At 54.6% G+C, this 52,364-nt stretch overlaps 1 protein-coding gene across 2 annotated transcripts; it reads left to right on the top strand.

The window, feature by feature from the left end:
- Window positions 1–3,807: 3,807 nt before the first annotated feature.
- On the top strand, window positions 3,808–32,502 carry Epha8 (EPH receptor A8). 2 transcript variants are annotated; one of them, XM_076565432.1, is made up of 17 exons: window positions 3,808–3,959; window positions 8,766–8,830; window positions 14,894–15,557; window positions 20,844–20,999; window positions 22,783–23,118; window positions 25,283–25,407; window positions 25,518–25,680; window positions 26,488–26,581; window positions 27,194–27,261; window positions 27,995–28,159; window positions 28,322–28,507; window positions 28,771–28,832; window positions 29,393–29,602; window positions 29,885–30,034; window positions 30,119–30,309; window positions 30,467–30,640; window positions 30,774–32,502. In XM_076565432.1, the coding sequence occupies exons 1-17, from the start codon at window positions 3,869–3,871 to the stop codon at window positions 30,886–30,888; spliced, it is 3,015 nt and encodes a 1,004-aa protein (XP_076421547.1). In that variant the 5' UTR covers window positions 3,808–3,868; the 3' UTR covers window positions 30,889–32,502. The 2 variants fall into 2 exon arrangements, with proteins under 2 accessions (XP_076421547.1, XP_076421548.1); XM_076565433.1 differs by lacking the exons at window positions 29,885–30,034; window positions 30,119–30,309; window positions 30,467–30,640; window positions 30,774–32,502 and having other exon boundaries at window positions 29,144–29,470.
- The last annotated feature ends 19,862 nt before the right edge of the window (window positions 32,503–52,364 follow it).

Genomic DNA, 52,364 nt, shown 5'->3' with positions numbered 1-52,364 from the left:
GGAAGTCCCTTGCTTGGACCCCACAGACTCCTGATTTACATGTAATTCTGACAGCAGTGACGGTCACAAAAGCCTGCAGTGAATCAGAAACCACAATTTAGGAGGAGATTCTGCAGCAGAGGCAACTGCCAGCCTGTGAGGAGGAGAGAGCAAAGCCACCCAGGGTCACCCAGCTGAAGGACAAGTCAGTCCACCCACCCCAGTGTCCCCGAGGGCACCTGTCTTAGACTGCCCGCCCCCCATGCAGCGGCTCAGACTAGCTTATCTCTGGATCGGTTTCCATGTAAAGCCAAGAATTCTTTGTTCATAGGGTGACTCTGAGCCACCAAAAAAAAAAAAAAAAAAAGAACTAAATTACATGCAACCTTTATGCTTAAAAGGGACTTAAAAAACATGTATTTTTTAAATTGTAAATTTGGTTTTATGTTTTGGTGCCGATAGTTCCTGTAATACCCCCTTATGTGGGAGGGAGTTTGGTGCTCGCCTGTTCATCTCAGCAAGAGCAGAAGCTGGGTCTGTGTGGCCCGTTAGCTTAGACCAGACCTCAGAGACCCCACCTCAGAGAAGGACTCAGACTCAACCGCCGATTCACGATTCACGATTGGAAGTGCTTGTTGTTTTGTCTTGAAGCATGGTCTCATGTAGCCCAGGCTGGCTCAGATTCATTATGCAGCCTAAGATGACCTTGAACCCCTGATCCTCTTGGCGTCACTTCCCAGAGGCTGGGATTGCAGGCCTGTGTCTGCCTGCCTGGCTGAATTGGTGCACAGATTCGTTAGTTAATATTCCATCCCAGGCAACATTCAGTCTATACATCTATCTTTATATGTTGTTTCACCATTTCATTTTACTTTTTAATGTGATGTTGGAAAAAAGAAGTTCGGATCACATGTGTGGCATGCATTGCCTTGAGCCCTCTTGCCTAGACTCGGGTAGAGAGCCGAAGCTTGAGTCTCCTGCAGACAGCAGGAGGGGCTTTAGTTATATGCAGGGTCGCCTCTGCCCCAGCCTTGGATTCTTCAAGGGCAAGGTCACACTTTGTTAGAGAGGGATAGGCACCCTCCCAGAGGAGGGCCAATGCCAGGCTCCTCCATGCCCTTTGCAACGCTATAAAAACAACCCAGGTGGCACATTCCAAAGTGGAAACTGAGGCCCAAGGAAGCTGCATGGTCTCACACTGAGAATAGGAGCTCTTCTAGATCCCAGGCTCCTCCCAGATGTGGAGGAGGAGATTGGCATGCAAATTATGGAGTGCTACTCTTTCCAGCCCTGCCCAGGTAAACGGGGCCTGAGATGGGTCCAGAAGGACTGGCCCAGAGGTTGCCCCAGTTCAGCCAGGCTTCTAGTCTCTCCACCTTGACCTGCCTGCTCTGCTCATCAAGGTTTCACTGTGCTGGAAGAGAAGAGTTAGTGCTCAGCTCTCCTCTCCAAGGGTTCTGGAAGCCACACTTGGTCATTCAACAATTATAGCTATCCATTGGGAAGATCCTATGCAGACTGGGCCCTCCTGGAGGTCAGCAAACATCAGGGAAAGGAAAAGGGACCTCAGCTGTCAGATCACACATATGACAGCTATTCCCCCTCCCGACACACACACACACACACACACACACACACACACACACACACACACGTCTTTCTCAGAGCTCTGTGGTTCCTCCCCAGTCACTGGTCCTCTCCAGCCTCCCACTGTCCTGTGTCCTGTAAGAGCCTGGCTGCAGGGATTCAGTGAGGAGAGTGTAGGGTCCAGTCTGAGTGCACTCAGTGACTGGAAGACCCCGCCCCTAGCACATCTATGGCCCTCCCAGTGCCCAGTGGCTGCTCCATCACCCAGGTGTCCTTTGCCCAGGGCCCTGCTGGAGTACACTTAATGGCTTCTCCCTCCTTCCACTGCCTTGGGATACGCAGGACCACAGAGGCTTGGGAGGAGAGACTCCTAGGAGAAGGCACACCTGAGCACTTCTCAGGGGCTCTTGTGTCCCAGGGAGGGCTAAGGAGGACTCTGGGCATGAAGCAGATTCTGACCAAGAATGACCCTGGCACCCTCCTAGTGCCTCAAGCGCCCCCATCTGTCCCTGGTTCCTCATTTGCATAGTGAGCAAAGCCATCTCTGCCTCACCACCTGGGGATGCAAACCCCAGACCCTAGCAATGCCACCCCACCAGCAAGGGTTTCCTGTAGCTGGCACTAGGGTGGGGGTGGGGGTCCCGAGGAGCTGTGACTGAGACCTGCATAGTCCTGATACCCCAGGGCAACTTCCTAGGTGTGGCTCTTCATCAGAGGCGTGGTCCCATGTCCTGCAGGCTAAGACATCCCTGCTCACAAGGTTGCTCGCCCTTGGGGTTTACAACTGCACCTTAACTTCTGGCTTTCAAAGTCAGGAAACCAATTCCAAAATACACCTGCTTTTGAAAAGGCACGAAACCTAGTTCAGGTGGCCATTGGCCCTGAGCTGGAGCTAGACAGTCTCCCAGCCAGGACCATAAGGATGCATGCCTATCTCACATGGGTACTTGAGTTCATCTCCCTAAGTCCAGTCAAATTTGCCTCTTCTCTCCCACTCACCTTGGCAGTCTCCAGCTTAATATCTGCTTGAATGTCTCTGGAAACAGGAGGCTCACTACATTTTTGAGACAGTCAGTTCAATCTGCTAGAAAGAGTTTTGAAATGGAACTGCCCCGCCCCTTCCGTGATAAAGATGCAGAGAAAAAAAAGGGGGGGGGGGGGCTTGGAGCCAAACAGTCTGGAGCCCTCTCTAGCATCTGGCTGGGGAACCTAAGGCTCCTCATGATAGTCTTTCTGGGCGTTAGTTGCCTTCCCAGCTCCTCCTGCCTGCCGGACTATGTGGGACTTAAACTAGAGCATTTTATAATGCCCGGAAATAAGGGGCTAACAGCATGAGGCATGTATGTGTTCCCCAAGTGGTCTTTGTCATTCTGTGTGACCTCGCAAGAGGGTTGTGCCAATCAGGAACTTGTGGGTCTCATCCTCAGTGGCACTCACACTTGGTACTGGCCTCCAGAGGCTGCTCAGAGTGCTGAACGGTGGTAGCGGGTCCTCGCGAAGGAACATCGCCCCCCCACCCCCAGCCTGCAGCCCACCCAGGATGGATGGGCGTTAGGAGAATCGGGTAAGGGAGAAGTAGAGAGTGAACTTGAGCCACTGCCAGCTTGGGCTGTGTGCCCTTAAAGGATGCTGGGAGCTTACCTGGACCCTTTCACTTAACTCTCACCACAGCCCTGGGGCATAGGCACAGTGATTCGTGCTTTGCTCAGCGAGGGTAACAAACTTGCCTGAGGCCACACAGCCAGGATGCCCAGCATGCGGAGCTCTCTGGAGCATGGATCTGTATGACTTCCCTGAACCTCGGTGGCCGCCTAGTCCTGGAGGTGAGGGAGGCAGGGAGGTGTGTAAACTGCAAGTGCCTCTGAGTTGTCTATGGGCCCAGGAACTAGAAAGCATGCACGCGCGGTCCCCTGCGAGGTATTGCTTGGGCAGGAGTGAGAGAGCCGGCGATGCGTCCGGTCCCGCGTGCGTCCTCCGGGACATCCCCAGGCCCGCCTAGGTCGCGAGGCCTCCTGCGCGCGGTGCGGTCCACGAGTGGTGTGGGGCCAACGCCCCCAGGCGCGAGCCGGCCGGGTCGGGCGTGTGCACGTGCTGCCGGCCGGTGGCCGCGGTGCGGGCTCGGCGTCCCGCCCGCCCGGGCGCTGATTGGCTGCGCGCGGGGCCGGCCCCGCCCGGGGCGGCGGCGGGCGCGGGTGCCCGCGTGCGGCTGAGCCGCGTGTGCGCCGGCCGGGGTGCGGGAGAGGCAGGAGCGCGCCACGCGCGGCCGCCGGGCCGAGCCCGAGGAGCGCGGCGCCGCCCGGCCATGGCCCCCGCCCGGGCCCGCCTGTCCCCCGCTCTCTGGGTCGTCACGGCCGCGGCGGCGGCCACCTGCGTGTCTGCCGGGCGCGGCGAAGGTGAGCGGCGCGGCGGGGCGGGGGCGGGGGTGGCGCTGCCCGGGGCGCAACTTCCCCGCCTCGACCCCAGCCTGCCTGGGCGCGGGATGGCATGGGCAGGGGCGGAGGGAAGATGCACAGGGGACTGAGGATCGGACGTCAGGGGAAAGGGGACAGGACTGGACAGGAGACAGAAGGGATATGGAGGAGAGAGGGGACAGAGAGAAGGCAAGGCATGGGGACCTAGGACAGAGCGAACTGGCAGGCACCGGGCAGACAGCGAGACACGAAGAATCCAAGAATCGGGGACAAGATACAGAGGACTGAAGGAACGGGAGCTGAAGATGGCATTGAGAAACAAGGCCAAGAACTGACAGGGACCAGAGAACAGGGGTTAGAGAATACGGATTTGAGGGGTGTCTTGAGAGTGGGGTGGGGGCGGAGGCTGGCCAGGGGAAAGGGGTGCAATGGAGAGGCACCCGGTGGCAAGAGGTGAAGTGAGGAAAGGCCTGGGAGAGACAGAGGCACGCTGCCCTCCGAGAACAGGGTCTTGTCTGGGTCAAAGCCAGGTGGCCCCTTCACTCAGGCCCCAGGAAGGTGGGAGGGGCACTGAGTCATCAGGGCAGCAGGACCCAAAGGGTCTGGGAAGTGATTCCAGCATCGAGAGGGGCCCCAGGGCTGCCCACCCACACCCTTCCTTAGTCCCACCAGACACTGCAATCAGACCAAGGGGGTCTTGCCTCATACACCCTGGCTCCTGGTGTGGATTCTCCTTAGGGTGCTGTGCCAAGGAGGCTGTGGCTTACTGTCCAGGGCTAAAGCCAGTCTTCACCGGTCAGAATGGACTTACATTGTTCACTGCTCCCAAGCAAGCTGAACTGTTCTTCCTGCTCAGAGTGCCCGTGGAATGCCAACACTTGGCTCGGGGGGTCCTACCCAGACTATAAGCATAGTCTCATCCACACCGACCCAGCCTAGCAGAACCTCAAATGCATGGACAGCACACACGCCAGCATGCACGCAGCAGTGCAGCCATTGCACACGCACATACATATGCACATGGAAATGGGTATGTGTGACACCCACGTACGCATGTAAGTGCCGCAGCCCACACAGAAAGAGACCCTCAGACTTGCATTTATGCCCATTGAAACGTGCATTCTGAGACAGGTAAAATACTATTCCCAGGGAAAAAGCAGAGCAAAGGAGGCATGGGAACATGTTGCAGGGTGGCTAAGGGGCAGGTGGGCAGGCAGAGCTGGCTGGCTGCTTAGTTAGGAGACGTGTTTGGGGGAGGTAATCCGAGTGAGTATGGAAGAGGGCTGAGTCGGGGCTTAGAAGGACAGTGGCCGGAGAGAACAATTTTCCCAGAGCTGTGCCAAGTGGCGTGGCATGCGTTGGGGTGGGTTAGGGTTGGGGGTGGAGGTGATGTTTCTATCCCAGTAGTTTTTAAGGGGGTCTTCAGCAAGGCTCCTGGAGTCAGCTGGGCACCTGAAGTCCTTGCCTCAACTGTTCTGTGGAGGAGCCGGCCACCTTCCACAGTCACAGGCTGTGGGTCCCAGAGCCCCTGTGGTACAGTGACTTTTTCCAGTCTCCCATGCTGCAGACAGATCCGAGGCGAGAAACTCCTGCCACGGAGGAGCCACAGCTTGAGGAAAAGCAAACCTGGAAAGAGGGTAGAAACATGCCCACAGTGAGGGGGTATGGCTAAGGGCAAGGCATACATAAAACCATCTGATAACTTGCAGAATGTCCAGCCAAGCAGGGGCGATCCACACAACTCAGACGGCCACATGATGGAGACCTGGGCCTGATATCCATGTGGAACACACAGGAATCCTTTATGACATGGCACTGGTACAGAGCCAGAACCTGCTAGGGAGACCACTGGGGACTCAGGAAGAAGGCACTCTTCCCAGCTGGGCGGCAGTGCCCAGCCTGGCTAGCTGCCCATTGCACCTGCAGAGATTTCCTTGAGCCACACCAGGCGCCAGGCCCCTTATCACTCCCTAGAGTGGATCATCCTCCACTTCAGGGTGGTCTCGAAGGCAGTCTGCATGTCCTGCCTGATGTCCCTGGGCCACCCCGATCCTCTGGCCTCCCCATCACGCGCTGTGTCCTCGGGGAACGTGAATCAATTTAAGTATTAGTCTCAGCGAAATGGAATGGGGGAAGGTGACAGTACTGGAGAGAAAAGGAAGCGCATAATGCCTCCCTCGGTCAGGCGGGAGCCGCCGCGCCGAGGAATTATTATCTGTGCTGCTCAGCACCTAACGGCCCCGCATGGTCCCCAGAACAACCTGCACAGGGAGTCCTAGGAGGACTGCCTGGGGGCGTGCTCCAGATGAGGAAACTGAGGCCTGGGGATTCGGTGGGAAGCCTCAGAGTCCAGCCTACCATTTTCCAAATAGGAGATCCATCCAGAGGGGGCAGGGAAATTGATCAGGACAGGAAACCAGGCAGCTGCATGACCTGGGGGCCTGGTCCAAGGGGCCGCAGATAGGGCCAGGCAGGCCGAGTACTGGAACTCCACCCAGTCCCCATCAAACCTCCTGTTGGTGTGGGTTGTCCTTTGAGATACACCCCACTCTCCTCCATACCCCCGTGGATGGAGATGCAAGGTACAGGAGCTGGCACTGGTCCAGAGGAAAAGGACAGGAGGGAAGGGACAGAGAAGGGTCTAGAAGGGATCGGAACAAACAGCCCTGGACTACTGTAGCCTGTTGTGAATCCAATAGAATTGACTTTTGACTTATCCGTGGATTACCTGAAGACTGGCTGATGTGGCGGGACTTCCTGGGGACAGAAGGTGGCCCTGAAGTCAGGGTGTCCAGGGGGAGCCTCTGTAGCAATGGATGTTTGTTCAGGATCCTCCGATGCAGGGGCAGGTCTGAACTAGACTGTTCCGTGCCTGGAAAAGGGGCCTCAGGCCTGAGACCCGTATGTGGGATGCTGGCTAGTGTGGGGACGCCCCTGGGTGCTCTTTCCCCACCCTGTCTCCTAATGGGGCCCCACTGGTCTTGGAGTGGGGAACTGCAGTACGGCCCCCTTCCCTCCCCCAGCCAGCAGGAGGAAAGAGCTTGCCTGACCCACTTTTTTCTCTATTGCCTAAGAGCAAAGGAGGGAGGGAGACGGAAAGCCTTCTCTCTGCCTGTGCCCCTGGCGCAGGGCTGGCTCCAGAGAGGGGGCATCCCCCTGTGGACATTTGTTCTGGTTCTGGTTCCACCCAGCCCCTGGGGACCTAGAACGGAGTGCAGAGGAGTCTTTCCCAGTTCCGCCAGGCTCCTGACATTGGAGTGGGAGGGGTGGAAGGAGGAAGAAAGGGAGTCGGTAAGAGCATCCTCACTCCACAGTTCCTGATGACACTTGTCTCCGTCTTTGAGGGCCAGAGAGGGCTATGCAAATCTCAAGCAGAAGGCTACCCCTCCTCCCAGTGGGAAAGTTCCAGGAGGCCCAGCTTTAACCATCTGTGACCTGGCCAGGTCACATTCCACCCTGGTGGATGGAAGCCCGCGGTGGATGGCTAGGGAGGGAGACACACGGAAGAAAAAAAAAAAGAAAATGAAACCTGGACGGCTGTGGGGCTCTGTGCCAAAGGCCTTTGATGACAACCTTGACCGTTGAGATAAAAAAGCAGGGCCCAGAGACAGGAAGGGACTTACCTAGGACACACAGCAGATGCAGCTAGTTGAGACTGGAGTCCTGTTCTCTGAGCAGGATAGTAAACCTGTAGTTGCTTGAGCGAGTGAGTAAGCGTAGGGATGTTGACCGGAGTGTCGGCAGGGATTGGCTTTGGACCAGGCACTGACCCAATGCTTTACAAACAGCTTCCTTGCCCTCCCCCCTCCTTCCCAATCCAAACTCCCAGATCTTACTGATTCATTTTACAGATGAAGAAATTGAGATTCAAAGAAATGGAGGCCATTTGCTGCTGAGGGACTGTGATGTATTAAGGGTCCAGGAATGCCTGACTCTAAAGGGGGCGGGCTCTTAACCTTGTGATTCTGCAGGGTCCCCCAGGTGGGCATGGGCCTGACTTTGAAAAGGCTGGCATTTGAGTTAGAACTCCTTCCCCCTACCCAGAGCAACACCCAGAGAACCTGCTTCTCTGGCCAGCCTTGCCAAGTGGTGGTTCTCTCTGTTCTGGCCCTGCTAGCCATACCCGGGCTTCTGAGCAGTTCCCGAACCTCTCAGAGACATGCATCTTTCATCCCTAAAGTGGAGGTCGTACTGACTGCTTCTCTGGAGTGTCATGAGACACCATCATAGGCAAGGTGGCATCTACGCCCCTGGCAGGGTTCAGCACACGGTAGGTGGCATCAGGAGGCAGTTCTCACCCACCCACAGCCCTCCCATCACTGGCTGCAGCAGGTGCCAGGCTCCATCCTGGGGACACTGAGGCCATGAAAATTGTGCCTGTCCTAGGGTAAATGGTGGGACTTGATAGTGTAAATGTGAATACCGTCACCTCCCCAGAGAGCACTGAGGGTACACACTGTCACCCCCCATTCCACAAAGGAGGAATCTGGGGTTTAGAGAAGTGAAGAGATGCAACCAGATGCCAGCCTGGGCCTGCAGGATGCCACCCGCCCCCCAGACCCAGATCTGTACACCTACCGATTCCAGGAAGCCCAGGACTCGGGCAGCATGTGCTGCAGGAGTACCATGGCTGTTGGTTGAGGGCTTGAAGGACACTGGCAGGAACAAGCATCCTGGACTAGGAACTGTGGGCTCCCGGGAAGGGGCAGCTAAGAATGACCAGTGTGGCTGCCTCTGGCTGGGAAGAGGGTCACGGGGGCCTAATGCCCTCTTGTCTTCTGTTTACAGTGAACTTGTTGGACACGTCAACCATCCATGGAGACTGGGGCTGGCTCACGTATCCGGCTCACGGGGTGAGTGATGGAGTAGTGTTGTCTCTCTGAGAGGTTACAGTTCAGAGTCTGCATGGCACAGGTCAAGAGGGAGCAGAGGCCGAGGAGTGAGTGTATTCATTCAAGGGCATGGAAGTGGGAGCCAGAGTGGATAGTTCTTAGCAGTCTAGCTCACTGGGACCCTTGGGGTCACAGAGCCAGCTCTGACACGGGCCGCCGACTCCTGTGGATCTTCATATCTGTGCCCTGGGCTTGCATCTTCACAGCCTGCCCAGCCCAGGCCCAGGGTAGCTGGAACCATGGAGCAGAGAGATAGACAACCAAGTCCACCCAGACCTTCCTTCGTTTGGGCTGAGTACCCTCCCTCCAGCTGCCAGGCCTCACCAGGGCCTGCTTGGACCCAGGAGCCTTGAGTGTCTGTCAGAACCACCTTGAGCACAGCAGTCCACCATGGCACATTCCCCGGTCCCATCAGGTGTCCTGGTGACCATGGACTCCAGTAACAGTGCTGCATAACCTCTGGCCTCCATTCTCTTTCCCAAATTCCATGGGCGTCATAGTAAAGGTGAGACGGTGACTGGTGGGACCTCACCTCTCCAGGCCTCAGTTTCCCTGTCTGTAGAAAGAGGCAGGAGTGTGTGGTGATCTCCTAAGGCTGTTACATGGCCTTGATACAGGTTGGGACCTCAGCAGTGGTGGTTCTTGGAGTCATTGAATATTGTTACTAGTGTATGCTGTGATTGTATCCCATAATGAGCACACACATACATGACACACACCCTTGACCCCAGCACAGACATGAGCACTGACTGCTTTTGTGAATACTTTTGGCGTTCATGGCCCTGGAGACAGGGCCCAGTTTGTCCTAATGATGACTGTGGCACCAGGAGTTCAGGCCTGGAAAGGGACTCATGTTTTACCTTGGGTGAGGTCTTCTTCTTGGGGGTTAGGGTGGATCTCTGCTCTCCCTCTCTGGGGTCTCATCACAGGCAGCAGTGGGCTGAGCCAAGAGCCATCAGTCCCTGGACCCGGGACTCTGGGAGCTAGCAGGGCCAAGCCTGAGTGCTGCAATTCTCCAGGCCCAGAGCTGTAGCCTGCACGGCCACCACTCGTGAGGTCAGAGTCTGGGGACCCTGCTCCTGAGAAATGCTGCTCAGTGTGGCTGTCCTCGGGAAGGACCTGTGATGGGCCTGCCCATGGGGACTCCGGTCTCAGGCCTGGTCCACGCTGAGTGCCTTGATGCTCACTGAGCTGGCATCTCCCCTGCTTCTTAACTGCTAGGAAGAGGCAGCCTTGGCCCCGGGTGGGCCCTACTCTGGCTTTCTCTGTTGCCCTGGGACCGGGAACTTGACCGCTAGGTAAATGAGAACCTGGATTTGGTTTGGGGAGTCTCACCCCGGGTGACAGAAGGCTCTGCCGTTCATGGCATGCCAGGCGTGTGCAGCATCTTCTCACTGACTTCTTTGGAGATTTAGAAAACAGTGGTAAAACCTCATGCTCACGTGGTCCTGGGAGCAAGTCCTTGGAGGATGGTAGGCCCATTCCGCAGATGAAGCCTACATCAATGCAGTGAAAAACAAGCAAAAACAAAAACAAACAAACAAACCTGCTGTGGTGGTGAGCAGGACCGGAACCCAGATCTCTCTAGGCCTGGAGCCTACATGGAATCCATATGCACCTCAGGTGCTGAAGGCTTGTCTGAACTCCCTGTAAGGGGTGAGGAAGGATCCATATTGTCAGCTGAGCCAAGGATGTGCTCCACCTAGAGCCTGGGGTTGCCAGAAAGGAATGTGCTACCAGGCTCCAACCCCAGTCTTGAAACTGGGCAGGTAGAGCAGGGGAGTGGGCACATGCTCCCACCCGGGGGCCTTCTATTGATTCTCCTGCCCAGCAAGGAGAGCCTTTAGAGCGGGGCTCATGGAGCTCTCTCTGCCCGGCTCTCTCATTCTGCCGCTTGCTCAGCGGTCCTCTGGGCTGAGCTTAGCATGATAGGGGTCATCTGGCTTGAGCATGATGACCATAGCTGAAGGCATGGGTGCCAGGCCCCAAGACGGGATCTCTGCCTTCTCTGACCAATGGGATTGCACAGGCCGTCACCTCCCCATTTATAACGAGATGATCATGGAGCAGGTTCTGTGCAGTTGGATAGGGTGATGCATAGGAAGGGCGTTTGGCCAATGAGAAGCCAGGAGCTTTTGAGAGATTCATCTACTCTGCTCAGGCCCAGACCCTATGTACTTAATCAGGCTGCATCTCTCCTTCTGCCCCCACCGGGGTATCCTGTATCTTGCCTGGTAATGAACAGCTAGAGCGCACACTGCCCTGAGGGAGGGGGCATGTTACTGTCTTCATCTCCCTTGACTCTCACCATGCCCTCCCTGGAGCAGCTGGAAGGAGCAGGCATTCATAGATAAAAGACAGTGCTCAGAGAGAAGCTGTAATGTGCTCAGGGCTGCACAGCTGCTTTGCCCTGGTCTGTTCTGGGATGGGAACAAGGTGACAACATCAGGGGTCAACTGCAGAGGTGACTTGGGTGGGAGTGGCCCTGAGTAGGGACCGGGCTGGCTTTGTCCTTGCATTTATTTCCAGGAACCTGGCCACTCCAGGCATCTGCCCTCACTCTGGGGGTGGCCAGGCTGGGCCAGGTCATTGGCACTGGTGGGGACAGCTGGAGCGGACTCCGTTCAAGCTGGTTAATTTATCTGGGCCCCTGGCAGGAAGCAGACAGGGAGCATCTGGCAGGCTCTTTGGTGTTCCGTTAATTGTGACAATGACTTTAGCCCCAGATGTGGCACTGCTGCTTGGAGCTGGGGCTGTGGGGTGGGACGCGGGGCAGCAGGCATGAGCCCTTACAAGTGAGGCCGCACCCCGAGAAGCCCTGTGGGCAAGCACCTCACTCTGATGGCCCTGCAGGCATGCGGGCGGACCAGGGATGTGCTGGCAAGGGTAGCAGTGCATTCATGCCCTGCGCCTTGAGTGCCTCCCTGTGCCAGGCCTGAGCTCAGCACTCTATAGGCATTTTCTCCTGGCGTCCTCCCAGCCTAGTAGAGATGGGCCTGTCTGGGGGTGCTGGGGTGGAGACCACACAGCTGGCAGAAATGAGGCCGAAGGAGGGACTTGTGACAGGCAGGAAAGGGGATGGGATATCGCTGTGGGATCCCCACTGTGCCCCACATAGAGCAAGCTTGACCCACAGATTAGCAGAGTGTCAGGAGGAAGGGTCTTCAAGCCCCCCCCCCCCGTACTGAAGTAACAAGATCCTTAGATCCTACAGGGCAGAGAGAGAGTCACAGATGTGGACATGGCCATCTGTCCTCGGCCCCAGCAATTCCTTAAGGTCCTCTGGACTCAGCCCCGTGCCTGCCCCTGGCTAGAGCTAGGCAGTGGTGTGGATGAGGGAGCCAGGGCTCTTGCCTCTCTGTGCCCACATAAAGCCCTGCTTCCCCCAGGATGCTGCTGGCAAGTGCCACATCAGGAGGGCTCAGGTGGTAATTTCTCCCCCTCCTCTGGATTCCAGGTCCCCTGAGCAAATCACTCTGCTGTTCTGCTGGGGGACCAGGAACCTGCTTTGTGAGCAGGGTGTATTTACCTCATTATGGTCCTGGTTGCCGAGGTATTAGGGAGAGGGGTTGAACCTAGACTCTCAAACAGGCAGGGCAAGGACTCTACCACTGAGCTATACCCCCTTCTTTCTGATTGTGGCTAAACACACATAACGTGAAATTTACCTCCATAACCACTTTTGCCGTGCAGTTCAGTGGTGTGAAACACATTCACATCGCTGTGTGACCACCACGTCACCACCGTACAGGCCACCCATCTCCAGAACACTTTTTATCTTTACAAGCCAGGGTGCTGTACCCATGGACAGTAACACCCTGCCCTCTCCTCCCACAGCCTCTAGAAAGCATCATCGCTTCCCATCTCTGTGGATCAGACTGACCTAAAGGCCTGATGCTGGCGGGGTGGGAGGAGGCAACATTGGTCCCTTTATGTATGGCTGATTTGATTAAGCACACCTTTAAGACTCATCCGTGGGGCTTGGGGGGGTATGCCTCAGTGGGTAAGAGTTCTTAAAGTGTAAGCATGAAGACCTGAGTTGGAATTCCCCAGCACCCACAGAAAAAGCCAGGCATGGTTAGGTGTGCACTTGAAACTCTAGCCTTATGGTGGTGATAGAGGGGGCAGGATGGAAGAACTCCTGGACGCGTGGACCACTAGCTGAAAGGCAATGAAGCCCAATTTCGGTGAGAGACCCTGTCTTGAGGGAATGTGATGGGAAGTGAGAATGGACGACACTCAGCATATTCTTTTTTTTTTTTTTCCTTTTGAGACAGAATTTCTTTGTGTAATAGCCCTGGCTGTTCCTGGAACTCACAGAGATCCACCTGCCTCTGCCTCCCTAGTGCTAGGAATAAAGGCATGTGCCACCACACCCGGCTCACTCAGCATATTCTGATCTCTCTCCATGCACGTGGGTGAGCACCTCCACACACATACAAGTGTGCGCGCACCCCCCCCCACACACACACACACATGCACAAACCTATGTCCTAGCATGGTTATCAGATTCCCATTCCTTTTTAAGACTGAGCAATAATAGTCCACTGTCTGCCTGTGCTGTTTTTTCTGTCCATTTATCTGTTGGTAGGCAGATAGGTTGTTTACATTTTTTTCAGCTACTTAAGATTTTCATGTGTTTTCGGTGCTGGGCATCAGACCCAGGGGATGCTGCATGCTAGGCAAGCATTGTACCACATTTAGCAGCATACCCTACCCAGCTGCCCATCCGCGTCGTGAGCGTGGATATACAGGTATCTCATCATGACGATGTACACTTCGAACTGCTGCCTTGTGTAATTCCGGTTTTCGAGGCCCTCGCTACATGGTTTGCTGCACAGTTCAGCAATGTAGCAGGCTCCTGCATTCTCATGCCCTCGCTGGCACCTCTTTTCTGTTTACATATCTAACGGATGTGTCGTGGGCTCTCACTGTGGGTTTGATCGGGATTTCCCCAGTGGTTAGCGATGCTGAGTGTCTTTTCTTGTGCTGTTTAGCCGTCTGTGTATCTTCTTTAGAAAAAAAAAAAATGTCTTTTCAAGTCCTTCACTCCCTTTTTAATTGGACTGTTAGTTTTCTGTTGGTGAGCCATATTTCTTTATTTGTTATGGATATTAATGTCTCGTCTGATATATGGTTGGCAGATTTCCCCTGCTTCCCGGCTGCCTTTCTTTCAGCTCTGTGGGGTATTTGGTTTATCTCTGTTTCCCTCGCACTACTAGGGCCAGACGGAAGCAGTACCGCTTACCTTCCCCTGCGCCTCGTTCTGCTTACCTTTCCCTCAGCTTTGTTCTGGCCTGAGTGGGGTCCAGGCCAGCCCTAGGGTCCCAAGCCAAGAACAGTGGCGCAGAACCTCATTCTGTAGCTTGCATGCCGAGCACACACGTAGCCCTGAGTCCCATCCCCAGCAGCTCCACCAACCAGGCAGGTCTGTAATCCCGGCACTCAGAGGATACGGGCAGGAGAACCGGGAGTTCAGGATTGCTTCTGACTACCAAGTGAGTTTGAGGCCAGCCTGAGCTACAAGAGACCCTATCTCAAACAAACCACAAACCAAGAAGCAGCAGGGAAGAGTGACTAGTCCACAAAGGAGAGGGGGCTGGAGAGAGATTTGAGGTGGGGTACAACCCAGGGCCACTGCTTCTTATGCTGGATGGGTTGCTTTAGTAGCTCAATGGGAAATTCTCCAAGCAAGACCCCGTCACCCTCGGGGAAGAAGGGAAGAGCCATATAGAAACAGCAGTCAGAGCCTGGGCGGCAGACAGGCAGAGGTGGGCCCTGGCTCCGGCCAGCCTTATCCCTTGGTGGCACACATCTGGCTCCTCCTCATATCTGTAAAGCAATCACACTTCCACGGGTGTAACTTGAGGGTTCATTTGCAGGTGCCTGGCCTTGGGCAGTAGTGACTGCCTGCCCAGAGGGGAAGTTCTCTCCTGTGTTTTTTTCTGGAACCTACGCAGGGGTTGGCAGGGAGGGGACCAGGCGCGGCCTCTGCCTTAGCAGACTGTGTTCTCTTTGCCACAGTGGGACTCCATCAATGAAGTGGACGAGTCCTTCCGGCCCATCCATACGTACCAAGTGTGCAACGTCATGAGCCCCAATCAGAACAACTGGCTGCGCACAAGCTGGGTGCCCCGTGATGGCGCCCGGCGCGTCTACGCTGAGATCAAGTTCACGCTGCGTGACTGCAACAGCATTCCGGGCGTGCTGGGCACCTGCAAGGAGACCTTCAACCTTCACTACCTGGAGTCTGACCGGGACCTGGGCGCCAGCACGCAGGAGAGCCAGTTCCTCAAGATTGACACCATCGCGGCTGACGAGAGCTTCACGGGCGCTGACCTGGGTGTGCGGAGGCTGAAACTGAACACGGAGGTGCGTGGTGTGGGCCCACTCAGCAAGCGTGGCTTCTACTTGGCCTTCCAGGACATAGGCGCCTGCCTCGCCATCCTCTCGCTCCGCATCTACTACAAGAAGTGCCCCGCCATGGTCCGCAACCTGGCGGCCTTCTCGGAGGCGGTGACCGGGGCCGACTCGTCCTCGCTGGTAGAGGTGCGAGGCCAGTGTGTGCGGCACTCGGAGGAGCGTGACACACCCAAGATGTACTGCAGTGCTGAGGGCGAGTGGCTGGTACCCATCGGCAAGTGCGTGTGCAGTGCTGGTTACGAGGAGCGGCGAGATGCCTGTATGGGTGAGTGCGACTCCAGGCTGGCTGGCCGGGTGGGTGGCAGGTGGCTCTGTGTGCACAGGGCTGCTGGTGTACAAGACATCCTCACCAGCCATCTGGCTCCCTGTCAGCAGATGCACAGGGCATCTGGGGGCTGGAGAACAGGCAGGTGGCCTGTCCTGTGGACGTCGTCGAAGGATCGGGTGTGCTACCGGGCACGTCCCTAGGGTAGGAAATAACCCTGTGTGCTAACCCATGCGGCCATCGTTCCAGGGGCTTCCCATGTATTAACTGACTCAGTCCCCATCACCACCCTGTGAAGCAAGGGCTATTATTGTCCTGGTTTTGAGGAGGAGCAGAAAGGGAAGCTGCTTGCCCCAGGTCGCACAGCGGGGCAGTAGCAAAACTAGGATTTGGACGCTGGCTCCAGACTCTAAGCTGACAGTCACCAGCCTCCCAAAGTGTGGAGTACACGGAGGCAGAACCAGCGTTCTGAGTGAAAAGGCATAGGGAGGGGACATTGCAAAGACATGCCGACGGGGCCACCCAAGGAGGACAGGCTGGACTGGACTGGTCACATGGTTCCAGACTCAGGCAGTCTGTTTTGGGGAGCTTGCAAAGTCCTGTTGGGGACGGCTGATCACCTGGCTGTACCAAAACCAGGCACAATTGACAAGGGACCCCTAGGCACTGTGCTACATGTGTGCATGTGTGTGTGCGCGTGTGCGTGTGCATGTGCACACACTGTAGTCTGTGGATCCATGTGGGACCCTACAGCCTGGCATGCTGAGAACAAGTGCCTAGGGGAGTTCCGTGGGCACCAGCTGGGGCACCAGCTGGTGTGGGGTTCAGCCTGGTTTCCCTCTGCCCTTCTTGGATCCCCTAGGGGCTGGACACATGGTTCCTCTGCCATCAGAGCACAGACGAGCCTGGCTATGGAGAACTTTGGTTCTGGCTATGGAGGGTCCAGGGAGGGCTCTTCCTCTGTATGAAGATACCTCCTGCAGACCAGGAGAGCACAGTGTCTCTGTGGCACCTTTTCCAGTGTTTGGAGACTTTAATAAATTCCCTTCGGTCTGCTATTCTGTGTGCTCAGGGGCATGGAGGTCTGGGCCAGAGGCCCCGCCTTTAGAAAGTTCGAGGCAGACTGGCTGGTGGCGCCTGCTCAGGGCTGCCTTGGCTCCCAGCTCTGTATGGCAGCAGGCTCTGCAGGAAGCCAGCCAGTCCCACGTGCACCAAGACACACCGGCCTGTGGAAAGACTAGGAAGTCCCCTTGTTTGGCAGAGGTGGGAACCAGGGCAGGGCAGGGCTCTGGGTGAGAATTCCTCGGAGACTGGGAGGCCAAGGCCAAGCTTACTGCCGGCTGCTGCCAGCCCATTAATAAAAAATAACAAAGACACTCAGGGCAGGGTTAGGGAACTGCAGTGTGTTTTGAGTTTTACATTTAAATCATAATGCAACATAATTATGCTAGTTGCAAGATAATTACAGGTTTTATAAAAAAAATATCAGTTCGCAGTGCACTGCAGGCAGCGAGAGGGACAGACTGCAGGGTTTGAGTCCCACGTGGAGGGACATTCCCCAGCCCTGCTGGGGGCATCTGTGGCTGTCTGTGTCCCCACATCTGGAAGGAGCCACGCGGGTTCCGAACTGAGACCTTTACAGAGGGAGCCAGGCCAGCAGCCTTGCCTGGGTCTCTCTCTGGGGACTGTAAACTCTGCTCTGTCACCAGGCTCCTCGGGGGCCTAAATGAGATTTCTTTCGGTCGTCAGAAATTCATGGGGGAAAAGTCAGAGCCATATAAAGCTGGTCCAGTTTACCACTGAGAGACAGAGGTCCAGAGAGGTAAAGTTACTGGCCCAGGGACACACAGCAAGGACTGGTAGGTAGATCTCCAGTCTCCAGGATCCCCCGAGCAGGAAGCTGCCTCTTAGTGACCCGGTGACCTCCTCAGTCGCCCACCTGCACTCCTCCCCTCCCCCGACTCCTCCAGGGCCTGGGAGCATCACCCCCACCCTCTGCGTGGCAGGGAGAGTCCAAAGCCTAGATGCTGTCCTTCCTGTCACCTGGATGCGGATGTAAATCACCCTCGGGGGCCCTAATCATCTTTCTATAAATATCAGAGGCTCATGCGGAGGGGAGCGGGGACGATGACGACGAGCTCTTTTGCCTTCCTGCCTGTGTTTAAAATCTGATTTAGAATTAATTTCCTTTGGTCGGCCACGGGCGGCCACCTTATTTGTCAAATCTCAGGCTCCGTGCAGGGGGAGCAGAGAGGTGGCTGAGGCTGTGGGCAGCTGCCAGCCTGACAGGCAGCCTGGGCAAGGTGCCCTCGGCGGGGCAGCGGCCTCTCCTGGCCCACAGCCTGAAGCTCCAGCCCTCGACCACTCCGGAAGCCCCCTGGGTCACGGGGCAGGACCAGGCCCCAGCCTGGAGCGTCTCCATCTGTCCCAGCCACTAATTCCTCGCCCAGCCTCCAGGATCCAGGGCTCCCTGAGGCCTGGTGATTAGTAGTCTTATTAAAGATGATTTTATTTTCAAGGCGTGGATTAATCTGGCCTTGACACGTGATAGCCTTATTGGGTATTAGTGGAGCAGGAAGGAACTGCCAACTAGCTATAGGAAGACAGCCAGCCTGGAGAGATGGCTTAGTGGTTAAGGAAGACACAGCCACCTCTAAGCTTAGGGCCGTAAGGAGAGCCAGTTAGGGGCCCGCTGGAAGGCCCCTGATTGGCTTTGCACCACCCCTGGGCTGAGAATCTGGGGCTGAAGGCTGCGGCTCTCTGAGCTGCTCCCTCTTCTGCCAAAGGGTCCTGTGGGCTGGGGTGCGATGCAGTCAGAGAGCAGAGCGCTTGCCGAGCCTGGGCACGGCCCTGGGTTCTATCCCCACAGTGCGCACCGACACAGGCACACAGGCTCACACATACAGGCAAAACAGTTGTGCTACAATTGCCGATTGCATCTAGTTAGAGCAACCGGTGCCGGGTGCTACCAGATCCTCATGCTCATGTGACCGTCACTGCAGCTCTGTCCCCGCTTTACAGATGAGGAAACTGGGGCCCAGTGATGTTCCCTGTGTCCCTTAGCCCAACGGTGGCATTAAGCCCGAAAGAGACTTAGTCAATCCCCAGTGCCCACCCTTACCTGCTGTGAACTGTTGACAGCCAAGACTTTCAGAGATGGCTGTCACATCGTACTCCCTTCATGCCGGGCCACATCAAGATGTCCCTAAGAACTACTTATATGCCCCTTGTTGCTCCAAAGGCTCACTGGGCTGAGCCAGCTCCTCTGATCTAGTTTGTAGTGGGGGGGGGCACAGGGGATTGAGGGATGGGTGAAGGAGGAAGCACAGGGGTCTGCCCACCATGGTGAGGGCACTGTTGCTCGACCCCAGATCCAGCATGGAGGTGCCAAGCTCCCTGCTAATAGTGCTGCCCTGCTAGCTTCCCCACCTTGGAAGGAGCCTGTGTCCAGGCTGCACCCCAAGACAGGTCCCTGTACCCTAAGTCCAAATGGAATCAAGCCCGAATCTGCTTGGGGTCCCTTAGAACGGGGCAGGTTCCTCGAAGCGTGGGCATATTGTCGCATCACCCGACAGCGCTGAGCCCGGTCCGCGGCTGCAGTCCTGTGCCCCGAAGCCACTCTGGAGCTGTCCTTTCCGCTGCCTCCCGCTTTCTCACGAGTCTGCAGAATTTTAGAATTTACTTGGCTTTAGCAGGCATAATAAAGAGATCCGATCGGCATCCACAGGCACCGTGCTCTGAAATGGCATTCTTAAATAAAACTTCTCTGGGGCACTGGCTTTTCCAGGGTGGGATTTAGTGCGTAGAGAATCCGGGGAGCCTGCGGCTGTCGCTGTGGTGAGGGACTTCTGCCAGGACAGAGCTGGGAGCGGCTGCGTGGCACTGGGTCTGCCTGACCTTCCAGAAGGGTTCACGCAAGCACCTGCTCTGGAACAAATCGATCCTTACCTCCTAAGGATCTGCCCCCCCACACACACACCATGAGGCCCTCCCAATCCAGGAGGAGTGACGGACTGGGACAGTGTGTTCCATGGAGAGGGCCAGCAATGCTGTCACTGAGGACCGGTTGGAATGGATCCGGAAAGAAAGTTCAGCACACGGATAGGAGAGAAAAGGCCCCCTGGGAAGAAAGCCTAGTATGTGCAAAGGCCCTGAGGCCAGCAGCATGTGAGGAACGGCCCGTTCAGTCTGGCGTGAGGATGCGTGGCTGACATTGGCAGAGAAGGTTTTTATTTGCAACTCCAAGGGGCTGAGGGCTCTGGCGGGGATTCCTGAACCTGTCTGCCTGTCTGACTTGTTCTTACCCTTCAGACATCCCCCCGCCTTGTGGAGGGAGCTTCTGCCACTGCCCTGCATGACTCCTTTGCCCTCCTGAGGATGATTTATATCATGTTTGCCTTATGTCTCCTTCCCCAACACAGTGGCCCCAGAAAGCGGGCTGGGTAGCTCAATTCCTGTCAGGGACCCCTGGGTCTGAAAAGGGCCTGGTCCAGGGTCCTGCTCCTAAGCCATCTGGCCAGCAGCTGACTGAGAGGGCAGGTGGGACCAGAGGCCCAGCTGGAGGCTGCCACTGTCACTCAGATGAGGTAGAACAGGTGGCAGGTTCGGCAGGAGAAAGGGTCAGACAGGAGACTGGAGTCAGCAGAGGTGACATGGCCACGGGCCTTGGAGTCAGCAGAGGTGACATGGCCACGGGTCTTGGAGTGAGGTGTACTCGGGAACTTATGAAGCATGAAGTGTCGGACCCCAGCCACAGACTTTGCCCCCTTGGGGTTTGTGCTCGAGCCAGAAGCTGGCCTTAATGGGCGAGGGTCCCTGTTTGTCCAGCCTTGGGACAGGTCATGCGTGGGTCTTTCCTTATGCGCCCACATCCCCCCTCTTTTAGGCCACTCAGATCACACAAGCCATGGCTTTAACAACCCTACCTTGGATTCTCAGCTGCTTGGGCCCTGTCAGACTCTGAAGCCAAGAGGGTGGGTGATTTGAGAAGCTTGGGGGTGGAGCTTTGGGGTGTCCGCTTCGACGTCGGAACGCCTATCAAGGTCCTAGCTCAGCTCCGGGCGACCTTGTGGAAGTCAAATGCCCTCTCTACACGCTGTCCCCCATTTGTTGGTGAGGATAGCAGCATCGTGTTACAGGCTAGAAGCTTGTCCCTCCAGGGCCCCCCAACACACATCCTGGGAAGCTCAGGGGCCCCCTCTGGTGGGCCCCCGGCTTGCCTATAACTGTCCTGTCCTCCACACAGCCTGTGAGCTGGGCTTGCTTATAGCTGTCCTATCTCCACAGCCTGTGAGCTGGGCTTCTACAAGTCAGCCCCGGGGGACCAGCTGTGTGCTCGATGTCCACCCCATAGCCACTCTGCGACCCCTGCAGCCCAGACCTGCCGTTGTGACCTCAGCTACTACCGTGCGGCCTTGGACCCACCATCAGCAGCCTGCACCCGTGAGTACTGCCCAGTGGCTCTCCTGGCAGGACCCCCAGGGCACAGGAGCCAGCTGTCTGCGAAATAAGGGTGGGTTGGTGTGTAGGGGAAGGATCGGCTCTTACGGCAGCATCAAGCTTGATCTCCTGGAGTCTTGTGGTCCCCTGCCGTCTCTTCAGGGACCCCCAAGAACCTCTTTCTATCCCTTCCCTCAGTCTTTCTCTCCTAAAGGAACATTCAACCAGGGCTCCTGCTTTCCTGGAGCAAGGTGGCTTTGGTCATCAGACTTGGCCGTGATGTCAGTGTCCCAGGGCTGCGTAGGCAAGCCTTGTGCTCAGTGTGAGGTGAGGGCGGGAGCCGGAACAGCACTCTCACCCCACCCCCAACCCAGACAAGCCAGCAGGAACTGCTGAATGCTGGGAGCTGCGTGTGTGTGTGTGTGTGTGTGTGTGTGTGTGTGTGTGTGTGTGTGTGTGTGTGTTGGCAGATCCATGGATAATGTCTGCATGCCTGACTGTGAGTGTGCAGAATGCATTTGTACTCATGTGTATGGCAGATTCTCAGGGGTGTGTGTGAGACACGGGACAGTTGAGAGGATTCCTGAATTTGAACAGGTGTGTCTTGTGCCTGGAGAGGGTGTGGTTCTGTGTGCATGTGCCGTGTGTACCCAAGGAGACTGTGAGGGACGCAGAACTGTCCTGGCACTGATGTTGCTTCTCAGCCCTGGCCCTCAACCTCCGCTGGCCTGGGGCTCAGCACTCACCATCCTTGCTCACGCCCTGCTGCAGAGGCCCTTGAATGAGTTTGCCTTAAATCTACCCCCTAGCTCCTCTTCCCTTGCCCCTCTCACCACCACCAGCCCCAGGCTCCCTGCACAGGCAGGCCAGGGCTTGAATGTGCTCACACCCGTGGGTGCCACACATACACCTGCCAGCCAGCCCTCCTCAGTGGTTCTTGCCCAAGCTTGAGCATTAACTTGATGTGGGACCTGATGGGGCAGGTGTGTGTAGGGGAAGGATCCGATTCCTCCTCAGCTGAGGGGAAGCCCAGCTCTTAGTCTCAGGCAGGTGCTCACATCTGGCTAGACTCTGGCTTCTTCCCAAAGCTGCCAGCTGCCCTAAGTCCATAAGTCAGGGCTTTTGGTGTCTTCTACCTTTGGCTTGGAAATTCTTCTCTGCATTCTTCGAGAGCCCTGAGAACCCTTCAAGGAGGGTTCTGAGAATGTGTGCTTCTGGTCTCTCAAGGCCAAGATTTCCAGCCTGGAATTCCGAGCCCTGCCGTCCACTACCCACCTCGTGCCCTCCCAGCTCAACCCCCAGGACACTTCTATCCAGCCCCACAATCAGCCCAAGTAAGGGGCCACAATCCCCTCTCTCCTGAGTGTGTGCTGCCCAGCCTGGGCCTGCATTCCAGGGGTGAGGCAGGGATGTATAGTACCCCACAGCCTGGTGGATACACAGCAGGCTTCCTGTGCCACAGAGAGTGCCCGGGGGCATTTTTATTAGCACCAGAATGCAGAGATGGAGGCGGGTGGACATGACCAGAGAGTTTACATATAGTGTGACTGCTGTGGGCACCCCAGGACTGGGCAGCGTCCCTCCAGCTGCAGGAGGGAATTGTAGGAACACACACTGGCCCTGTGGCATGGAAACTCAGGCTCCTGCCTCAGATGCTGACACAGCCTTTGCCCTGGGAGCTTCTGGAGAGGGTGGAGTAGATGTGACTTCTTAGTTTAGAGGCCCAGCCAGATATAATGGGGATCCTGGGCCAGGGCCATCCCAGTTTGTTACTCTCTGCCCTCAGGGCCACCCTCAGCACCAGTCAACCTGATCTCCAGTGTGAATGGAACATCTGTGACCTTGGAGTGGGCCCCTCCCCTGGACCCAGGCGGCCGCAGTGACATCACCTACAACGCAGTGTGCCGGCGCTGCCCCTGGGCCCTGAGCCACTGTGAGGCTTGTGGGAGTGGAACCCGCTTCGTCCCGCAGCAGACAAGCCTGGCACAGGCCAGCCTGCTGGTGGCCAACCTGCTGGCCCACATGAACTACTCCTTCTGGATTGAGGCTGTCAACGGTGTGTCCAACCTGAGCCCCGAGCCCCGCAGTGCCGCTGTGGTCAACATCACCACGAACCAGGCAGGTAGGCGGAGCAGCCCTGGGGGTCCCCGTTCCCTCCTGAGCCATTGTCTCTCTTGGCTCTTCCTTCCCACCAGGACCTGAGCGGGGGACCTTTTTGCCTGTAGGAAAGCAGAACTCATCCAGTGGATGGATGTACCCTAGAAAGCACAGAGGCAGTCTTCTGTTGTGGGTCATGAGCCTGGACTCTAGAACTTTCCCTGCCTCTATCTCCACTTTCTCTCTTGTGCAGTGGACGTAACAGTACTGCCTTCCCTATCGTGGAGGCGTAGAGAGAAGGGAGAGTGTCCAGTCCGTCAGCTGGCAGCTGAGTCTCATGCTGGCCCAAGCTGGCCTTGAACCCACACCAGCCCTGCTGCATTAGCCTCCCCAGTGCTGCGATGACAGATGTGTTCCACCACTCCCAGTTTATGCAGGGCTGAGTATCGAACCCAGTGCTTCATGCATGCCAGGCAAACACCCTACCAACAAAACCACACCCCCAGTCCTAGATGTCATCACTTCGGTGCCTATTTCCAGAGCCAGGTGGGGTTGGCCATTTTGGGATCATGGCCATTCACTTACCTCTGGTCATTTGGACTGAGTCCAGCCCCTGGCGGCTCTTTCTTTCCAAACTCTGGCGGGGGGTGGGGCGGTCCTGCCTGTCAGGTGGCAGCCTGGTCCTCAGAGCAGCCAGGGGCAGCTTTCTATGAATAGTCACCCTGGAACATTCCCAGGACCCTCAGCCCCTCCCTACCATTAGCATACATAGGCATGGCTCAGAACCCCGCTGTCCCCACATAGAAAGCAGAGGTCGGGACCCAAATGAGCAGCCTTCTGGGGGAGTCCAGCACTCCCGTCTCTCCAATGGTCCAGTGATGTCTATCCAGGACACACCTGATTCCCCGCATCTTCCCACCCTCTTGTCCAGCAGTATTCAGGACCAGCCCCGTGCCTGGGTTCATAGCCCTGCTCTGTCACCTGTTTGCAGGAGCAGGAAGGCAGGTGGCTGGCTGTACCGGGGGCGGGGCGTGGGGGGGGGCGGGACAGAAGAGCAGAGAACCCGCAGCGTGTGGATAGCACCCACATTAGAAAGAGATACACTGCTACCCTGCTCCACCCACCACGGTTTCATGCACCGTCCCTGTGGACCGGCCTTCTCTCCCACAAGGCTCCTTGCGGAGCGACCTCAACTGCACGTGCCAGTCTTTTCCCCACCTTGGCACCATGGCCACATGCAGCAGGTGCCTCTCCTTGTCCTGTACCCCTGCCCATCTGCCTGCCAGCCCTGGTCTCCTTAGAGCAGCTGCAGGGACAGCCGTAAGTGACTTAGATGTTCCTGGCTAGTGAGAAAGAGAGCCACCGCAGAGCTGTGAGCTCCCACATCTGAACCCCCCTGTTTCAGGTCCTTTCCATAGGGGCTTCTTGACGTTTCACGTCAGAGTCTCTAGCAGCAGCAGCAGCAGCAGCATCTATTGGGCACCAACTGTGTGCAGCCCCTGCCTTCAAAGAGCTCCCAGGCATGCTGGAGCAACAGGACACCTAGACGAGGAAGAACTGGCCAGGCAGGGTCTCCCTCTGCAGTCCAGACTGGCCTTAAGTTCATGTTGATTTCTGGTCTCCACCCTGAGTATTGGGATTACAGGTGGGAGCCACCATGCCCAGCTTATTTCATTGTTTGGCCTTGTCTGTAGCTATGTGTGACCTTCACGCAGACTCAGGAGAGCACAGAGTACCTGAAGATACTGAAGCCAGCGTGAGGAAGCAGGGCACCTCCTGTGATCAAAGAACCCCTGAGTGCAGACAGGCCTACTCAGCTCCTGCCCCTCGCTGTCCCGTACTACCCCAGCCGAGACTCCACCCCAAGGTCCTCCCTCAGGCATACCCAAGGCATGCCCTGCTGCACCCAGACCTCCACTCATGGTGGAGGCTCTGAGGGCAAGCAGGCCTATCTAGATGTAGCCAGCTCCACATCCCAGCCCAAGAGCCAGGCTGTGCTGTTAAGCTGGCCCCAAGGAGTGACCCAGGAGGCAGCCAGTGCCTCTCCAGGGTATGGGGCTGCTGATTGTCCTGGTGTAGAAGCAGGAAGGTCAACAAGCTGAGCCTGAGGTCCCAGAGGGGCCTGGGCAAGGCCAGGCAGAGGCCTAGGCATGGCCCATGCTGGGCCTGACGGGTAACTGCCACCCCAGCCCCATCCCAGGTGGTGGTGATCCGGCAGGAGCGGACGGGGCAGACCAGCGTGTCGCTGCTGTGGCAGGAGCCAGAACAGCCCAACGGCATCATCCTGGAGTACGAGATCAAGTACTACGAGAAGGTGTGAGAAGGTTGCTGGAGGTGGGTGGGTGAGGAGCCAACGGGAGGCTATGGGCAGCAAGGAGGGCCTCAGAGCCCCGTGGCCTCACTGCCCTCGTCTCTTTCCGGCAGGACAAGGAGATGCAAAGCTACTCCACCCTCAAGGCTGTCACCACCCAGGCTACTGTGTCAGGGCTCAAACCAGGCACGCGCTACGTGTTCCAGGTCCGAGCCCGAACCTCGGCAGGCTGTGGCCGCTTCAGCCAGGCCATGGAGGTGGAGACGGGGAAACCCCGTGAGTGCAAGGAGCGGGAGGGGCAGGGAGCCCCACTGGTAAGACCAGGAGGAGGAGGGTGAGCAGGGGGAAGCCTGTGACCATACCAGGCTGGGCCCACAAGACCCCTGTTCTCATTTATCCAACCCAGTGGGGCTGCATCTTTACAGGCAGGAAGGGAAGCTCAGTCCCCTCACCTACAGGACCTCTCCTGAGCCTGAGTGAGGCCTTTTCCAGATGACCTGATGGGTGTCCCAGGGACATCTTTCAGAAGCTCATGCTCTCCACAGCCCGTAGAAGCTTCCCTGTGTGTACTCTGGGACCCACAGCATCCACATCACTAGGGGCCTTGTTGGAAATACTAGTCCCCAGGCCTGTTGCCCTGAATCAGAGACCCCGAGAAGAGGGCCCAGCAGTTAAAGGTTTGCACAAGCCCCGATGTTTATAGGTCTCTTTGAGACCGAAGGTGGCAATCGTGCCCTTTCCATTCCGTTTATTGTGTGACCTCCAGTAAGAGCTCTCGGAGCCTCGGGTAGGCTGCAGACAGTGCCGGGCCCTGTCTTACAGGGCTGAGAAGAGGGTCCCCTGAGGCCAGCACTCACATCTCTCCATCCATTCCTGGTGCTGTGTGACTGAGAGGCAGCATGGGTGGTTTTCAGCTCTTCTAAATGTTTGGGTCACAGAGAGCGAGTAACTGTCCCCAGCATGCACTGCCTGCACAGTGGGAAGCCAGACAGCCCAGCTGCAGGGACTCTAAGGGAAGCCTAGTACAGGGTGGGGTGGGCGCAGAGCTGGCTGCTGGCTGCAAAGGGCCAGGCCTTCCTGCAGGGCCCCGCTATGACACTCGGACCATCGTCTGGATCTGCCTGACACTCATCACGGGTCTGGTGGTGCTCCTCTTACTTCTAATCTGCAAGAAGAGGTAGGCACCACTCTGCCCCACCCCAGCCAGAACCCAGCCATGCCCAGCCAACCTCAGCCCAACCCCAGCCAGAACCCAGCCATGCCCAGCCAACCTCAGCCCAACCTCAGCCAGAACCCAGCCATGCCCAGCCAACCTCAGCCCCACCCCAGCCAGAACCCAGCCATGCCCAGCCAACCTCTGCCCCACCCCAGACAGAACCCAGCCATGCCCAGCCAACCTCTGCCCCACCCCAGACAGAACCCAGCCATGCCCAGCCAACCTCAGCCACAACCAACTACAACCTCGCCATGCCCAGCCACCCCCAGGCCAGGAAAAAAAAAAGGGGGGATCTGCTAGGGTGGCCCAGAAAAGCCTGAGAACCCACTCCTCGGCAAGTATGACCTGTGTGAGGATCAGCTGCTCTGGGGGCATTTTTGTAGATTATAACTGTTTGGGGGCTTTCCCCAGGGGCTAAGCTGTGAGCCCCCAAAACAAAGACCCCCGAAGGCTTGCTGAGGGACAAGAGCCAACCTGCTGGGAGAGGGGCACCCTAATTTACTTTCTGACTGGGTCTAGGCTGGCCTGGCTCCAGCAGAGTGTTGACTGGCCCCCACTTTCACCCCCATGCAGGCACTGTGGCTACAGCAAGGCTTTCCAGGACTCGGATGAAGAGAAGATGCATTACCAGAATGGGCAGGGTGAGTGCTCAGCCTAGCCTCAGCAGGACCCAGGGCAGGGCTGGTAGGACCAGGTGTCTATAGGAAAGGCCAGGCAGAGCCCATAGGCTAAGGCTAGCTGTTACAGAGACCACCCCTACCTTGCCGGATGACAGCCTTCTGGAGGATGCTAAAGGCTCTTTGGACAGACAGGGCAAGGCCCAGCCATGTCCACTCATACACAGTTCATGTGTGATTTCTCTGGTGGGGGTTTGTGCTGTCATGGACAGCTACAAAGAGAGCTTTTCAGGATCCTGTGGATTGCAGGAAGCAGGGGAGACCTGGGGGAACCTCCCACCACATCCCACCCCTGTGCCCGTTAATGTCAGTCAGAATGCCCATTCCCCCTAAGCTCAATGCAGCCTCAGAATCCTTAGCCATCTTCTAGTGACCCACCTTTAGGCAGAGCTGGCACTTGTGAACTCTTTCTTAAGGGCATTACCACCCTAAGAGCAATTTTAAGGTCACAGAGACTCAAGGTTGCAGGGCAGGGGGAGTACAGAGAAGAGCAGACACGTCAGAATTAACCAGAGACCCAGAACACAGAACCGTGCCATAGACTTCCCACTTACGCCCGTGGGTAAGCATGGTGGGGGGCCCTGCTGTCTGGTACTGTATCTGGGGATTCCCAGAGACACCCTACTCCCCCTAGGAAATATTGGGAGAGGGAACTTCCTCCTGTCCCCACTGAGGACCCTTCTCCTTGACTCCTCAGCACCTCCACCTGTCTTCTTACCCCTGAATCACCCCCCGGGGAAGTTCCCAGAACCCCAATTCGGTGCAGAGCCCCACACCTATGAGGAGCCAGGTCGGGCAGGCCGCAGCTTCACCCGAGAGATCGAGGCATCCAGGATCCATATTGAGAAGATCATAGGCTCGGGTGAGCCCCAGAGGCTGGGAGGGAGGGGTGGGGTGGGAGGGGACCCGTGGCCAGAGGGGTAGGGAATGGGGATCCTGGAACACCTGGTGCTGGAGGCTTGGAGAGAGTGGGCCTGAGGGGGAGCTCAGTACCACTGCTGCCTGCTCCTTCTGGGCCCCACAGGGGAGTCCGGAGAAGTATGCTATGGGCGACTGCAGGTGCCAGGCCAGCGGGACCTGCCTGTGGCCATCAAGGCCCTCAAAGCTGGCTACACAGAGAGACAGCGACAAGACTTCTTGAGCGAGGCAGCCATCATGGGCCAGTTTGACCACCCTAACATCATCCGCCTCGAGGGTGTTGTCACCCGTGGTAGGTGCCAGACGAGGGCAGCTTCCCTTGTGGGACACTCCCACTCAGAGAGGGATCAGACCTGTCTGCTGGGCCATCCTGACTCTGTCCCTATGTCTCAGGTCCCTAGATGACCCTGGAGTGCTCAGAGCCCAAGACCCCAGTCAGATCCTAAAAACTGTCCTGACGACCTCCTGGGGGGAGGCATATGTTCCTGGGGCCCCTGATCAGTAGCCCTGGCCCCAACACACACACCAGGACTCCATCTCCCCTTCCCTTTCCAGGTCGCCTGGCAATGATCGTGACTGAGTACATGGAGAATGGCTCTCTGGACGCCTTCCTCAGGGTATGTCTGTCCCCGCTTAGGGGGAGGGTGCACATCCATCACTGCCACTCACGCAGGTGGGGTATGTTCACTTGCTGTCTGCACATGGGGCTTCAGTCTGGCTGGTGAGAGTTTGTAAGCGGCCCCCCTCACCCCACCCAAGCTTGCATCCCACACACGTGGGGAAGAGGCGGGTGCGAGGGGAAGCTTAAGGGTCCGGTGATCCAACTGCTTTCTGGCCCCCCCTGTGAAGGCCCCGCTGTTGCAAGGGCTCCTTACTGCCCTACCCCAAGCTAAGGGATGACATTGTCCCATACCACCTGTACCACCAGCTTGGAGGGAGTGGCTACATTTCCAGCACCCACTGCTGGGTCTTCCCTGGGAGCTCTCACACCTGGAATGTAACCTTTCTGGGCCTCCATTTCCCCAGAGGAGACACCTCCAGGAGCCAGTGTAAGCAGCCAGACAACTTCACTTTGCCCACTGCGGGCTCATCTCCAGTCACTAAGGAATTATGGGCGATTCCCCAACCCTGAGCCAGGAACTGTCCCCAAAGCCCACACCACTCTGTCCCCTTGCAGACCCACGACGGGCAGTTCACCATTGTGCAGCTGGTGGGCATGCTCAGAGGGGTGGGCGCTGGCATGCGCTACCTCTCAGACCTGGGCTACATCCACCGTGACCTGGCCGCCCGCAATGTCCTGGTCGATGGCCATCTGGTGTGCAAGGTGTCAGACTTTGGGCTCTCGAGGGCTCTGGAGGACGACCCCGAAGCTGCCTACACCACTGCGGTGCGTTTCCAACACCCCCTTGTGAGCAGGGGGTATAGGCAAGGCTTACTATTGTCTCTAAAGCTTGGTGAGCAGCCAGTCACGTTCTAATGGGTTCTGTGGAACACACCCTGGGTTTCAGTGTGCTTTAGTCTTGTCTTGCTTATCTTTCTAGTGGCTCAGGGAAGGGGGGGATCCCCTGAAACAGGAGCTTTTGGTTGGTGGGCTGGGAGGCAGGACTCTGCCTTGGGCTGGAGGACAAGCCCAGCCGCTGGTCCCTCAACCTTTTCATATCCATCCCAGGGAGGGAAGATCCCTATCCGATGGACAGCGCCCGAGGCCATTGCCTTCCGCACTTTCTCCTCAGCCAGTGATGTGTGGAGTTTCGGTGTGGTCATGTGGGAGGTGCTGGCCTATGGTGAACGGCCCTACTGGAACATGACCAACCAGGATGTGAGTCTGGGGCCCAGGATCGGGATGCAGTGGTGGGGCCTCAACAGGGAAGCCAGCCTGAGCCCAGCACTGTGCCCCACCCAGGTCATCAGCTCAGTGGAGGAGGGCTACAGGCTGCCAGCACCCATGGGCTGCCCACGGGCGCTGCACCAGCTCATGCTGGACTGCTGGCACAAGGACCGTGCCCAGCGGCCTCGCTTCTCTCACGTCGTGAGCGTTCTCGATGCCTTGATCCACAGCCCCGAGAACCTTAGGGCCACAGCCACGGTCAGCAGGTATCCGAGCCCTGCAGCAGCCCTTCTGCCTCCTTCCCGGAGTCCAGTTTTGCAAATCCTCTCCCTTATGTAGGGCTGGGATGGAGGGAGAGGGTGCCCAGTGCCCATGTCCCTAGCAAAGGCGTGAGCCCTAACAGACTACTCACTCTGCTCCCAGGTGCCCACCCCCTGCCTTTTCCAGGAGCTGCTTTGACCTCCGAGGGGGTGGAAGTGGCAATGGGGACCTCACTGTAGGCGATTGGTTGGACTCTATCCGAATGGGCCGGTACCGGGACCACTTTGCAGCCGGCGGGTACTCCTCTCTTGGCATGGTGCTTCGCATGAATGCTCAGTGAGTGAGGGCGGGTAAGAGGGTGCAGGGCCAGAGGCGAGGCAATTCCATGCAGTTCAGGGGTGGGCCGTGGGCTCTCTTCCCAGCTCCCAGACTCCTAAGGCCAAACTAGAGGACCTTGCTTCCTTCACAGGGATGTGCGTGCCCTTGGCATCACCCTCATGGGCCACCAGAAGAAGATCCTTGGAAGCATCCAGACCATGAGGGCCCAGCTGAGCAGCACTCAGGGGCCCCGCCGGCACCTCTGACTCATGGCCACCTGGTCCTGGTCATACCAGCTGTCAGGGGCTCCGAAGGGCCACCCAGCAGTCAGGATAGCCCCCAAGCTCTGCCGTGGGACCTACAGTTACAGGATTCAGGCTCCTGGGACAAGGTCCTTGGTGCACCAAATGGATAGAACACCTGCCCTCTGGAGGCACAAACCTATGTCTTCTAGAGCCCGGGTCCTCCAACACAAGAATCCAACAATGATGTCACTCACCTACCTGTGTGTACATGCATGCATGTAGGTGATGGTAAGGGTGGACTCTCACAAGGTCCTGGCAGCTGGTGGAAACAGTGTGTGACCATGTCTCTGTTCCCAGTCAGGCCCTGACACAGATGTGTGCAGGTTACCATGTGTGTGCTTACCCACTAGGGCAGAAGCCACGTGAGTGTGACCACAGATAACACATCATGAGTCAGGAGGCGTGATAGTGTGAGCGGGGAATCTGAGCTGACACTGCCCGGCTCCCGTACCTCTGGGGACCAGACAGAGGCTCACATCTGCTCCCACCAGTGCCTGGAGGCCGGAGCCCAGGCTGCTTCTGAACCACACCAGCACCAGGCCCGCCGTCCAGCCTGGGTGAGCCCACCATGGCTCTATCTCAGGTCCGGGCCTCCTTCCTATTCGGGGGGGCCACCTGCAGCTTCTGCCTGGCTCCTCCTGCTGCTCAACAGGAAAACAGGGTTCCTGGCCAGTCCCTCTGGCCACCTTTCATAGAGGGCCACAGCAGAGTGTGAGATGCCCTCGGAGGCGCTGCCTGACCATCCACTCTCGTGGCTGTGATGCCTCTTCCCAACTTCTCACTGCCCGTCCCTGCCGCCCCTGCCCATGCCGGCAACAGGAGCATGGGGCAGATGCTAATCTCCAATCCCACCCCTTCCTATACCAGATAGGGATGCCCAGAAGGGGATGCCTTGTCTGAGGTCACATGACAACCAAATTCCAGAGTCGGGCCCCCTTCCTCCCAGCCATGGTCTGTTAGGATGGGAGGTGCCTGGGAAGCCCATCCTCCCCCCCACAGGTTGACACCCCCTGTTACGGCCCACCAGGGTATGTAAATATCTTTTTTTCTACCATGTCAGAATATTTTTTTTTCCTCACTCCTGACAATGCAAAAATGGTCTTCAAAGCACATACAAAGCACCCCGGGTGAGAAAGCCCCACCCTGGGGGAGGCGGGGCCCAAGGAGCCCCAACCCAGAGGAAAGGGCGGCCCCCTCCCCTGCCCATCCCTGCCCACAGCCAGCACAGCACCCCGCGAGACACCAGCACTGAGCCCCTTCCCTCCTGCAATAATTCAGGGGCCTCAGCCCCACCCAGGTGCCGCGGCCAGCTCCTGCGCTTCTATATATTATAGTATTATGTAGCCGAGCTGCCCTTCCTTCCTATGGAAGTGGGAAAACATGGTCAGGACACGAGGTGGGGGGGACACCCCGTCTTCCACCCCACCCCACTCACCCAGTGTCTGGGCTTGGGATCCTCAGGCAAGGCCTCTGAGGTGGGTCCCCCTTTGGGGCTCCTGGGGGCCTCTCTGTGGCTCCCATCCTGTCTGGAAATTACCTGTGATGAGAATAAACTCTGTCTCATCTTTGCCTGTGCATCCTGGGTTTTTTTTTCCCCCCATTCCTGCTTCCACTAGGCACCAGCAATGTGTATTTCACACCAAGATCCCTCCCGGCCCTCTGCTCCAGGAGAAAGCAGTCTTGGAGAGAATGACCTGCTCCCAGTCAAGTCTAGGATGTCAGTGAACTGAAGCCCACACACTGGGGGATGCACTTCACCCCTGCGCCAGGTTCTGACTCCAAGGCTGCAGTTGGGGTTCAGCCCCCAGCCCAGTCCTCACAGCTATTCAGTGTCCTTGCCAGACTCCTTGTAGGTAAGAAACACGCCCCCTAGTGGAGAAAGACAAGAGGTAGAAAAGTTCATGGGAACAACTTGCTGGGACTGTAAGGTAAGGCAGGGAGACCTAGAAGTCAGGAAACTAAGGATGTAACAGCTGATCAGCGGGGACGAGCAGGCATCAGTGCCTGGACAGGACAGGACATGGGAACAGTGGCACTCAAGGCTGTCCATTTGAGCCAGTGGCTTGGGCGTTTGGGGAAGATGCTTTCATGTTCATAGAGATGAACAAATGAAAGACTCTCCAACTGAGGAGGGGGAGTCCTCACTCTTCAGCTCCCTCGGACTGAGAAAGTGGGAACAGAGGAGTCAGCAGTGAGCAAAGTTGGTAGGAGGGGCCTGTGTCCGTCCCATGCAGCAAGAGCCTCCTGTGAAACCATACCTGATGGAAACTCCAAACCTAGCCTCAGGCCCCTCCCTGTGGCTCCTGCTGTTCTCTGGAAGGAAAAGGCCCAGACTTCATCCTTACACACCAATCATCAGGCTCTACTGAGCCCCACGTGGGCCATGAAGCTGAGTGGAGTTTTGCAGAATATCCAACATGCTAAACATCCCAGAAATGGGCACAAAGGGGTTAGAGGAGGCCAGAGAAAAGGATGCCTGGGACTGTCACCAAGGGTTTCCTGCAGAGAGAAGCATTTTATTTGGCATTAAATGATGAGAAGGGCTGGGTGTTGATTTTCTAGGCAACCCTTGGTAGAAAGCATGGAATGCAGAGAGAGAAAAAGAAGCAAGGTGGGGTGGGGGTGGGGAAGCTTGCCGAGGCAGAGTTGGTTGTATCCCTCCATTTTACATTGCACCTTGCACTTGGAATAAAAGAGTCACCAGCATCGTCCCTGCAATGTGACAAGGTCAGCCCAAGATGTGTGGAGTAAGAAAGAAGCCAGAATAGCCAACATGGTTTTGGAAAGGAACAAGGGGGGAAGGCAGGGAAATTCACCCCAGCGTGTTGGCCGCCATCATGAAGTTCGAATGGGAGAGTGTGATTTAGTCAAGCCAGAGACCAACATCTGAAAATAATAGAGAATCTGCTTCCGAACTGAGCTCGATACACGTGAGAGTTTGACCATGGCAAGGCTACATCCGGGTCCCACTTGAGGATGATGTCAGGACAGCTGAGCACTGCACGAAAGGGAAAATGGGGTCCCAGCTCACACCAGTTACAGAATAAGTCCCAGGGTGACTGCAGCCTTGAATGTATAAAGAACACTAATGAAAGTTTCAAAAGAAAACAGAGGAGAAAATACCGACAAGGCATGAAAAGCATAAATGATAAAGGAAAACATGATGAGGCTTAATCACTAAACCCAAGAACTTCTACTGGGAAATGGATAAATAGATTGGGGGAGGGGTATCTGTTATCCCAGCACTTGGGAGGCAGAAGCAGAATGCTCTTAAGCCCGAGGCCAGCCTGGGCTACATTATGAGTAAAGGCCAGTTTGAGCTGCCCAGCAAGACTTTGTCTCAATAGACTAATAAGAATGTTGGGGTTTGTGGTGTTAGGAATTGAACCCGAGCCTTGGGCATGATGCTAGGCAAGCTCTCTCCCACTGAGATATATTCCCAGCCCAATAAGAATAGGTTGTTTTGGTTTTTTTTCAAGTTACAGACTGTGGAAATACCTGTCATCTGTGTAGCCAAAACAGAATTTGTTTCCAAACTAATTAATGTTGTTTTTTTTTCAATCCAGAGGTTGACAAGGTGGCTGAGTGGGTTATGAAACTTGCCACCAAACATGACAACTTGAGTTTGATCCCCAGGATCAATGTGGGTCCCAAAAGTTGTTCTTTGACTTCTACATGTGCGCTGTGGCATGTGTGCACACATGTGACACACACATGAATAAGTGGGGGGTAGGGGAACCCTTTTAAAATCCAAAGGACTTGTGATGTAGCACCAAGGTAGTGCTTGGCTAGTAGGCATGAGGCCTTGGGCTCCTTCTCTAGTGCCATGAAAATGAAAAATAAACAATAACAAAACCTTGGAATCTTCTCACTACCACCACCTGCCCAGAAGTAGGACTAGGGGCCGGAGATGGACAGATCACAGGAAGAAATTTGAATAGCCAATAAAGATATTACAAAGATTCTCGATCAACACAGAAATGCAAAGGAGAACAATAATGAGACCACAGCTACATCAATCTGAGTGTGGCCTCCACTTAATAACAGCTATGGACGGAGTCAGGGAAACAACTCTGTTTATAGACTGCTGGGGGAATACAAATTGGCACGCTAAGGGGGGATGCAAATTGGCATGCTCCTCTGGAGAGTCATTTGAAAATGCTTTGGAAAATGTTATTGTTGTTTGTCTTAAGACAAGGGCTCCTGTAGCCCAGGCTGGCCTTGAACTCACTGTGTAGCAAAGGATGACCTTGAACTTTTGATCCTCCTGCCTCCACCTCCAAAGTGCTGGGATACGAGAGTGGACCACCACACCCAGCTCAGAAACATTTAGTAAGTTTTAAGATGAACAGGTCTACGACTTGGCCAATACCACTATGAATGTGTGCTGCCATAACATCTGGTCCTTCAGCAGGACCCGGGATAGAGAGTCCCACACAGGTGACTCATGAGGGGACAGCAGGGCAGTGCAGTGGTTTTTTTTTTTTTTTTTTTTTTTTTTAAGATTTATTTATTACATATACAGTGTTCTGCTTATTCTCCAGCACATGTATGCCTGCACACCAGAAGAGGGCACCAGATCTCATTACAGATGGTTGGGAGCTGCCATGAGATTGCTGGGAATTGAACTCAGGACCTCTGGAAGAGCAGTCAGTGCTCTTAACCGCTGAGCCATCTCTCCAGCCCCGCAGTGCGGTGTTCTTGCAACACTAGCATTAATATGATGAAATGAGGCACTGGAGCATTAGTGACCCTATAGCTCGTCTTTCTGTACCTTCATGTTAGTCACAGGCTGTGGGCCACCCACAAATTCATAACCTGCCTAGAAGGGACAGCTACGAGCCCTCAGCACCAACTCTCACAGCAGCCGGGGACAATGCCACCTACAGACGAAAAGACACTCAGTGAGGCATCAACTATGACTTTTGTACTTGGGGGACAGGATTGTGGATTGATCTGCTCCCCCAAGAATGCTAGGCAAGCGGTCTACAGCTAAATTACACTCCCAGCCCCACCAGCAGCGGTTCCCAATTGCATGCAGAAGCATGTGTGTCCCAGGGTATCCATCCCAGCCGGCCACGTAACAGGAAAGCAGAGACAAGCGGACAGCCTCTCGGTGGGGGATCAGGAAACCAAACTGCTTAACAAGTCCAATGAAATAATCTACCTCAGTTAACCTGAGTAACCAGATCAACACGAGTCAGCACGTCTTCCAAACGTCATCTGGAGAGAGAAATGAGTGACAGCGGAGCAGACACAGTGTCATCTCATTTATGGAAACCTCAGAAGTACACGTTGCAACAGGATGCTGCATGGAACATGTGGGGCAGATAAATCCTGGCTTAGCACCTGTCTGCTTGTTGTGTTTCATTAATTTTCTTTTCTAAAAGACAGAACTGAAATAAATATGGCAAAAAAAGTCCTCAATCTTTTTTTGTTTTTGTTTTTTGTTTGTTTGTTTTTCAGGACAGAGTTTCTCTATATAGTTTTGGTGCCTGTCCTGGATCTCACTCTGTAGACCAGGCTGGCCTCAAGCTCACAGAGATCCACCTGTTTCTGCCTCCCGAGTGCTGGGATTAAAGGTGTATGCCACCACCGCCCGGCCAAAAGTGCTCAATCTTGATGATGGATGCATATAGTAGTTCGGTTCTCAGCACCTACATTGGGCAGCTCACATATACCTGTAACTCCAGAGAACCTGACCCCCTTTTATAGCCTCTGTGGGCACCCACAAATATATGAAATGCACATCTATTAAATAATAAAAGAAATCTTAGAAATAAAAACATTTGAAAGCCAGAAGGAATTGAAAGTGGTGGCGCCTGCCTATAACTCCAGCACCAAGGAGACTGAGTAGGGCAGACAGCCTGAGATACATCTCAAGACCAATGTGGTAGCTTGAAAGAAAATGCCCCCCAAAAGGAGTGGCACTATTAGGAGGTGTGGCCTTGTGGGAGTAGGTGTGGTCTTGTTGGAGGAAGTGTGTCACTGTGGAGGTGGGCTTTGAGATCTCATATATGCTCAAAATGGCACCCAGTGTCTGAGACCACTTCCTATTGCCTGGGAATCAAGATGTAGGACTCTCAGCTACTTCTCCAGCAGCATGTCTGCCTGTATGCCACCATGATGATAATGGACTAAACCTCTGAAAATGTAGGTCGCCCCATTAAATGTTTTTCTTTATAAGAGTTGCCGTGGTCATGGTGTCTCTTCACAGCAATAGAAACCCTAAGACAGCTTTGCTTCACAGAGCAACATCGGGCTGAAGACAACGACTCCACAGTTTAGAACACAGGCTGCTCTTGCTGAGGAACTGGGTTCGGTTCCCAGCACCCACACGGTGGCTCACAAACATCTATAACTCCAGCTCCAGGGGATCTGAAGACGTCTTCTGAGGCACCAGGCATGTGGTGCTTATACATACATGCAGGCAAAACACTCGTACATATAAAATGAATGGCGAACAAAACCACATAGGACCCGTACATGCAGATCAACTTGTTTGTGAACCTGATGCTTCTCTAAAAGATAGGTTTTGTGAGTAGGTCACCAAGAAGGTTCAGTGGGTAGAGGCGTCTGCCACCAAACCTCAGCCAAAATTCAAACCCTGGGACTCCACCTGGTAGGAGAGAACTGACGCCATATAAACACTGTGCCACATATGCTTGACACACCCCCTTCCCACAAAATAAAGTAAAATGCATAAAATAATAGCTATTGTTGTTTTCACAATAGGGAGTGTTCTGAGGAGCCTTGGAACTGCCCAGTGTCTCCGAAAGAGGCTCAAAGAACTGGCCCTGTGACTCGGCTAGGGCTGCGCTGTCCAGGGTCCTGGAGTGAGACGGAGAACTGTCCAGGGTTCTGGACTCCAATGGTGGGCTCAGTCTGCATTGCAATATACCTGCGGGTCTGAGCCCCAGATAGCACAGGGCTCCATGTCCTATACTTTCAAGGCCCTTGTGGGAGCTTCCTTGTGTATATCAATGATCCTCAAGACCCTCCACTCAATCCCAGGAAAATAGAACTTTTAAAAGCACCAATTTGGGGCCAGAGGGATGGTTCAGGAGGTGTAGGAGCTTGCCATGCAAGCTTAATGACTTGAGTTTAATCCTCGAATCTACGCAGTGAAAAGAGAGAACCTGCTCTTGTAAGTTATCCTTTGATCTCTTCTCCACCTTTTGGCTAAAATCTAGTGTAAGTTGTCCTCCGGTCCTCACAGATGCATCTTGTCTCGGGCATACACATACACACAGCTTGGTTCTCCTTCACTTTTTTTCTAGCTCTGTAGTTTCTTTTAATTATTTTGTTTTATGTTCATATGTTTTGCCTGCATGTATGTCTGTATGAAGGTGCCAGAAGCCTTGGTACTGGAGTTACAGACAAGTGTGAGCTGGCATGTAGGTGCTGGGAATTGAACTCAGATCCTCTGGAAGAGCAGCCAGTGTTCTCAACCACTGAATCATCTCTCCAGCCCTGCAAGTTTGGGTGTGTTCTCAACACCATGTTGGGTGATTCACAATTGCCTCTAATTTCCACTCTGGAAGGTCCAGTACTTTTGACCTCTGCAGGTACTCCGCACGCACACACGCACGCACGCACGCGCACACACACCCACCCACACAACCACACACACACAATTAAAAATTGAAAGTAATTCTGGCCAGATGATGTGGCCATATTTTGAATCCTAGCACTCAGAAGGCAGAGGCAGACAGATCTCTGTGAGTTCAAGGCCAACTTGGTCTACACAGTGAATTGTAGGCCATCCAGGAGTACATAGACAGTGTCTAAAATAATAATAATAATTTTTTAAAAATAAGTGAAACTTGTTGGGCAGTGGTAGCACACACCTTTAATCTCTGCACTTGTGAGGCAGAGGCAGATGGATCTCTGTGAGTTTAAGGCCAGCCTGGTCTACAGAGTGAGTTCCAGGACAGGCTCTAAAAGCTACATAGAGAAATACTGTCCTGAAAAACAAAAAACAAATAAAAGAAACTTTAAAAACTTAAAAGACATAAATCAGATCCCTGATTACCACTATCCAAACAGGTTCGTGTTCCCTCACACCTGAAACCATTTCCTGGCTCTCAGCGCTGCGCAGACCGACGCCCCTGCCTCTCCCACCACCATGCCAGCATCCTCCCCCAGCACCCTTCCTTTCATCCTTTGGACCTATGGGCTGTGTCTTCCCTCTTCCTTCTTCCCCATCTCCCAAAGGCTCAGCCCCAGGTGAGCACGGAGGAGATCTCTGCCGAGGCCGTCGCATCCTCCCATGCCTGCGGCACTCCCCACTGCAGGGCTTATCTCACTTGTGTGGTTATGGCCTTGTTTGCTTCCAGGTTCCTCGTGTGGTTTACTCAGTGCTTTGGCCCCAGCAGGTAGCAATCCGTGTTTGTTGAATGAATGCGCACCGGGCACCTGTTCTGTGGCAGTCGTTGCACTTGGGTCTGTAGATTCCAGAATAAATAAGATAATCCTTGCCCTCAGGATGCTCACAGGCTAGAGAGAACAGAGAGCCAAATCGCAGGCTCAGAAGGCAGATAATCCCCCTTTCCCTTATTAAAGAATCAGAGGACTTTAAAGTAATCTGGTGGCTCATCTCTCACCCCTTGTTTATTAGCTAAAATAGCCCAAGCCTGCCCCGAGAAGGTCAAGGACTCTCCCAAGCTCACACAACATCAGATGCATGGTCTACATGCGATCCCAGGCCACATATTTCCTTGCAGTCTGCATTTATAAGAAGCCCTCCTCACCCCCACAGACTGAAGCCTGCCCTTCTAGGTGCCACCAGCAGAATGATAGAGGGAGAAGTTTGAGCCAGATCCCAGGACACCTTCTCTTTCTTTCTTTTTCTTTAAAGATTTGTTTATTTGTTATGTATACAGTGTCCTGCCTGTATGTCTGCCTGCAGGCCAGGAGATCACTAGATCTCATTACGGATGGTTATGAACCATCAGGACCTCTGGAAGAGCAGCCAGTGCTCTAACTGCTGAGCCATCTCTCCAGCCCCTGACACCTCCCCTTTCATAAATAGTGTCTTCGCTGTCCTCCTCTAAGTCCACCTCTTTCCCTGAGCAAACAGAAACCCTAGAAGAATGTCTCCTGGGCCCCTCAGAATAGACAAATCCGACATGGCTCTCCCACCTCAACAGGAATGTGACCAGGAGTTCAGAGGAAGCACCGGAAGAGGTAGCCACGGTCCCAAGCCCAGTTTTCTTGTCTAGTCCTGCTCAGTCAGCACGCATTCCCTGCTCTCAGTCCTCAGCAAGTCATATGGCCTCTCTGGCCACCAGAAGATCTTGTAGGTTCATTAGTTCCTGGGCCTTTCCTGGCTAGCCATGTGTGACTCTTACTAGAGGAACATCCCTCTTCCTTCCTCATCCCCTGGGCTAATTCTAAACCGCATGCTGATCTCAACCTCTTCACTCATCCCCTAACTCAGAGCTAGATGCCCGCTTCTCTGAGATCCCAAAGGACCCAGGCCTTCTCCACTTACTTTGTACCATGGTAGACATGCTTTCCCCGTGGACTGGCCCTGGACAAGTGAGGGAATGGCCCTGTTTAGCCACAGCGCCTGCATACCTAGCCCAGATCTGACCCTAGCAGAATTAAGTGTGGGATAGCCCATCAGTGAAGGAGCCTTAATTGGGCTAGGGTGTTAAGTAGGCCAGGCTGTTCTTCCCTGTGAACTTGAGAATGCCATGCACTCTCTTTGCATCTCATTTCATCATCTATAGCATGGGCTCACTTTGTATATCCATCCCACAGGCTTCTTTTGAGGGCTTAGATGCAAGGGACAGATGATTGTTATTGCTACCTCAAGGAAGTTGGCAGGTAGCTGTGACGTGAAAGCTGAGCCATCAAAGATGAGTACAGCTTTGTAAGCAGGAAGGGCAGGCCAGCCAGAACCCCAGATGCTATAACAGCCTCAGCCTTGCCTCTTCTGCTTTCTACTGTCTTCTCAGTTCATCCCCCGTGTCCAGCGCCTCACAAGGACCTGCCCAGCTCCACAGGCAGGGTGGCTGGGGAAGGGTCAATTCTGGCACAGGAGCTGCAGTCCTGGGAGGGTGTGCTTTTCTACGTCTCTTGTGTTGGGGTTGGTGGAAGGTGATGAATAAAAGATGGGGAGGGGGAGCTCCAGGGGCTTTAAGAGGGATGTGATGAGCATCGAGAGTGGGGAGATTACCGAGAGAGCATTCCTCTGAATACCAAAAATGCAAAATAAGCCAGAGAACCACCTTCCAGCTTGGAGATGGCAGAAGCCCAAAGGAAGAAGAAGGGACCTGGGGACTTTGGTGCTGGAGGGAGAAGGGAGGGAGCATGGATGGCTGGTGCAGATTCAGCCAAGGAGGAGGAAGCTCATTTAGCAGGAAACTTGAAACCCAGACGTAGTCAAGGTGACCTTAGAGTTGGGGTCGGGGAGCCCAGGGGTGACCTCCCTGGGCTGACATCTACTGGATGCTGGCAGCAATTATCTGCACACCCAAATGCATGCTCAAAAGGAAGGGGCTGCAGAGAGAAGATCTGGGAATGGCAAGAGTCTTTTGAAACCTCAATGATCATCCCAAGTGACACACCTTCTCCAACTAGGTCACACACACCCCCAAGTCATCAACTGGAGATCAAATATTCAAACATATGAGCTAATAAGAGCCATTCTCATTCAAATGGCTACAATGTGATGTAGTCCATCATGGAAGAAACGCATAGCAATAAGAGAGGCTCTATCCATGGCTGTAGCAGGGTTCTATCCATTGCTGGAGGAGGGCTCCATTCATGGCTATAGGAGAGCTCCATCTATAGTGGGAGGAGGGCTCCATTCATGGCTATAAGAGGGCTCCATCTATAGTGGGAGGAGGGCTCCATTCATGGCTCTAGGAGAGCTCCATCTATAGTGGGAGGAGGCCTCTATTCATGGCTATAAGAAGGTTCCATCTATAGTGGGAGGAGGGCTCCATTCATGGCTATAAGAGGGCTCCATCTATAGTGGGAGGAGGGCTCCATTCATGGCTATAAGAGGGCTCCATCTATAGTGGGAGGAGGGCTCCATTCATGGCTCTAGGAGGGTTCCATCTATAGTGGGAGGAGGGCTCCATCCATAGCTAAAGGAGGGCTCCATCAATGATGGTAGGAGAGCTCTTCTATCTGTGGCTTTAGGAGCAGAAAGCTGGGCTTGTTCACATCTCAGTAGATCAAGAAGCAGAGAACTCCAAGTGCATTCAGATAATACACCCTCAAAGACTGCTCCCTAGTGACCCAATCAGCCAGCTAGGCCCTATTCCCACAAAGTTCCACAACCTCCCCAAACAGTCACCAATTGGAGGCTGCATGCTCAAACCCAGGAGCCCATAGACAACATTTCACATTCCAACCACAACATGCATCCCCCTGGCTCAGGACTCACCTTGCCAGCCAGCAAGTCACCCCTGGACTTGCCTCCCAAGGCATCTGGGGCCACTGGCCAGAAGGGCAGGGCCACTGTTACAGACTTAACTGCAGCATGAATGGACTGTATATGAATGCCCATGGTGGCTGGTATGCCATGGTACAAAAAGGTATGTGTGGTATTATCTCCAAGTGAGTACACACCTGTGTGTGTGGGCACCTATGTGCATGCAAGTGAGCAAGATCAGAGCCTTGACAAGTAATCACCTTCTCTGAGGCCAAGGGAAGTGGAGGCTAAGTAACATAGGTATAAACATGTGTATGACTGCTGCATAGCACCACAATGTGATTTTGTGTGCATGTGTCAGAGGGTTCACGTCTCCATAACTGTTAATGAGCTTGCGTGAGACTAGGTATGCACTTGGAGTGTGTGTGTGTGTGTGTGTGTGTGTGTGTGTGTGTGTGTGTGTGTGTGTGCACATGTCACATCGAGAGGGTTTGTTGGCATCCAGGCTCTTCATCTCTTCAGCACTAAAGATGAGTCCTCGGCGTTGGATCTACTTAACAGGGCAGTTGGCCTCTTGACTGAATGCTTCAGCATCCCTCCCAGGCCAGGCACAGTCCTCACCCCCAAGCTCAAGAAGAACTAAGTCTCAGAAGGATTTTGCAGCATGCCTTTAATGTAACAAATTTAATGGAATTCCTTCTTCCAACTTCAAGTGCAAGTGGCCTTCTCCCAAACCCCTACTTCTCTGGGCTTTTTGCTCCATAATTTTTCTTAACAGTCATAGTTCAGTGTGTCCACCCTGTCTCCTGACATCTGGAGGAGGAGTCCCGGGAAGGGAAGGGGCTGCTTGGGAGGAAATACCTAAGATTGTGGGAGCTGTTCTTGGTGCTGAAGCTGCGCCTGCCGGTATCTGTTGTGGGGGCCTGGGCTGGGCCACATTGACTTTGAGAAGCTCTAAACCCTGATTCCAGGATGACTTCAGGTCCTAGGAGTCATATTATTAGGAGCAGAGAGCTGTGATTAGGGAAATGAGTTTTCTCACCATGTTGCATATGGGCCTGGCATGCCTGGAGCTCACTTCACTGTTGGCTGAACACCTATTTTGGAGCATCAGGGACTCAGAGAGTCTGGAAGGCTGATGCAGCTCAGAGAGAAGAAGGGTGGGTGTGCCTGCAGGGATGTCACAGTAGAGGAGGATCTTCCCAGAACCAGATGGTGGAAGCCCTGGGAAGACAGATTTCAATTAAGAAACTCTCCATACAGCCAGGGCTCCTCAGGAAGAGGTTGTCTTTTCTCAGTCAGGAATATGTGGGTGGGCTTCTTGACAGAAAGGGTCCTTGTGGCAGTAGATCAGCTCCTAAGTGCCATAGCTGCTACTTACTGGACATCCATTATATGCTGACCACTGTAGTTACTTTTTTTTTTTTAACTCTTTGGAGCCCTGCCACCTAACTCCCAAATAAACACACAGAGACTTATTCTTACATATAAATGCCTGGCCTTAGCTCGGCTTGTTTCTAGCCAGCTTTCCTAAATTAATTATCCCATTTCTCTCTTTTTTTTATAAGAAGATTTTTTTATTTATTATGTATAGTATTCTGCCTGCATATATGCCTGCACACCAGAAGAAGGCACCAGATCTCATTACAGATGGTTGTGAGCCACCATGTGGTTGCTGGGAATTGAACTCAGGACCTCTGGAAGAGCAGTTAGTGCTCTCAACCTCTGAGCCATCTCTCCAGCCCCTATCCCATTTCTCTTTAACTATGTTTTGCTCCTGGGCTTTTTTTTTTTTTAACCATTCTTTATATATCTTTCTTTCCTTCTTACTCTGTGGCTGGCTGTGTGGCTGGGTGGTTGGTCCCTGACATCCTCCTCTCCTTTTTTTGCTCCTTGTCTTTTGCTCTTTTTTTTTAGCCTAGGTTTTTTTCCCATTTATTTTCTCTGCTTGTCAGCCCCACCTCTTTCTCTCTCCTGCCTAGCTATTGGCCATTCAGTCCTTTATTAGATGAATCGGGTGTTTTAGGCAGGTAAAGTAGCACATCTTTACAGAATTAAACAAATGTAACATAAAAGAATGCAACACATCTTTGCATCATTAAACAAACACTCCACAGCATAAATGAATGTAACACATCTTTAACTAGTATTCTACAACAGACCACGGCATGTAGGCACATGTATCCATGGCTCCATGTTACAGATGAGGAAATCACGGACTGAGAGGGGAAATCACTTGATCACAGTCACACAGCTGGAAAGCCACAGGGCTGGAATCACACATGTGTCTGACTCCAAACCCATGCTGTTGGTTCAGTGCTGTGAAGGCTCCCTGAACTGGCCAGTGATAGACATGCCCGCCACAGCCCAGCTCCCCAGCTTTCTCTAACTCCCTTCCCTCTTCCCTCCTACAGTTGGTTTTTAAAGAAGAGATGAACGGAAAATGGATGAGCAGGGGCCCAGTGTGTGGAACCTAAGAAGATTAGAACTGATGTTTCTTTCATGAGAGTTGGGACAGTGGTCATCACCAGCAGCTCAAGGAAGCCACTGCCTGTAAGTCACACCTGCCTGCTGGCCCTGTGGGCTGTCCTGTCTGCACCACCATCTGCCACCACATCCCCTCCTCTCTCGATCCCCATGGTTCATGAAGCTGCCCCAGCTTGGACCCCATCTCAGATGACAAAACCAATCCAGTGTGGACACCGACTATCTTCTGCTGTGAGTGCCAAAGCTACTTCAGGGTGACTGGTTCCAGGAATGGGACAGTGCCAGCCTCGTGCGTGAGGACTAGACACAGAGGTCCTGAGAGCTGGCCCACCTCTCAACCATCACTCCACTACTGGCCACTGTCACAACCTCTGCTGCTGTCCCCACAAGAGGTGTGGCAGCCTTCCAGTCTGGGTTACATAGTGAGTTCCAGGCCAGCCTGGGCTACAGTGAGACTCTGTCTCTTAAAAAAAAATAGGGCATGGGCAAATGGCTCAGTGGGTAGAGTTTTTGCCTAGTATGCATGAGGCCCCGAGTTCAATACTCAGCACCAAAATAACAATAATAATGACAAAAATTCAAGGCAGCTGGAAGGGAGACCCCATTCACTCCTTAGAGGAGCTCCCCAATTCTCAGCAGTCATGTTGGGCTGGGGCTCAAGATGGAGACCTGATCAATCATAGCTGTTCCAGAATTGTTAAGGGCTTTTCCCCTGACTTTGTCACCAGCTGAAAGTCTGATGGAGAACCTCAAAAACTGTGTGATGCAGCTCAGCTCTGAGGGCTCCTGGATTTCCTGCAGCGAACTCAGGGTAAGGCTGACTCTCAATGCAGCCAAGGAGCACTGAGCTGGGAGCCCTACCTCTGGAGCACAGGTAGGAGATGATGTCTCCCTTCCCCTGCCTCCTTGTTCTGAGCCTGTCTGTTCTGCTAAGTGAGGTTTATAACAGGATCTTACATACCGAGTTGGAGGGAGGGTCGGAGGGTGGGAAGGTGGCAGAGAGTTGTGGCTATAACCCAGCGGGCTCCTTCTGGACCTTCTGAACCCTTGGTCCCAAGGGCAGGGACAGTGAACGGGGTCTGAACCCCTGATGATAACTAGACCCAGGTGACCACAGAGTATACAGGCAGCGCCCCACACCCACCTCAGCCCAACTCAGAGCTTTCCAGACTCCCTGCCTTGCGTGCCATGGTACTCTGAGGGGGAAGAGGGGAGGGGATGATGTCAGGAAGCCTGGGGCCCAGGGGAGCACCCTACACGCCAGTCTCCCTCACTCGAAGGGCTTGGCACGCAACATAAGGCAGCTACCCGGTCTCCCCCTCCTGCTGAGAACACATGGGGGAACCCCCCTCCCCCGCCCACAGCCCCTAGTCCCTACTTCCAGCTGCTGCCTCCTCTCCACCGCCTGTCAATCATCCATCCAGCTTCTCAGCAGACAGACTGACCACCCCACCCTGACCTGCTTCAAGTCATCGCCACTCCGTGAGCCCAGCGGTCCATCTGTCTGCCAGCCACTCTATCTACTGGCCTTCCTCTCTCTATATCGTCTGTCTGTCCTTCCAGAGCCACCTCCTGCGCGTCTGTATTCTATCCTTATAGCCGTCAGGGTGGCCATCGGTAAACGCTCCTGATTGGTTGGACTGTCCTGTCTTTCATTTGATGTCTCGTGTCTACCTGGCAGGCAGGCAGCCCTACCTTCCTCCTGTCTGTCTCCTCTCTTACCCCCTGCTCTTCCTCTGCTCTGTGCTCATTTATTTCTTCACATGGAGGCGGCCGTACAGTCACTAGAGCCACCGCTCAAGGCCATGGACCAGAGAGTGAGTCATGGCAGCCAGCCCGGCCACCCCTGGAGCCCAGACCTCAACACAGCACAGCCCTCTGCCAGCCCCAGGCTCCCTGTTCCAGCCCCATAGTTCGAGAGAAAGATTTAACTAAATGTATTTGGGGAAGATGAGGTTCAAATTAATGGTGAAAATAAGGTTTTATGATTCCATTTCAGTTTTATTCCTCAACCAATTTTCTCCATTAGCTCAGAGCCCAGAGTGAGCACAGACATCCTCCGCAGTCTTTATGGTAATGCAGGTTAATGTTTGAGTTTGAGGAGCTCAATTAGCAAATTCATGGACAAGGGGGTCTGTTGGCTTCTCTTGTGAAGCCCGGCGATTCATTAGCCACAGGGAGACACCGGGTTTCACGTCTGCATATAAAACGTCAGCTACAGTTCTCTAGGCTGGGAGTCGGGTGCAGAGTGGGTGTGTGTGGAACCACGAGTGTCTGATCTCTGCTTCCAGCACAGGGCGTAGCACAGGAGACTGCAGGTCTCAGTCTGCCACCCTCAGCAAGGGCCCATGTGGGTCTAAGTGCAGAACAAATCAGTTAATCACTGTTCTCAATCGGGGAACAGAGACGCTAGAGCCTGGAACAGAGATGTTGAAGGTTCCTTGAAGAAATTGACACTCCTAGGTCTGTGAGACAGCTCAGCAAGTGAAGGAGCTTTGTCATCAAGACTGATGACCAGAGTTTGATCCCTAGGACCCATGTTGTGGAGGAAGAGAGCCGACCCCCAAGATGTCCTCCACACACACCCTCCATGAAATAAATGTAATAAGACAAAATTCACACACACACACACACACACACACACACACACACACACACACACACACACACACACACACACACTGCCCTGAAAGCTCTGTGCCTAGCATGAAGTTGCCACATAGTAAATGCTAGGCAACTGTTTGTTGATTGACAAGAACTGAATGAGTGAATGAATGAGTGAATGAATGAGTGCTGCTGGTCTTCATCACCCACAAGGCAGGCTGTCCAGGCAAGCAGAGAATCCTAGTCTGGAGATCCTGGGGTTGGAAGCTTCAAAAGGCAAAGTAACCATTTCTGGGGTCATGGTGTCTAGGTGTTCAGGCTGGGCGTCCATGTTAAGTGGAAGTGCTGTGCTTGGCTTCCCACAGGTCCTCTGCTGGTTATCTAGCCCTGATCTCCAAGGGAATGGAACGGGATGGGCAGAGGGAACCCCGTTCTCCTCCTGCCTTCTCAGGCCTGGTCTCCTGCTGATCTAAAACCGAGTGACTAGTCCCACTTTGAAAATGTGAAAGCTGAAGCTCAGAGAGAGAAGTGTCTTGTTCATGGCCACACAGCAAGTTAGTGGTGGGGACAGACTCAGAAGGCAGGGGCTTCTGTGTCACCTTTGACTCCGCTGGGCCATTCCTGACTCTAGAATGTCAGCTCCCTGAGGGACTTTGTCTCTGTTCATTATGGACTTCTGAGTCCCAGGAACTGGCAGTCACAGAGAGTAAATGACTGCTCTTTATTGAATAAGAGAATGAATGAGCCGAGCGGAGGCAGGGGGTTGGAAGTTCTAGGCCTGCCTGGACTGCAGAGTGAGTGCAAGGCCAGCCTGGACAACTTAGTTACACTTCGTCTCAAAATACAAAGTGAGTAAAAAAAGCCGGGAACATGACTCAGTGGTTGAACACTTGCCCAACATGCATGAGGCCCCAGGTTCAATCCCAGTAAGGGGGCGGGGGAGAAGGGAAAAGAAAACAACAATAGTAATAATAATAAAAGAAAGGAATGAGTTTTGTGCTCATTCATGGAAGCAAGAAGGTAGCCATCTCCATCTGGCCAGTTCCCATCGCCTGTGTCACACCGGTGTGAGCGTCACCCTAGGCTTCCTCAGGGCCCTGTGGGGAGCATACTGCCTAGCACTGGAGGCCTCCCTTCTGCTAGGTGAACCCTCCTCTACAGAGGCAACTTCACCCACCCGTGACAGATGAGTTGGGGGTGGATTCAGGCTCTGCCTATCCTGCTCTGCACCTGTGCCCTCCACCCACCCACCCTGCCCCCAGCACCCTGCTGAGGCTGGGCCTTCCACATCCTTCCAGCTTCCTGAAGACCAGCTCACGCTGACAGGTCCCTAGCTCCAGGCAGGTGACCCAAACAACCAGCGGGGTCACCTCCCAGGGGCTGTAGTCAGAGCTGTGACAGCAAAAAGGAGAAAGGCCTGGCCCGGGGGGAACAAGGCCAGGCCCTGGGCGCCCCCCGCTGGGGGCTCCTCGGTTTGCCAGAAGCCTCTGAGTGACATGAGGTTGACACTTTGCATTCAGCCTGGCAGGCACTGCCTGTCTCTCCCCGGGAAGGGGGCTCTGGTGGGAGGGGCTGTGATGGGAGAAGGGATGTGACAGCCAGGCCTTTGAGAGCAGCCCATGTACCCTCCTCTTCCAAAAGTTGAGAACAAAGCAGAAGGCCCCAGTCCATACTGAAGATGCTGACAGGCAGCGGCCAGCAGCGGCAGAGACTCCTGGGGCCTGGGAACCATGCCCACGCTGCTCCTCACCCTTCACAGCTGTGCGGGAGTGATGCCTGGGGGTGCCCACTGCACAGTGAGGGTAACTGAGGCTGGAGGCATGAACTAAGGGACCGCTATAGAACAAAGTTGTGTTTGACCCCAAAGCCTTCACCCTTGAAGTACTCTGTGGAAAGAGGTAAGAAGGGAGGCTGCGAGGGTGAGTCGGTGGTTAAGAACATGCACTGCTTTTACAGAGAACTAGAGTTGAGTTCCCAGCACCAACCGGGTGGCTCACAACCTGTAACTTACGCTCCAGGGTATCCGACGCCCTCTTCTGGCTTCCTTGGGCATCAAAACACATGGCAGACTTTCATGTCAGCATATGCACATACACATGAATAAAATACATTTTAGGAAAAAAAAACTAGGCATGGGGGTGGTGCATGCCTGTAACCCCAATGTTGTGGAAACAGAGATGGGGGATCCTGAGAGCTCAGTGGGTCCATCATGCTAGCTGAAATGCAAAGCTCTGGGCTCAGTGAGAGACCCCATCTTCAAGGCAATGGGGTGGAAAGCCGTAGAGGAAGACACTCAGTGTCCTGCTCTGACTTTACTTATACCACAGAGAGGGAAAGAAAGGTAAAAGGGAAAAAATATGTATTAAAGGAAAGGAGACTCCCTTTCTTTTGAAGCACGTCCCCCTGAGCCAGGAGAGGCAGATAAAATAGTTCCCAGCCTGTCAGCCAAGAGACAGACTCAGTGAGCCTGTTCTACCACAGATTTCTTCACTGTGTGACCTTGGGCCAATTGCTTAACCTCTCTGGTCCTGAGCTGTGGCCCTCTTACTGTGGGGAATCCACTCTCCAGGCCTTGTCAGATCATCATGAGCTGTAGCCTTGCTGTGTGCCTGATCTGTGTTGGAAAAGAGGTGTGGTCTGGGGCAGGGGAAGAGTGGCGGGGGACCCCTCATCCCATGGGGGATCGGATGATGAAAGGTGACTCGCCCAAGGTTGTCCAGCCCAGCAAGTGTCCCAGGTTCAGTGTCTCCTACCATGCAGCTGCCGCAGCGGCAGAAATATTCAAAACCATTTCTGAGCTTCACCTTTGCCCCTTGTTTCGGGTTTTCTTCCTTTGTTCCCTTTTCTTTGAAGTGAACTAGCACATTGGGGTTCTCAGAAACTCCCTTTTTGTCTTTTTAAACAACAACAAAAAAATAAATAAATAAGCAAATTCAGTCTCAGAGACCCTGAAGGCGGGAATGTCATCACGGCTTCCTCTCACGCCGCCCCCCCCCCCCAGATGCAGTGGCTGTCTCCCTGTGTCCCAAGTGGCTGTCCTCATCATGGAAAGGCCCGGCAGGAGGGCCTCGCTGGACCAGCTGCTGCATAAACAGTGAAGGACTTCAGACAGACTGGAAAATCAGGCGACACTTCAAAGGCTCAGTGACAGGAGGCAGCAGTGACGGGAGAGTGGAGGTGGCCTCCCCTGACGGCCAGCGGAGAGTGGAAGGCTGGACTGCGGCTCTGTTCTCACCAAGACGCGGCCAGAGGGAGACAGAAGGACAAGGATGCCTCCCCCGCGGTGGAGGCTGGTATAATATTTGTCAACTGGCAAGCACAGGGGGCGAGGGGGGGGGGACTTGATGTGCCTGCTACGAGGTGAGAGGAACTCCCGAGGAGAAACCAGGCGGGGCAGAACAGGCCATTTCCAGAGCCAAGCGGCTCCTGCAAGGGAACAGACCCTGGGCACAGCTGAGCGCCAGGGGTCCAGGTGGCCCTACCCACTCGGTGGGACACAATAAGACCCAGGCAGCTCACTGAGCCCCAAGGTGTCTCAGGCAGTGGGTGAGCACAACACACCTGAGAACAGATGTTCCTCTCCCCTTCAGATGGAAAAGCTGGAAATCTGGCCCCAGAGTGGCTGTAGAAGCCCCCTAGAAAGAATGGGGTGGGTGATGTGGCTAAGTGTGTGTGAGAGTATGTGTGCATGTATGTATACACGTGTATGTGTATGCCAAATGTGTGTACATGTGTGTGTGCACATGTGTGTATGAGAGCATGCACTCACATGCCTGTGTCTTTCTGGACACCTACTCTGTGCTCAGATTTGTCTGGGAGGATTCTGGATTCAATGATCTGAATCCCTCCTCTCTCTCCTCTCTGCCTGCTTCTTTCCCTTCCTTCTGTAGGGAGACGGAACAAGACCACCTGTGTTCTGATCCACCGATTTCTCTCCCTATGTAGCCTCGGACAAGAGCTGCTCTCTCGTAGCCTCTGTTAAGAAATGCCATCCCTCTTCACCAGCCTCCCTAGGGGGAAGCAGGGTGGGCCACGGAGCCCAGCCTGGCATACTCAAGCCCTAGTTTATACTCTCCCCCCCTCCAACCTCCCCCCTCGGTGGGCCAAGCCCAGCCCCCGTGTGCCTCTGTTTTCCCATCTGTGTGACAGGGATGGTGCCCTGTACCTCCAAAGCATTCCTGAGACACCTGTGTAAGCAAGGTGGGTAAACTTGGCACTCATTGACCATGCGATGAAGAGAAGGTGCCGGTGTGTGCACATGGGTCTGCCTTGAGTGCTCACGTGTGCGTGCGTTCAACAGTTTCTACTCATCTCAAAGGTTCAGAGAAACAGCTTTTCACACAGCCCCACACCGAGAGCCCACCACCCACATCACGAATTCCCAGCATTCCTCGCATTCCTCGTCAATACTTCACCCGACAGCTGGAAAAGCCCACCAAGCTGAAGGAGCTACAGGGGGTGTCTGGGTTAGAGGGAGGAGGGGGAGACAGACAAGGTAGAGATGGCCTAGGGTGGGGGTGGCGGGTGATGCTGGCTGTCAGAGGAGGCTGCTGAGCCTGGGGTCTCAGGGGATCCCTCCCCTGGAGCCTGCTGCTGTGGGGGGGGGGGAAACAACAAGCCCTGTGGCATGTAGTCATGTGCACCTGGGGTCTGGGGGGTGGGCTGGCCCCACACTGCGGAGAGGTGGGCAGCTGCCGCCCAGGCCCTTTGATGTGACAGAGATGGAGACACACACATGCCCGACAATTAATTAATTGTGACTTTCAGCGCACAGCAGCCGCTTCCTATTGATCTCCTCCCGTCTGGAGTGAGAGAGACAATTAGGGGGAGCATGGCCGCCGCGGCTAATTACCGTACAGAGCGAGAGCCGTGCCTTTCAATGTATTAAACCCTCATCACTGCTGTAACCTGCTCACCCCAACTGCTGAGATGCAAAGGGGCCTCCACTCTGTTG

The sequence above is a fragment of the Peromyscus maniculatus genome, chromosome 2, assembly GCF_049852395.1.
Source record: "Peromyscus maniculatus bairdii isolate BWxNUB_F1_BW_parent chromosome 2, HU_Pman_BW_mat_3.1, whole genome shotgun sequence".
Taxonomy (NCBI): domain Eukaryota; kingdom Metazoa; phylum Chordata; class Mammalia; order Rodentia; family Cricetidae; genus Peromyscus; species Peromyscus maniculatus.
This window is presented reverse-complemented; position numbering and strand designations above follow the sequence as displayed.

Bases quoted from the DNA above. Each gene is read 5' to 3' on its own strand.
- Epha8 (XM_076565432.1), top strand. From the start codon at position 3,869: ATGGCCCCCGCCCGGGCCCGCCTGTCCCCCGCTCTCTGGGTCGTCACG. The intron at 25,408-25,517 runs GTGTGAGAAGGT...TCTTTCCGGCAG, and splicing joins AGATCAAGTACTACGAGAAG to GACAAGGAGATGCAAAGCTA. The intron at 28,160-28,321 runs GTGAGCCCCAGA...TGGGCCCCACAG, and splicing joins TGAGAAGATCATAGGCTCGG to GGGAGTCCGGAGAAGTATGC.